The sequence below is a fragment of the Lactuca serriola genome, chromosome 7, assembly GCF_051521515.1.
Source record: "Lactuca serriola cultivar US96UC23 chromosome 7, Lser_US96UC23_V15, whole genome shotgun sequence".
NCBI lineage: Eukaryota > Viridiplantae > Streptophyta > Magnoliopsida > Asterales > Asteraceae > Lactuca > Lactuca serriola.
In genome coordinates this window covers 70,160,210-70,232,298 of record NC_136414.1, presented here as the reverse complement: position 1 = coordinate 70,232,298, position 72,089 = coordinate 70,160,210, and the positions used below count along the sequence as shown (strand labels likewise).

At 35.9% G+C, this 72,089-nt stretch overlaps 2 protein-coding genes and 1 long non-coding RNA gene across 3 annotated transcripts in view; 2 read left to right on the top strand and 1 right to left on the bottom strand.

The window, feature by feature from the left end:
- LOC145062694 (G-type lectin S-receptor-like serine/threonine-protein kinase At4g27290) overlaps window positions 1-3,742 on the top strand; it is a 6,142-nt gene extending 2,400 nt beyond the window's left edge. The window contains exons 2-7 of the mRNA XM_079010287.1: window positions 1,545-1,661; window positions 1,733-1,881; window positions 1,988-2,198; window positions 2,308-2,545; window positions 2,694-2,844; window positions 3,291-3,742. Of these exons, the coding sequence (XP_078866413.1) occupies window positions 1,545-1,661; window positions 1,733-1,881; window positions 1,988-2,198; window positions 2,308-2,545; window positions 2,694-2,844; window positions 3,291-3,578 (1,154 nt within the window). The 3' untranslated portion in view covers window positions 3,579-3,742. The remainder of the gene's footprint in view (window positions 1-1,544; window positions 1,662-1,732; window positions 1,882-1,987; window positions 2,199-2,307; window positions 2,546-2,693; window positions 2,845-3,290) is intronic.
- Window positions 3,743-31,747: 28,005 nt separating this feature from the next.
- LOC145062806 (uncharacterized) lies at window positions 31,748-46,178 on the bottom strand. Its single transcript, XR_013687728.1, has 2 exons — window positions 46,104-46,178; window positions 31,748-32,503 (listed from the first exon to the last, which is right to left on the bottom strand). It is a non-coding gene; the product is annotated as an uncharacterized LOC145062806 (long non-coding RNA).
- A 5,242-nt stretch (window positions 46,179-51,420) lies between these two features.
- On the top strand, window positions 51,421-53,420 carry LOC145064080 (uncharacterized). Its single transcript, XM_079011598.1, has 3 exons — window positions 51,421-52,224; window positions 52,301-52,550; window positions 52,627-53,420. The coding sequence occupies exons 1-3, from the start codon at window positions 51,421-51,423 to the stop codon at window positions 53,418-53,420; spliced, it is 1,848 nt and encodes a 615-aa protein (XP_078867724.1).
- Window positions 53,421-72,089: the final 18,669 nt, after the last annotated feature.

The following is a 72,089-nucleotide window of genomic DNA, read 5'->3' as shown; positions in this document are numbered from 1 at the left end:
TATATATATATATATATATATATATATATATATATATAACCTGTAGAAACCACCGTTATAAAATTAATTAAACTTTTATAATAAAAATTTATAATTATTAATCAATTATCTTAAATAAGTCATTTTAAATAAATTATTAATTACGAGATGTATCAAAATTTTAAAGTTATTATAACTTCAAATTTAACATATAATTAGAAAATATAAATTTGAATTTTGAAATGAGTTGACTGGTTTAGGTTCTATGGAAAACAAAAAACCCTAAAAATCATTAAAATGCATAAAAAAAATATTTAGAGATCACAAAACTTTTTTTTGAATTTTTTTATCAAACAATCACAACTTTTATGTCAAAATCGCTGAAAAAAAATTTATTTTTTTAGCGAAATTGTAAATGCTGCGATTTTTTGATAAAAAAATTCAAAAAAAAGTTTTGTGATGTCTTGGTATTTTCTTTTATGCATTTTTATGATTTTTAGAGTTTTTTTGTTTTCCAAATAACCTTTTATATATATATATATATATATATATATATATATATATATATATATATATATATATATATATATATAGGTTTAGGTTCTATGGAAAACAAAAAAAACCCTAAAAATCATAAAAATGCATAAAAAAAATACTTAGAGATCATAAAAAAAATTTATAAAAAATCGCAGTTTTTTGTTAAAATTCGCTGTAAAAAAAAATAAAAAATCAATTCTTTTTTTTTTTTTGTAAAAAAAAAATTTCAATTTTTTTTCACCGATTTTGTATAAAAAGCTACGATTTTTTCAAAATAATTTTCAAAAAAAAGTTTTGTGATCTTTAAGTATTTTTTTTATGTATTTTTTATAATTTTTAGGGTTTTTTTGTTTTCCAATATATATATATATATATATATATATATATATATATATATATATATATATATATATATATATATATATATAATAAATGAATAATTTTAATCTTCTTTTAATAATGGTCACTTTAATACAACTCTTTATTAATATTATGTCATGTGTCATATATATATATATATATATATATATATATATATATATATATATATTAAACCACTTCTTGGCCGATCTATTCTACAAATGTGCCCACTTTTGCTAAAACGTTAAAATGAATAAATAACACCCTATCTTACCTGTTCACACCAATCCGCCATAAAGTCAATTACATAAATGTAAAACACAAACTTCTAATATAGTGGTTGTCAATCACACTTGCCTTGCAAATGTTTTTTAAAATGCAAATTGAGTGCCAAATCATCATAATCTTTATAAGATTTATAACCATTGCAATGGAATATTCGACCCATCAATTAATATGACACATATATTCACTAGTGCCGATGGCGCTATGCACCTCTCAAAAAAATGTCATAGTGGATGCTTTTACAAGATTATTTTAAACACGGTCACATCTAAGGTATCTTTACAAAAAGTTCATAATCTATAGGTTTAATTGTTTGGTTTTGAATGCTCTAATCTTTACCTTTGGATTACTGTCATACTAATAATGGTATTGATTAACAAAAGGCAAATCCAGCTTCAAAAGGATGAAGCTAATAATCGTGGTGGTGCTGTCAGTTTCATCAGTTGCGCTACTTTTGTCTGCAGTAGCATATGCATGTAGAAATAAAAAGAAAGGACGAGGTAAATTAACCAAAAAAAGTCGTATTATTTGTATGTAATCAAAAGAAGAACATGAACTTATCATTTTGTAGGTTACTGGACAAATACCCTTAACAGGGATGATCAGGTGGAAAACCTTGATGAACTACCTTTTTTTAGCCTTCATAAAATAGTTAAGGCTACGGCTAACTTCCACATTGATAATAAGATAGGAGAAGGTGGCTTTGGTCCTGTTTACAAGGTAATTTAATTAATCCATTTTAATAAAATGCAATGCATATCAGTATGATTAAAGAAAAAGAAAGCCTAATGTAAGATGTATATAAATTGCAACCTTTGTCTTTTAGGGCGTGCTAAAAAACGGAGAACTAATAGCTGTAAAGCGACTTTCAGAAACTTCTCAACAGGGACCTGATGAATTCAAGAATGAAGTCATGTGTATTGCCAAACTTCAGCATCGAAATCTTGTGAAGCTCCTTGGATATTGCATTGATGGAAATGAAAAGATTTTGATATATGAATACATGGATAACAAAAGCTTGGACTCGTTTCTATTTGGTTCGACTCTAGATCTCTAATACCTTATTTTCAAACTTCTTGTAGGAATCCATGATCAATGTCAAATTTGTTTAAAATTTCATATAACTAGTTCGTATATATTGCGCAGATGAAACCACAAGTTCAATGCTTGACTGGGGACAAAGGTTTCATATTATCCATGGTATCGCTCGAGGTATTCTTTATCTACATCAAGATTCCCGCCTCCAAATTATCCATAGAGATCTCAAGGCAGCTAATATCTTGTTGGACAGCGAAATGAACCCAAAAATATCTGACTTTGGTCTTGCTCGAAAGTTTGTTGGACTGGATGCCATGGCTAAGACAAGGAACGTTGTGGGAACATAGTAAGAATAATCTACAAAACATAGATTAGTAGCTTAGTTTTGTTTTATTACACGTATTTTCCAAAAAATTTGGTGGAAAATTACACTAACAAACGAGAAACTTTGTTTATAATATGTTTTTATTAATTGAACTTGGTGTTGTCGATAGTGGATACATTTCTCCCGAGTATGCTGTACATGGGCATATCTCAGTGAAGTCAGATGTATTTAGCTTTGGTGTTATTGTGCTGGAGATTGTGAGTGGGAGGAAAAACAGAGGATTCTCTCAAGAAGGTCATAGCGACAACCTTCTTGGACATGTAAGATTATATATTTGGTAGACTAATTGTATTATTTTTCCCGTTATGATTAAAGTGTCCAAATGGATAGTAATGCAAGTTTGGATAAAGTGTTAAAGTATGTTTCTTTCTTTTTAAACAAATCAAATGGGACTATATGACAATTTTACTACCGAATTTTTTTACAACAATTACCATTTCACATAAATGGTAAGTAAATTTGGCCGAATTGATTCAAAAATAAATAGCATGTATATTTGTCCACAATAAGGTTTAACCCATTAAGTTCATCAAATAAAAAAAAACAACCTCCTAAGGTTTTTTTTTTTTTTTTTTTTTTTTTTTTTTTTTTTCGTTTAATGGGTTAAACATTAAATCCCTACTAATTTAACAAAAAAATTAATTGGTGTTTTCTTTAACATTTTGCTTTTGGCATATATAATCATATGAAGTTTGATTTCATTCAGGCATGGAGACTTTACAAAGAAGACAAGTCGATTGAACTTATAAATGCATCTTTACTCAGCTCATGTGTGGTCTCCCAAGTGCTACGATCAATACATGTTGGATTATTGTGTGTGCAACAACATGCAGAAGATAGGCCAACTATGTCATCAGTGGTTTCAATGCTTGTTAGTGAAGTTATGTTGCCTCCACCTAAACAACCAGCTTTTTTCACGGAAGAAAGTTGTCGTGAATTAGAATTTGGTTCATCATCCAATGAATACATGATAACACTATTGTATGCTAGATAGAAAAGGATTGTGTCCATGACATATGTACAGATACATGTTGTGGACAATTCTATTTATAAAGTTTTGTGCTTTCTAGATCTTTACCATGGATCAATTCAGCTCTATAGCTTTATGTTATCACTTAAATTAAAACTGTGAACAAATGTTTGGATTTCATTGTTATTTAGAGCAAATAATATATTTTAGAGACTACACAAGGCATTTCCTTTAACATATGGATTGATAAAAGAATGACATTGACACGTCTTGGTAGCAAGATTATATTTGATGTTTAAGAGTCTCATGAGATTGGTATAATAAATGGCGAGTTATGCAAAACAACCACAACTGCACCAACCCAAATAGATCGAAAGAACATTATTTTGCCAGCGAAACCAGGTCAAAAAACATCATTGTTGATGTTAAATAAAATAGTGAATCATAAAATTTAGAACAGTTGGAATTTGGAACTTTTATATGTTTTATGAGTGTTTGGCAAAATAATTGAAAGCTTTTGAAATTGATAAAATTACATAAAACTAGTGAAGTATCCCCGCTTTGCGGGCTTGGATTTGCATTCCACTGTTTCCGAAAAAAGAAAAATACAATGCTATAACATATACTCCAAGGTAATTTATTGGTTGTACATCATTGAAGGAGATAGATAATCTAAATTGTACATCATCAAAGGATTGTAACATAAATAACCCGGAGTGCATGTATTTCAAACAGTTATGGTGACAGTTGCTTCTGGTAAGGATGCAGGAATTTCAAACAGTTATGGTGACAGTTGCTTCTGGTAAGAATGCAGGAAGTCGGATCACATTTCTACACTTAAGGAGTGGGATTAAGCAAATATGTACACAACAAATTTAATAAATAAAATAAGAAATGGAAAAAACATTCGTTGTTTCATGTATTCGGCACTATAATTAAAGACAAACATTAGCTTTGGAATAAAGACTAACAGTGAATCCATAGATGCCAAATCTAATAGTTAAGTTGATAAAAAAATTCAAATATGACTAATTGCCCTTGAGCCAAATCATTAGACATGTAACCTACAAGGAGGCATTTCTTGATCATCCAACCAATTAACTTCATCTTCAATACCTACCAAAAGTCAAAAATTTATTAACATCTAAAAACCATATTTAAAATATTAAAAGCATGAAATCAATTGAATTCATTTGGTCCCAACAATGTGAACAAACTATATAACTGTAGCTTGAAGTTTCACAGTTCAATCATATTTGACAGCAATCCATGTCAACCTGAGACAATAAATATTTTTATCTCAGAAATAAGTAAGAAACCTACAACTCATATATACAATAAATTCTGGAAATAATCTTCCAATGAAAGTATGTTGCTAAATATTTCCGTTAATCCAACAAAAATAAAAATAAAAATAAAAATGTCAACATTAATCAATATGAAGATTTCCCATAAAAAAACACTCTCAAGTTGTTAACTTCTTTGTGTTGCCCACTTTAAGGAAAACTCGAAAGCAGGGGAATTGCCAAATATATCCGAAAACACCATGCTCTCTTACATCAAGGGCATGCATAACTTGACCAACATTAAGGGCGAATCTGTCAAAACATTAATAGTTAAAAATGAAAACTAAAAAGGTTGTTGATGTCGATAGTCCTTATTCATTACTCATTTGATAATCTATATATTTGATTTGAGATTCAAAAATTTTAAATTATAGATTGTAAAATAGTATGATACCATTGTTGGATTTTGCTGTTGATAAGTAACTTAAATCATAAAAAAAATACTAAATTGTATTTCTTTTGCTGAAAGCATCTAATATTGTAAGATTGAAAAAAAAATATCTAAATTACCCTCGTGAGACTCGTTCTCATTCTCATTGTTATAATCGACGTTCTGATCTTCTGAGGAACTTTCATCTTGTACCTCAACCTCATTGCTATCATGCCCTAACAACGGCTTGTTTGATTGATTTGTAGTGGATTCTGTTATGGGATGTGGATTAACAGGTTGTGGTTGTTCAATACAGGGCCATTCATTATCAGGATTCATATTTTATAAGCATCAAAACTTAACTTCTTTATAGAAATCAACATTTTTTTTCCACATTATGGCATTTCATTTGTATACCAGAAGACCTAAAATGGTTTGAGCCACCATATCTGTATGTACCACTTCTACCCCCATGGTTAGAGGTCCCACCACCACCACAAGTTCTTGATTCTGATGAATCTTTGAACTCTTTTTTCTTTTCTCGTTTTCTCTTCACCTCATGAAAAGGATCTACACAATCAAGAAACTTTAGAATACAACTCGTTTTAAGTTTTTAACATTGCTAGAATCATAAACTGTGGTTCAATTATAAGAAAAAGTCTTCGAAGATGAGGCAATTGACGCCTTAAAAGTTTGCAGCCATGAGCTCCTTGAAGGCGACCTTAATATCACCATCTTCAATGTTTGGTAAATGTGTCAACCCACCATCCGTCAAGAATCGGGTGCTTCCAATTCCCATTGCAAAAGGAGAAAGACTTCTATACATAGAAAATACCAGAATCAACTTTCCTTTTCAATGTTAGAAAACACGATTGAAGAACAAAATCAGTGAAAATCTGATGTGAAATATGAAAAATTAGCATAGTGTGAATCGCTTTTCTTTCTTCATGTAACGAATCATGCTTCATACGTGATTGTTTCTAAATGAAACTAAGGATGCTTCAAGGAAATAGTATTTTTAAAGATCCTGAATTCCTGATAGGCATTATTAGCCCTAAAATTGTATGATGTCGTGATGAGATAGGAAATTAACAAATTCAGATTATTCTTATCGAGGTAGAACAATAGATAGAAAGAAACAAATAAAAAGAAAGAAAATAACGTTACTGTGAAGCAGTGAATATGAAGGGTGCTCAAAGGTAGCGGATTCCATGGCGGAGCCATTGGTTGTTGCTGTTGACGGAGGTGGGGGCGACTAAACTTACAGATCTCCGTGTGATCGAACGGTTGAGAAATCTCATCATCACCAATTTCTCCATTGCTGTGTTGATGTTTTTACATGGAGAAATTCAAGTCCCACTAATGCATGACAAATGGATTAATCTTTCACCTTGACCACCATGTGGGAGATCATCTTCATTAGGAAAGCTTATTCCAAAAGATTTGGGTCGACCATAGTTGTCAAAACTAGACATCTATAGGGATAAATTCAAGTTTAGTTGATTTAAGTCCTTAATATAACATCCAAAATGAAATATTATGGCTAGGATCCAGCACAATATTCTACAATTTGGAAGAGGGATGCCGTAATCCAATTGTAAAATATTTGAAGGTGGGTAAATGACGGTTTACCAATTTCGACCATGAAAAACAAAAATGAACAATAGGCTTTAAATGGATTGAAATTCCTAGATTCTTTGAGATTCATTGAACTTTTTAATGACATGTTTAAATCTCAATTATGCCCTTCAAGTTTGTGACTGTGATGCCGATGATCACAAACAAGGTGTGAATAACCATGCAAATTAGCTTGGTACACCCAATGTTACAACCACCTAATCAATGTGTCGGTTAACCACACACGCTCCATCGATCTATGATTAACATCAAGCTACCCTTTGTCACGCACTGTCAGTCCCAGATTAGTGTGTCAGTTAGCCACACACACTCTACTAACGAATTAACAATGTGCAAAGTGCAATTTCATGGGATAGCACCATATTCACATTTTTCCTAAAGTAACTAAGATTGAGAATTTTAATAAAGTTTAGTTGCTTTATAATTATCATTATACTTATAATGAGAGTTAATGTCCTATCCTACCCGTTCGAAAAATGACCCTCCACCAGTCAAGGAAGCGGTGGGTGAGAGTGGACACTCATTAAACTGTCATTTTATAGGCAGTAACATTATACTCCATTATAGACTGACTTCGTGAATGATGTCTACTAAAGGTAAGATTGACTTTGTTCTTATACATATACATATATATATATATATATATATATATATATATATATATTAAACCTATAATATTATAATAGTATAAGGGTTGAATTTTAAACTTTTAAAATTCGAGGGTTTGGAATTAAATGTTTCAAAGTTAGACTTTACATTTACAAATTCCAAAACTTGAGGGCATGTTTTGAAACTTTTCAAAACTCTTGGTTTCCATAACTTATGAGTTTAATATTGGCTTTATGAAAAGACCCTTGTTTTTCCATAACTTGAGGACAGGTTATGGAGTTCATAAAAACATTGCTGAAAAACTTTTCATGTTCCATAACTTGAGAACAAGTTATAGAAGACTTTAAAAACATTTAAAAGTTGGACTTTTCATTTTCCATAACTTGAGGACAAGTTATGGAGTTCATAAAATGCATTTTGATAATATTCTTTAACTAATGAAAACTATCAAATAGTTTTTTTATGATCTAGTTAAACTCATAAGTCAAGATAATTCATATCAACCATTTGCAAGAAATTAGCCTATCATATAAATTGATACAAATCTTGAAATTATGACAATTATCTTTTATTTAGATGAGGATAATCATTACCATAGCAACAAAATCAAATTTTATGAACAAAAACATTTTGTGGTAATGATCCTAATATGAAACAAGCCAAAAAACTCGAAAATTTGTTGTTTGGACATGCAACTTGCCGAGCCCCATATTGGACTCGTCGAGTCCATGACTAAAATCATCATACTCGTCGAGTTCAAGCATGGACTCGTCGAGTAGGGCTGCCAGACATCTTTTCAGTTTTACAAAAATAACACATTTGCATCAAATATAATAGAAAATGACCAATAGCTCTGATACCACTATTGGGTTTTGGTATACTACAACATCCTATGGTGCACATACAACCCTAAAATCTTTGGATCTATGTTTTTTTCTAATTATACATGCAATATTGTTTCCAAAGCATTAAGCCTACAACTAACATACAATTGATATAAACAACATATAATAGAGTTATAAAGTTACATCTTTGTTGTAGCTTGTAGTTTTTGCCTTTAAGAACTTAGTGCCCCAAATGTTGCACCTCAAACAGTTCACAACATACCTAGGACAAAGGAGAACTTGAGAGAGGAAATACTAGCACCCAAAATCGGCTCTATGATCTCCAAGATCACTTGTGCAACTAGTTCAACCATTTTATGCTAAGGGGTTACATATTTATAGTGTAGGAATCCAAGAGTCATGTGTAACTCTAATTCCTACACTTGGGCTTGTAATGGATTAACACCTTATGGAACTTACATAAGCTTAGCCCATCACTAATAATCCACCATGGATTATTAGCCCAACTTATATGTATCATTGATTTACACAATCAACCCTTGTATATTTAATTAGTCTCTTTTGATCACCGAATTAATTCAAAATTAATTCTTGATCAATACTAATTAAATCATATGATTTCATATTAATATATTAGAACTTATAATATATTAATAAATCATAAATAACCTCTTACTCAAGTATCCATCCTATCAAATTGTCCTGGTGATATGCAACCCGAATGGACCATGCTACTCTCGGGTCAAGTACATACCAATTATAGTTATTGACTTAGACACCTAATCCAACACAAATATAGTTATGGGCTTAGACACCTAATCCAACAGTCTCGCTGCTCAGCTCTCATCTGATGTGTTGACCAGATGTGGGCCGTCTCTTTGCTCGGCTCAACAATCACGATGCCTGACTCCCAACAGTCATTTTAGCTAGTTCCAGGCAGTCTTGATACTCAGATCTCATCAGCTGTGCTGACCAGCTCTGTGCAGTCTCTTTGCCCAGCTCAGCAACCGCGTTGCCCGGCTCCCAACAATCATGTTGACTGGCTCCATGCAGTCTCGCTGCCCAGCTCTTAGCGACCCTGCTATTCAGTTCTCAGTAGCCTTAGCTCTCAACAAACAGCCAATATAGCGAGGCACCGATTGTCACTATAGTTATTGATGCAGCAAAGCATCAAGTGACTTTAAGTTTAGTACCAGACCGATCATCCAAGTCAGGCACATAGATCCAAGGTTGTCAATCCTAATCGTGCTAAAGGTTCAAGCGTAACCATTTCCTTGAGTCACTTGAATTCTCAACCCGACTTCATTATAGCGGCAAGCTCCGCTTGCAAGGTTCAGGACCCTTGCCTTGAGTTGTGACATCCCCAAAATCACGGCCAGAAAAGACCGTTTAATTTATGTTTTTAAAATAATTTTAGAGTAATCCTTTGATTAAAACAATTGCGGAATTTGTTCCCAAAACGAAATATGATAAAAATAAGATTTACCAAAGCATTTCTTAAAGAAATGTATTTTTCATTATATTACAATACTTGGGATGTCATGTTCCGATAAACAGACCAAAAGCATAAACATTTCAATACAGACCTTACAACGGTTATTTACAACAACATGTCTATAATCCAAAATATCCTGACAAATCATCCAACTTATGCTCTGGCGCCACTACCTGTAATACAAAGAAACTGAGTGGGTCAGGCTTGGGAGCCTGGTGAGCATATATGATTTTCAACCCACAATAAATTATTAAATTTAATTTTTACCAACCTACAATAACCCAATTACCCATTCCCGTTATTCTCACTTTACGTCCCTAAGACAACTAACACAAGGGGCCTACTCTAAAAACCTAAGACAACTAACACAAGGGGCCTACTCTAAAAATATTTCATCGGGGCGACAACACATGCATTCGGGGGTTTCCCAACAATATATGTCAAATAAGGCAACCATGAGGGGGATGGAGTACAGCGAATGGACACCCAAGTTCATTAACACCTACAGGTGGCGAGCCTGCTAGTGATCCACAGGAATGTCTAGAAAAGTCTGTGGTCGTCATCTAAACTCCGCTAGATGACTGAATAAAAAAAACAACATCGAGGCCTCTCATATGTTTATCACACATTAACTATCTACCCATGTTCTACCCAACATATTAGTAGATAAAAATATATATTTTTATACATAATTTAAAACCTGTATAACATTCTCATTCAATACATTTTCCAAACAACAGATGAGACACATACATATAACACGTATTTCATAGAGAATAAATCATATATATGAGATAGAAGAAAGTGAATATACATTCACACATATAACAACAAAATATACACATAACACATATTTCGTATAAAATACTTTATAATTATGTGTTAGAAGAAAGTAACTACACACTCACTTGATCAGAAGATGATCGGACAGCACTACGGCTTGTAGAAGTAGTATTCTTTGGCAGATCTGGAAGATCTTCACAAAAACCGGGCTCCTCAGGGGCAGAGCTTCGGCTCTGGAATTTTACTTCTCGGGATCTTCAGGGCTTCGGGACTTGCTTCAGGTCTCGGGAATGATATCGGGGCTTCGGGATAGTTCTTGCACACAAAACGAGGTAAAAACGCGAGAGAATGAGAGAAATGAGCAACTGAAACTCGGCAGCCTCGACTTCCTTTTATAGGGGGCTGAAACCCCGAATTAAGCTGGGTGTAAATTAAGTTACGCTGGGCGTAATGTGGATAAGGTCGCTAACTCCCCCCCCCCCCCCATTTTGGATAATATCGGAATTTATAATTAAATTTAATATTTTAATTATTTAATAAACTTCAAAAATTCATATCTTCCTCATACGAACTCCGTTTTCGACGTTCTTTATATCCCCGCGTAGGTGAGACTACGCTCTGCAACTTTCATTTAGACTCCGTCGGCTAATTTTGACTTTATTTTTATTATTTATTTTTAGTAGGCCGGGACAAGAAAACTCTGTTATAAATTCATAACTTCTTCATTTGACGTCCGTTTTCCCCTGTCTTTTTATCGTTTCACTACTATTAACGAGATCTTCGATTCTCGTTTAGATTGTTTTGGCTAAAAAGCGTTCGGTCTCAAATCGAGTATTCAGGCTGCATACTGTTAAGTCGAAACTTCGGAAAATCATAACTTCCTCATATGAAGTCAAATTTGGGCGTTCTTTTTATTCATGCTCTCGGTTTAACAAACTCTACGACTTTCATTTAGATCGCTAAGGCTAAATATCACTCTAACGTAAATTTCACTTTTTACGTCATTCAGCGTCGCTGGTTCTGTCGTGAAACTTCGACAGTTCATAACTTCTTCGTTATAACTCAGATTTCAGCATTCTTTATATCTTCGGAATCTTTGTTTCGACCACTACAACTTTATGTAAAGATATCGAGCTTATCTCACACTTTAATTTTGACGCTCATTTTATTCTTAATTCATTAAATTATAATAATTAAGAAAATAAACACATAATTCACATAATACTCAAATATTTCATCATTAACACTTCAAAAAGAGTTACAAGGGTCAACCTAGACTATTACATCAATGATAATGCCTAGCCTGGAAACGCAGGTGTTACAATTCTCTCCCCCTTAGGATGATTCTGTCCCCGGAATCACACATCAACAAACAAATGTGGATAGCGACTCAACATGTCACTCTCCTTTTCCCAGGTGAGGTTTGGACCATTCGTATGTTTCCAACGGACAAGCACTAATTCGAACATCTTGCGTTGAAGCTTCTTAGTCTTTCAGTCAACAATTGCCTCTGGTTCTTCAATTAACCTCTTGTTTTCATCAATTCTCAATTCAGAAATTGGAATTATATCGGGAACTTCTCCCGTGAACTTCCTCAAATAACACACATGAAAAGTGTTATGAATACCATTCAGTTCTTCTGGTAGTTCTAGCTTGTAAGCTTGGTTTCCAACCCTCTGAAGAACCTTAAACGGTCCAATAAACCTTGGACTCAACTTTCCCCTTTTACCAAATCTTATAAGTCCCTTCCACGGCGAGACTTTAAGCAAAACCGAATCTCCAACTTCAAAAGTCATCGGCCTTCGCTTCTTGTCAGCATAGCTCTTTTGACGATCCTGAGCTGCTAACATCTTTCTCTAATTATTTTCAACTTTTCAGTGGTTTGATGGACCATCTTGGGCCCCATAAACTGCTTTTCCCCAGCCTCAAGCCAACAAGACGGTGTACGAAACTTATGTCCGTACAAAGCTTGATAAGGTGTCATCTTTATGCTCGATTGGAAACTATTATTGTAGGAAAATTCTACCAAAGGTAAATGCTCATCCCAGTTACCTAGGAATTCCAAGGTACATGCTCTTAGCATATCTTCAAGTGTTTGTATCGTTTTTTCACTCTGACCATCAGTCTGTGGATGGTAAGCTGTACTTAAACACAACTTGGTACCCATTTCCTCTTGTAGACTTTTCCAAAACGTTGAGGTGAAACGGTTGTCACGATCCGACACAATTGTTAATAGAACACCGTGAAGCTTCATAATTTCCTTCATGTAATAATTCTCAAGCTTATCCATAGACCATTTCTCATTGGCTACTATGAAGTGTGCTCTCTTAGTGAAGCGATCAACGACCACACAAATCATGTCGTGACCTTTCTTTGTTCTGGGCAGTTTAGTGACAAAATCCATTGCGATGTCTTCCCATTTACCCATGGGTACAGGTAAAGGTTCTAAACTCCCATATGGTTTCTGATGTTGTGCCTTAACCCTCGCACAAGTCACATACTCGGCCACATATTTTGCAACATCAAGCTTCATCGTTAGCCACTAGTAGTAGGGTTTCAGGTCCCTATACATTTTAGTGTTGCCAGGATGAATCGAGTACATGGTTTTGTGAGCTTCTTCCATCAGAAGATCTCTAATTCCTCCAGACTTAGGTACCCAAATCCAATCTTGGAACACCTTTAGTCTGTGACTGTTTATACCGAACACTAACGTTTTACCCAAACGTTCTTCCTTTCGGTCATTCTTTTCTGAAGCTTCTTCTTGATCTTTCTTTATACTTCCCATAATTGTCGACACAACTTCAATTCTCAACTCTCTTGGCCTTTGTCTCTCAACATTGACTTTCCGAATGAGAGCATCAGCGACAACATTAGCTTTACCGGGGTGGTAAAGTATCTCGCAGTCGTAGTCCTTAAATAATTCTAGCAAACGTCGTTGCCTCATATTCAATTCTTTCTGATTAAAGAGATATTGGAGACTCTTATGATCAGTGAAAATTTTGCACTTCGTGCCATAGAGGTAATGTCTCCATATTTTCAGTGCAAATACTACCGCGGCCAGCTCCAAATCATGAGTGGGGTAGTTCTTTTCAAGCACTTTCAGTTGTCGAGATCCATATGCAATAACCTTTTCTCTTTGGGTTAGAACACAACCCAACCCAACCCAACCCAGACGTATCGTTATAGACAGCGAAGTCTTCAACTCCATCGGGTAGAGAAAGTATCGGTGCCTCGCATAGCTTCTTCTTTAGCTTCTCGAATGCTTCCTTATGCTTATCACTCCAAGCATAAGTAGCTCCTTTGTGGGTCAAAGATGTTAATGGAGTAGCAATCGAAGAAAAGCCTTGGATAAACCTTCGGTAATATCCGGCTAATCCTAAAAAGCTTCAGATCTCTATGGGACTTTTCGGTTGTTCCCGCTTCTCGCAAGTGTCTGCCATGCTCCTCTTGGCTTTTTGAGTAAACCAGAATATCATCTATGAACACTACCACAGGTTTATCAAGGAATGGATTGCAAACCCTGTTCATTAAATCAATGAATGTTGCTGGAGCATTAGTTAGTCCAAACGACATAACCAAGAACTCGTAGTGTCCATATCGTGTCGATCTTTGAAAAATAACTCGAGTCTTGCAGCTGATCGAACAGGTCATCAATTTTTGGCAATGGATATCTATTCTTTATCGTTGCCTTATTCAGCTCTCTATAATCAATGCACATTCTCATGCTCCCATCTTTCTTCTTTATGAATAACATCGGAGCTCCCCAGGGTGATGAACTAGGTCTAATGAAACCTTTGTCCAATAACTCCTGAAGTTGCATCATTAGCTCCTTCATCTCCGTTGGTGCTAATCGGTACGGTGCTTTTGCTATTGGTGTGGTTCCTGGTAACAAGTCTATTCTGAACTCCACTTGTCTATCAGGTGGTACTCCAAGAAGATCTTCGGGAAATACTTCTAGATAATCACACACCACTGGAATACTCTGCATCACCTTCTTTTCCTTCTTAGCATCAATCACGAATGCTAAATATGATGTACATCCCTTGGTCAAACACTTTATGTCTTTCATTAGGGAAATGATTCCAGAATTTACTCGGCGTTTTTCCCCGTACACCATAAATGAATCTTGCCCTGGCGGGTTTACTTTTACTATCTTCTTTCTGCGCAATATTTCGGCATCATTGGCGTTAAGCCAATCCATTCCCAGAACGATGTCGAAACCATTTAGTTCTATAGGCAATAATTCCTCATGGAACTTATTCCCATTCAATTCAATGAAGATATTTTTCATGCGATGGCTAACTTGTAACATCCCAAAAATACAGGCCAAAAATCTCATTTTTAAATACGTCATTATAAACCAACAGTGTAATAAAACATCCGTAATATCATGTCATGTCAAAACCAAAGTAGATATAATCAAATGTGTTATCATAAAATAATATCAGAGTGTAATCCCAAAGATCTCATGTGCGGAAAACCATAGTGGGATGCACTGTGATCAAACCGGCTCCTTTCCTTTAAACACGAAGTACCTGAAACCAAAACTGAAAACCGTAAGCACAAAGCTTAGTGAGTTCCCCCATCATACCACATACCACACAATCATATAACATACATATACTGTCAGGCATATCTGGGTGCCCGACCTACCCCTTCGGTCCTCTCAATCGGATACTGTCTAGCATATATGGGTGCTAGCCTCCCCTTCGGTCCTCTCGACCGGATACTGCCTAGCATACCTGGGTGTTGGGCTCCCCTTCGGTCCTCTCGACCGGATACTGCCTAGCATATCTGGGTGCTGGCCTCCCCTTCGGTATCTTTCAACCGGTAACCGGGGACTATTTCATCCCCTAACACTACAACATAAAATCATAACATAAACACATAAGTCATATACTGCCTAGCATATCTGGGTGCTGGCCTACCCCTTTGGTCCTGTCGACCGATAAGTGGGGACTATTTCACCCCTACTACTACCACATAATATCATATCACATATATCATAATCTGTCTAGCATAGTTGGGTACTAATCTACCCCTTCGGCCCTATCGACCGGTAACCGGGGACTATTTCACCCCTACTACCACTATCACATAACATCATATCATGCTAGCACATAAACATAACATGTAGTAGCAAACATAGACAATTATCACAAAGACAATCATCTAACAACAACTCCTACTGGTGGGCCGGCATTGTGGCCGTAGACCCACCGCTACTGGAAGGTAACTCACCTCACACTGCTGAAGTCCCGAAGACACAATCCCACACTTGCCGAAGTCCCGCAGACTCGACCCCAGCTGTTGGCTGACAGATTCCCGAACTGTCAACACCAAGATAACACCCAATTAATAATTGGGTCCCAAAACATAACCATACATACATTATTTGGGTAATTACTACATTACCCCTCGCTTTGCTTATTCAAGCCCAAGGCCCAATCCGTAGGCCCAAAGTCAATTAGGAATCAAAGCCAAACACATGGCCCAATTTTCCAAATTGGGCCTAGGCCTATACATGGTCTCATTTTGAGGCCCAACATCATATACTCATTAAGGCCCAAACTATGGCCCATCTATGGCCCAATTTTCTAAATTGGGCCCAAGCCCTAGGCCCATTAAATTGCTCTAGACCATTTGCTTGATCTTGGATAGCCCATTTGATATCCCAATCATTAAGGCCCAACAGAAAGGCCCAACCATAAACCCAAATGAAATTAGGGTTTCACATAAAATGATGATTAGGTTTAAGTTTCCTACTTAACCCATTAATCACTTAATCCATTAAGGACTTAATCCATTAAGTCCCATATTGCTTAGATTAGTCTTTGTCAATGATTATTATTTAATATCTCCAGTTATTAAATAATTCCCGTGTGTCCCGATTAATTCCCCCTAATTAGGGTTTCCAACCCAATACTAGTCCATTAATTAATTTGTTGGGCTTTTAAATCAATTAGGGCTTTATTGGGCCTATTAAGCCCACTAGAATATCATTAAGCCCATTAGGGTTTTATTAGGGTCCATTAAGGTTTTATTAAGCCCATTAAGTCTTATTGGGTCCAATAGAGTCCATTAAGCTTCATTGGGCCCATAAGGGTTTTAGTCCTTTGTCCAATCATCCAAACAAGTCCAAACACCATCAAAGCACACCGCCACTCGACACGGCGGCCGGTGGCGGCAGGAGGCGACAGCCAGCACCTCACAGTGGTGGTTTCGAATTCCTTTCTCATTATTCATTTTCCAATTACATGATACAATGCTAAAACTCGAAATAAACACAAACACTAAACAACATAAAGACACACACACAACCATCCTATAGTGGTCGGTGGTGGTAGAAGATGGCAGCGGCTTTTCCGGCCGATCTAGACTATACACACAAACATACCAAAGAAAACAGAAACACACCCACCCAAACTTCTGTTTGCAAACATCCAGCCACCCTGCTGGTGGCGGCAAAGGCTGCTTCACGATGGAAGCCACCACCTCGCGGTGGTGGCGGTGGTCCCTTTTGGTTTCCAGTCGATCAACACGCACATCAAGCCCTTGTTCGAGATTCAGAACACCACCATACACAACAAACACTTCCTTTGGCTTGGACTAATAAACCCAACACCCTCCTGAGGCGGGTGGTGGCGGCAGCAACACGAGATGGCGGCGGGTTGCGGTGGTCGCAGCATCGACGGAGTGGCGGCTACTCGCGGTTCATCGCCTGCGACAGAAACAGCGGTGCTCAACGGTCATGCGAACCATAGAATCGGCGTCACGAGCGGCCAAGAGCACTGTGATGGCGAAACAGCGGCGTTAGGGGTGGCGATAAGTCTCGACAGGGCGGCGGGAGGCTCTAACATAGCGGATGGAATAAGAGAAGGAGAAGAAGGCGGTCGATCGGCGGCTCCAATCTCCACGGTGGTGAAGGTGCGATACCGAAAGTGAAGAAGCAGGTGGCGGCAGTTGGAGGTCGTGAGGGATGAGGGTGGGAGGATAGCAGCTGCACTTCTTTAGGGTTACGGTTAAGGGACCGGTGGGTTATGGCTTTATACCCGGTTCCTTCAAGACATTCTCCCATAATAACAACTATGGTCCCTCCATTCTAAAATCATTTCCAATAGAGTCCAAAATGTACCTTTTCAACCCTCAGTCTTAAAATTCCTTACAAAGTAAGTATAATATTTACCAAACAGCCCTCCGTTCTTGAATTTCTTTGTGAAGCCGGTCCAGAAGTTACCCTTTAAACCCCCAATATCTCAAGTATGACATATTCAACCCTTCCACCTCTCTTCCTTTCAAATTAAATTCAAATAATTACCACAGAGCCCCTGTCTTCATAAATATTTTCATAATAAATCCCAATAATGTAACAAGCAGTCCCTGCCTTCTCAATTACTTACAAAATAAATTCGAAACTTACATTTTAACCCCCAAATCTCTAAAATTATAACGATTAGCTCCTTGAGATCAACACCTTGCTATATAATTATCGATTTTAGGGCTATTATTCGCTCATTATTTTATTTATTACTTTAATAAATAAACGGGGCTTTACATAACAGGTACAAACTTGCCACTAGCAACTTCGACTAATAAAGCATTATCAAGTCTATCAATAGGCAAAGCTAGTTTTCTACCAAACTCATGCGAAATAAAGGAGTAGTTGGCTCCAGAATCAAACAAAATTTGAGCAGGTAATTTGTTTACGAGAAAGGTACCTGAAGCAACATCAGCTTCATCCTTCGCAGCCTCAAGTGTCATCTGAAAGGCTCTCTCCTTCGGCTTTGGTGGAATGTTAGGCTTAGCTCCCCCCCTTCTTCTTCGGACAGTCTTTCAAAATGTGCCCTTCCTTGTTACAACCAAAGCACATCCTTTTGTTGGACGGACACTCGTTGGCATAATGCCCCGTTTTTCCACACTTATAGCAAGTCACCTCCTCACTACATTTCCCAAAGTGCTTTTTCTTGCACTTCTCGCACCATTTCGCTTCGCCTCCTTTTCCTCCAAACTTCTTTGAAGTAGACTTCGAAAATTTACTTTTCTTATTGGAACCTGAAGTTCCTTCAAATTTTCTCTTTTCTCCAACTTCAACCTTGTCGGCGGTTCTTCCCTTGATCATGTCCTCAACAGACTTGGCAACCCAAATAGCTGCCTCTAGAGTAGGTGCCTGACGCACTGGCACCGCGTACTCCCATGGGAGTCCTTTTCCATCTTGTCTGTGAAAGCGTTAGTGTAATCGTCGACCGGCATGCTGCCCTTTGTCAATGTCAGAAACTTGTTCTCCAACTCCAACAGTTTTTGGGCCGAACAGAACTTGCGCTTGAACTGCACCGAGAACTCTGCCCATGTCAGTTGCAGTGGCTCATTAGGACTTAAAGTCTTCCCTAGAGTGTTCCACCAACGAATGGCTCCACCTCGGAACTGACGCACTGCAAAGGTAGTCTGCAACTTGCCTCTGCAGCCACAAGTCATGAAGGCTAACTCCACTTTGGAGATCCAATCCATCACTCCGATTGGGTCCTCCTTTCCAGTGAAGGTCGATGGTTTGCAAGTTAAAAAGTTCTTGTACTTGCATCCCAGTCCATTATGTCCTCCACCTTGGTTGTTTTGTCGAACTATCGGTGGGTTGTCTTGACCAATTATCCCACTAAAGTTCTCTCCTTCAGACTGCTCTCCATTAACTCCGGGCTCTTCCACATGAATTGACAGTTCTTCACGATTCCGTCGAAGCATACGCCTCGTTTCTTCCATTTGGCGATCCAACATAGTTTGAATCATCATTTGCAAACCAACCATAGTCATTGGCTCAGGTGCTGCTGCTGCAACAACTACTTGTTCTATCACAGGTATTTGATTCCTGTTTTCATCAACATTTCCAACTCCACTCCTTGTTCTCACCATTTTTTTATCTATACACCGAATAAGGTGAAATTAGATCCTCATTCACGATAGATATCCAAATCATCCTTATTACTCCAAACGATTACTAAAATAAAATGAATGATATTTGTCATAATAAACTAAATATCTTAACATTTCGTTAGTATTTAAGAAATTTTTATTAAGCATGAAATGAACATTGTCAAATAGTATTGTAAAAAATAATTATCATTCTTAAACCCTATTACTTGAATTTTAATTGTCAAATAGTATTGTAAAAAATTATTATTATTTTTAAACCCTATTACTTGCATTTTAATAAGATAACATATGTTTTAAACATATATAAATAAAATAAATTTTATGTGCATGATATTTGTGGCAATTAATTTAATATCTTAATAAATAAAATAGCAATTTGTAAAAATTATTTAGTTAAAACCTATTGAATTATCCAGTATTCACAATTTATATTATTAGTATTTAAGTACTTACTAATTATAAGATATAAGTTTAAAAACAATATTATTTTATTTATTTTGTAAAGTTTTTGCATAATGTCGAACACTTTCATATAAATAAAACATTTTAGTATAATATTTACAAATAAAAATAAAAATATATAATTAAGTTACAAATGAATGGAAGTCTCATAACTTACATGAAAACTAACAAATGTTTAACCTAACCGTGTTCATGGAAATCAATAATAGAGTGAATAGTGCATACATATAAATATTTAAATCTTGTTGGATCCAATAGAACTCTCGAAATATTGTGCGGTTTTCTTTTTTCTTATCTTGGTTATTTTCTTCATTCGTGTAACATGTAACAAACCATTATTTCAAACCTATGTAATAGTGTAGGTCAGTTTGTACTTCTTTTTAAATTAATAAAGAGAAATTTTGGCATACTGTGTATATTTACATAATTGACCCTCAAAAATAAATTATTAATTAATCTCAATTGGGATGAACCAAGTGACAGAGTTTGTAACAAGGTTTCCAAAAATATAAAGAACACAAAAATTCGAGTTATAACGAAGAAGTTATGACCAATCGAAAATTCGCGACAAAACCGGCAAAACACTGTTCAGTGTAAAAACTAAATTTTTAATAAAAGGCTTTTTAGCCTTAACAATCTAAATGAAAGTTGTAGTTTATGTTAAACCAAGAACTTTCATAAAAAGAACGCCAAAATCTGACTTCGTATGAGAAGTTATGATTTTTCTAAGTTTCAGTATAACAATATACAGCTAAAAACTCGAAATAAAAATCGAGTGGTTTTTAGACTACACAACCTAAACGAGAATTGAAGGTCTCGTCATTAGTAGTACATTGGTAAAAAGAAAGACAAAAACGGACGTCGGATGAAGAAGTTATGAATTTTTAACGGATTTTCCTGTCCTGGTCTGTTAAAAATAATAATATTAAAAATAAACTCAAAATTAGCCGACGAAGTCTAAACGAAAGTCGTAGAGTATAATTTTACCTACGCGTGCATATAAAGAACGTCAAAAATAGAGTTCGTATGCAAAAGTTATGAATTTTACAAGTTTTTGGCACAAAAATAAAGAAAAATAAGAAAAACCAGGAAATTTCGCATGAACAATAACTGCCACGTCACCCTCACATGCGAGCCTCCACGTGGCGTCTTCTGATTGGACCGCAACCTCGTGTGTCACCTCCTGATTCGACCAACTCCACAGACCAATCCCACTCGGACAACCTCGCATGAGACACACCGGACCTCACCCTCGCACGCCCCTCGGATGCCTCCTTTACACGTGTCTTCTTCCTATTGGACCGAGGTCTGGTCCAATCCGAGCCTACCACCTCCGAACCGAAGCTGCCTCCCTTCGCAAGCTGTCAGCCTCGCATAGCCTCGCATAAGCCTCGGATCCGAGGCTTCGGCCTATATAAGGCATGCGAGGGTTCCAGATTTTTTTACACTTTTCACCCTAAATTTCACCCTCTTTCATAATTTCCACTTCCATAAGCTCATATACAACCCCTAAAGCCTCGGTATCAAGACTCGAGCCCGAAGTAAGCCCCGAAGCCCTGAGATTCCCGAGAAGTAACCTCTCTTCTGTCAAAACTCTGCCCGATTTGAGCCGGTTTCTCGCAAATAAACTCCTTTTCGTGAAACGAAACTCTGTCCGATTCACCATCTATCAAGTGAGTTCATACCTCCGTATTTTCATAATTTCTCCTGTTTTAAGGGGGGGGGGGGGGGGGGGGGGAATACAAGTATAACACAAGAACTTTGTGTTATAAATAAATGATTTCAAATCACGATAAAACTATCTTAAAGCATCAAAAATACTCAAAATATTGAACTCTTTTATAAACTTATATTTTTCCCAAATATTCATATATTTATATATATTTATATATATATATATATATATATATATATATATATATATATATATATATATATTAATATAAATAAGATTTAAAAGGCTTAGGACTAATAACTCATTCTAGGTCATTTTCCTTGTTTGGATGTGGACTTATAGTACCGATTATTTGTCCGAAGGTCGTTTAAATTTTACTTATATATAAAATTATATATGTATATAAATATAAAAGTTATTTCATCAGTTTAATTACCCTTTGTAACATTTTGAGCAAATGATTACATGCAAAAATAGTTATTTACCAATTCATAAATTACATATAAATTATAATAGGTATAACTTATGATACATAGAACAATTATTCATGATTCAAGTATACTAGAATACACTGTTTTACATAAAACAAGGGTTTTGATTCAAAACAAAACAAGGGTTTACACTTGTCAAATACATGTTCGGAATACTAATTCAAGAACATATTGTCAATCATTTATTTCGGAATGATTGGGTTTTCATATGTAATATACATGTAACGTTTATATGCTTTTTATGAGACATTCAATTCAGGTTGTTTAATTCATTTTAGACAACCAAGGTAAAGTCTTGACATTATAACCAGAATCTCCATCCCGGGGATCGAAACAAGTTGTGTGTAGATCTATAGATTGACAACCCCGCACTCAGGCTGCTAGCTACAGTCAGGCATACACGCCAATGAGTGGCAATTGTTATCAACAGTTTAAACGCTCACAAGGCGTTTGTTTCAGGCGTTCATGTCTTATTATGGTTATAATAACTCATTAAAAAGATATTAACAACACGTTAGTGTATAAACAACTACACGTAAGTACATCTTCAAAGTACCTGTTTACAAAATACAAAGTACAATGGTATACTACAATTTTCAATAACAGCTGGTGAAGCCAGACACACTCTCAGTTACAAGTTTTACAAATACAGAACATTGGTTTACAAAATAGAACGGTTTTATGGGAATAAAACTACTTTTCATATACAACAGAAAATATGGGATTTTCTGGAACAATTTTCATAATCAAGATACAAAGACACCCTTTCAAACATAATGATTTATGCACTCACTCAACTTATTGTTGATACTCTCTTTTCAAATTACTTGTATTCTCAGGGAAATAATAACAGGTACTCCCCAAGCTTTTTGAGAAGATGGAGCCATTATGAGTCATATCTTCTTCTTTTGTATAACTATTTTGGTTTCAATATACAATGATTGAACACATGTAAATACTTAGACTTTTAAATACAATGGTTGTTTGTACTTTGATTACTATGATGCATGTGTTGTGATAATACAAATGAAGTCCTCCACCCCCCGGACGTTTCCGCCGTCTGGTTTGGGGGTGTGACAGATTGGTATCAGAGCATTGTTTATAGTGAACTCAGTATATCAAACTGTAAAAGATATACAAACTATAAATACATTTGGACTAAGAGCTCTGACTACAAGTATCCTTTTTAAGAATTCTAAGTATTTTTACAAGAAGTATACTAACCCTCATACCTATAAGTACATAGTCATAACAACTTAAAATTATTTGGATATTGAACATTATAGTCAAACCCGGGCAGTAATGTAATCATATCTAGAATTAATAAAGCCTGATCAACTATATTGATTTCAAATATGACCAACATGTGTTTGGGAGTGATAGTAGTGTTGCGACATGTCTAAAACTTATCAACTACGGAAGAAACTCTAGAACGGAACATAAAATACTATAAGAATATTTTAAACATCGATATGCTTTAGTTTTTCAGGCATTTCTCATAACCTTATTCTCATACAGACATAATGGCAGGACATCATCTACCAGGGGACCCTTATTTTCCAAATCATGGCAATGAAGGATGGGTAGCGGAGGATCCGGAGGAGGATCCAGAAGAAGACTCAGACGAAGAACCCTTTGAGGACAGCGAGTCAAGTGGTACGGATACAGAGCCACAAGTCTGCAACCCGGGGTTACGTCCCCCGAGGCAAGAGGAAGCAGTCCCCATACCCGAGTGGGGCCAATACATAAACTATTGGAGTCGACAAGACGGCCAAGGCCCTCCCTATGGAATGGCACGGGGTTTCTTTAACGTCTCAGAAGGAGGAACAGCCGACAGAGCTCTTCCAGTTATAGTGAACCGAATAGCCCGACAATTCGATCAATAAAGGATGTCAATCAATCGAATCCTAGAAGTGAATACGGCTACGCAGGCTAACACTGCAGATATCCTTCGTCTTGACGAAATGCAAGATGATACCCAACACCATACTGAAGCCCTTCAAAGGCAACTTAATGTTGTTGAATCAGAGATCAGAGAACTGAGGGAGCATCAAGCTGCCTAAGAAAGGAGATGGAAATCGCAAGACAAAGCGGAACCCAGTAACCATCGTAGCAACCGCCACAAGTAGTGCTTACACTACTTTCTAGTTTAATATACTAAATGTATAGACTACTTTCAAGATATGTACAAAATCAAGTATCAATAAAATAATAAGCGCTTTACTTCAACAAGAATTATTACAATTTTCACAAACATTCCATTCCAAAGTTTTGGGATTATGGATATGTTTCAGTGTTATTTTTCATACTTTTCAATACGACCGCGAAATTTTTTATTTTTGGTAGGTCGGTTTGATGTCAATATTGTGGTATATTATAGACCTGCTTTAAGGTCAAATATACAGATTACATAGATACCAACACAATCGACATGTATTTTCATACTCTTTGAAAAATAACCACTCCATTTTATATTATCCTGTTGCAAGTTGTACTTGTAGTGGACATCTATTTCCAATTCTTTACAAGCTTCTTGTGAATTAAGTGTTTAAGTTCAGAGATATCAAATTCATATTCATTCTTGATATCTCACTATATTTTTATTGACTTTTATAGAAAAAGATGCCTCCTCGTAGAAATCCAAGACGTAACAATGAAACTGAAGCACCGACACCACCTCCACCACCACCTCCTCAATTCGATGTTGCTATGTTCCAAGTGGCAGTCACGGCTGCTGTAGCTGCTGCCTTATCTCATATCAATGCTCCTGGTGCTAGTGGGTCGGGAGCTGGTGCACATCCTTCTAACCATATCGAGGGTCATGAGCACTCGAGAGAGTGCACTTATAAAGACTTCTCGAATGCCAAACCCAGGACCTTTAATGGAACTGGAGGAGTGATGGTTTTAAGGCAGTGGATTGAGAAGACAAAAGAAATCTTTGAAATTTGCTCCTGTTCAGAGGGTAGCAAAGTTAAATTTGCTGCCTGTACTTTCTCAGATAGAGCCCTAACATGGTGGAATGGCCAGGTTAAGTCACTGACTTTGATAGTGGCTAATGCTATAAGCTGGGAGAACCTAAAAACCATGTTGATGCGGGAATACTGTCCGCGACGGGAAATTCAGAAACTAGAGCAAGAACTCTAGGGTCTTACTATGGCCGGTGCCGACATAACAACTTACATGAATCGATTATGTGACTTGGTGATTCTGTGTTCGGAGATGGTTGCTCCAGAGATCAAAAAGATTGAAAGGTATATTTGGGGACTGTCGCCCCAGATACAAGCAAGTGTCATTGCATCTAGACCTATCAACTTTTACAGTGCCAAGGAACTGGCACGGTCACTTATTGACCACGGAAACCGTCAAAACTCTATGGTTACTGCCCCAGAACAACCTAGGGAGAACAACAACAACAACAACAAGAAGGGTTGGAACAAAAGGAAGGGAAAATCTCCTCTGGAACCTTCAAAGAAGCAACAAATAGTGGCAGTCCATGCTACTACTGTACCTGCTACCATACCTACTACTATGCCTGCTATTTCCCCTAACAACCCAGCACCAACTAAACCCTATGCTGGTAGCCTCCCTAAATGCAACAAGTGCAATTTTTACCACACCGAAAATTCCCCTGAAATGCAGTGCCGTAACTGCAACAGGAAAGGGCATACTGCCTGATTCTGTAGAACACCACCTCAACCCCTTAACCGAGTACCTGCCACTGGAGTAGGTCGAGCATGATAGCAATGCGGTGATGTGGGGCATTTCAAGAGAGATTTTCCAAAAGCTGGAAATGTCGGTGGGGTTGGGAGAATTCTAGCACTGGGTCACGAAGAAGCGGTGGCAGACCCTGCAGTGGTCACGGGTACGTTCCTTCTCAACAATACTTATGCATGCATTCTTTTTTTATTGTGGTGCTGAGAGGAGCTTCATGAGCCATAAATTTAAACATCTACTAAATCAAAACTCTCAACCACTAAATGAAACTTTCACAGTAGAAATGGCTAATGGGAAATCCGAATCCACCAATGATATATACATAGGATGTACCCTTACCTTAAATGACTTGTCTTTCCCAATAGACCGTATGCCGATTTCTATCAAAAGTTTTGACATCATAATAGGTATGGATTGGTTGTGCCCCAACCATGCCGACATCCTATGTTATGAAAGAGCTATTCGTTTGAACTTGCCAACTAACGAAACTCTTATTATCTATGGCGACAAACCCGGAACGAACCTTCAGATCATTTATTGCATCAACGCACATAAATACCTTCGCAAGGAGTACTGTGCATTCTTAGCTCACGTGGTAGACAAAAAGCAAGAAGTGAAAGACATCGCGAGCATTCCTTAGGTCTACAACTTTCCCGATGATCTTCCAGGGGTGCCTCCCGGACGACAAGTCGAATTCTGAATCGACTTTATCCCTGGAGCTACCACCGTAGCCAAATCCCCCTATCGTCTTGCACCTTCTGAAATGCAGGAATTATGCAGCCAGCTTAACGAACTCCTAAACAAAGGTTTCATAAGACCAAGCTTCTCACCTTGGGGAGCACCGGTTTTGTTCGTAAAGAAGAAGGAAGGATCATTCTGCATGTGTATAGACTACCGCGAGCTGAATAAACTTACCATCAAGAATCGATACCCTCTGCCTCGCATTGACGATCTGTTCGACCAACTTCAAGGGGCGAACTACTTCTCGAAGATAGACTTAAGATCTGGGTATCACCAGTTATGAATTTTGGAGGAAGACGTTCCCAAAACCGCGTTTAGAACTCGTTATGGTCATTACGAGTTTATAGTGATGCCATTCGGATTAAAAAATGCACCTGTAGTGTTCATGAACCTAATGAACAGAGCGTGTCGTCCATTCTTGGACAAATTCGTTATAGTCTTCATTGACGATATCCTTATCTACTCAAAAAGCAAAGAGGAACATGGCCAACATCTTCGTCAAATATTACAAACTCTTAGATCGGAGAAGCTCTATGCGAAGTTTTCAAAGTGTGAATTTTGGATCAGGAAGGTAGATTTCCTAGGTCACGTGGTCAGTTCAAAAGGAATACACGTCGACCCTTCCAAAATAAAGGCAATTGAAAACTGGTCAGCACCCAAAACACCTACAGAAATCTGTCAATTCTTAGGTCTTGCTGGCTATTATCGCAAATTCATTCAAAATTTCTCTCGAATAGCTAAGCCTCTTACTACTCTGACCCAAAAGGGTGTAACCTTTAGCTGGGGAGAAAAGCAAGAAACAACGTTCCAAACGCTGAAGCGAGCCTTGTGTAGTGCACCGATCCTGTCTCTCCCTGAAGGGACAGAGGATTTCGTAGTGTACTGTGAGGCTTCTAATCAATGGCTTGGATGTGTCATTATGCAAAGAGGAAAGGTTATATCCTATGCCTCAAGACAGCTAAAGACACATGAAGTCAACTATACAACACATGACGAACTAGGAATAGTGGTGTTTGCTCTGAAGATTTGGAGACATTACTAATATGGCACGAAATGCACAATATTCACGGACCATAAAGTCTCCAACACATCTTCGATTAAAAAGAGTTGAATATGAGACAACGACGATGGGTGGAGCTACTGAACGATTACGAGTGTGAAATTCTTTATCACCCTGGTAAAGAAAACGTAGTAGCTGATGCCCTTAGTAGAAAAGAATACTCGGGACGCCGAGTAAAGTCGTTGACCATGACAATCCATTCGCATCTGTCCACGCAGATCAAGGAAGCTAAACTTGAAGCCTTGAAATCGGAAAACGTGGCAGGTGAAACCCTGAGAGGAATGGATAAGAACTTCGAAGTCAGGGATGATGGAGTCCATTATTTCATGAACTGAATCTGGACACCAAAGTTCGGTGGTTACAGAGATGTGGTTATGAATGAAGCACACAAAACCCGATACTCCATCCACCCAGGTTCAGACAAGATGTATTTGGACCTTAAGAAACTATATTGGTGGCCTAACATGAAGGCCGAAATCGCTATCGTTGTGGGCAAGTGCCTTACTTGTGCCAAAGTTAAGGTAAAGTACCAGAAACCTTCAGGTTTATTACAACAACCTGAAATCCCTGAATGGAAGTGGGAGCGGATTACAATGGACTTCATAACCAAGTTACTCAAGACATCAAGTGGTTATGATACTTTTTGGGTAATCGTTGATAGATTAACCAAATCCGCACACTTCTTACCAATCAAGGAGACTGACAAGATGGAGAAGCTAACAAGAACATACCTCAAGGAGATTGTTAGACTGCATGGTGTGCCAATATCTATTATTTCGGACCGAGATAGTAGATTCACCTCTCGTTTTTGGCAGTCTTTACAAAACTCTCTGGGAACTACGCTAGACTTGAGTAGAGCCTACCATCCGCAAACCGATGGAGAAAGTGAGAGGACGATTCAAACGTTAGAAGATATGTTACGAGCTTACGTGATAGACTTTGGAAAGACATGGGATATTCATTTACCCCTTGTTAAGATCTCTTATAACAACAGTTATCATACTAGCATAAAATCTGATCCATTCGAAGCCCTCTATGGCCGCAAGTACAGATCCCCTCTGTGCTGGGCTGAAGTGGGTGACACGCAGCTAGCTAGTGGTCAAACTCCTGACAACACTCTCACTGGTCCAGAAATTATTCGAGAAACTACTGAAAGGATTGTACAAATTCGGGAGCGACTAAAAGCTTCCAGAGATAGACAGAAAAGCTACACAGACAAAAGGAGAAAACCCTTGGAATTCCAGGTTGGTGACCGCATTTTGTTAAAGGTCTCACCCTGGAAGGGCATGATACGCTTTGGAAAGCATGACAAACTAAATCCAAGGTACATAGGACCAGTCGAGATTCTTTCCCGAATCGGCCTTATAGCTTACAAACTTCGATTACCCCAAGAACTAAGTAACATCCATCCTACCTTCCACGTTTCGAACTTGAAAAAGTGTCTATCCGACGAGACTCTTGTGATACCACTTGAGGAAATCGAGTTAAACGAGCGCCTCAATTTTGTGGAAGAACCCATAGAGATACTAGACAGGGAAGTTAAGAAAACCAAACAAAGCCGCATCCCGATAGTGAAGGTTCGTTGGAATGCAAGGCGGGGACCTGAATTCACTTGGGAGCGGGAGAATCAAATGCAACAGAAATACCCACATCTTTTTCCCTAGTCTATATGTAATGTAAATTTCGGGACAAAATTCTCTCTAACAGGGGGATAATGTAACAAACCGTTATTTCAAACCTATGTAATAGTGTAGGTCAGTTTGTACTTCTTTTTAAATTAATAAAGAGAAATTTTGGCATACTGTGTATATTTACATAATTGACCCTCAAAAATAAATTATTAATTAATCTCAATTGGGATGAACCAAGTGATAGAGTTTGTAACAAGGTTTCCAAAAATATAAAGAACACAAAAATTCGAGTTATAACGATGAAGTTATGACCAATCGAAAATTCGCGACAAAACCGGCAAAACATTGTTCAGTGTAAAAACTAAATTTTTATTAATAGGATTTTTAGCGTTAACAACCTAAATGAAAGTTGTAGTTTATTTTAAACCGATAACTTTCATAAAAAGAACGTCAAAATCTGACTTCGTATGAGGAAGTTATGATTTTTCTAAGTTTCAGTATAGCAATGTACAGCTAAAAACTCGAAATAAAGATCGAGTGGTTTTTAGACTACACAACCTAAACGAGAATTGAAGGCCTCGTCATTAGTAGTACATTGGTAAAAAGACAGACAAAAATGGACGTCGGATGAAGAAGTTATGAATTTTTAACGGATTTTCCTGTCCCGGTCTGTTAAAAATAATAATATTAAAAATAAAGTCAAAATTAGCCGATGAAGTCTAAACGAAATTCGTAGAGTATAATTTTACCTACGCGTGTATATAAAGAACGTCAAAAACGGAGTTCGTATGCAAAAGTTATGAATTTTACAAGTTTTTGGCACAAAAATAAGAAAAACCGGGAAATTTCGCATGAACGGTAACTGCCACGTCACCCTCGCATGCGAGCCTCCACATGGCGTCTTCTGATTGGACCGCAGCCTCATGTGTCACCTACTGATTCGACCAACTCCGCGGACGAATCCCACTCGGACAGCCTCGCATGAGACACATCGGACCTCACCCTCGCACGCCCCTCGGATGCCCCCTTCACACGTGTCTTCTTCCCATTGGACCGAGGTCTGGTCCAATCCGAGCCTACCACCTCCGAACCGAAGCTGCCTCCTTCGCAAGCTGTCAGCCTCGCATAACCTCACATAAGCCTCGGATCCAAGGCTTCGGCCTATATAAGGCATGCGAGGGTTCCAGATTTTTTTACACTTTCCACCCTAAATTTCACCCTCTTTCATATTTTCCACTTCCATAAGCTCATATACAACCCCTAAAGCCTCGGTATCAAGACTTGATCCCGAAGTAAGCCACGAAGCCCCGAGATTCCCGAGAAGTAACCTCTCTCCTGTCAAAACTTTGCCCAATTTGAGCCGGTTTCTCGACAAATAAACTCCTTTTCGTGAAACGAAACTCTGTCCGATTCACCATCTATCAAGTGAGTTCATACCCCCGTATTTTCATAATTTCTACTGTTTTAAGGGGAAAATACAAGTATAACACAGGAACTTTGTGTTATAAATAAATGATTTCAAATCACGATAAAACTATTTTAAAGCATCAGAAATACTCCAAATATTGAACTCTTTTATAAACTTATATTTTTCCCAAATATTCATATTTGTATATATATATATATATATATATATATATATATATATATATATATATATATATGTTAATATAAATAAGATTTAAAAGGCTTAGGACTAATAACTCATTCTAGGTCCTTTTCCTTGTTTGGATGTGGACTTATAGTACCGGTTATTTGTCCGAATGTCGTTTAAATTTTACTTATATATAAAATTGTATATGTATATAAATATAAAAGTTATTTTATCAGTTTAATTACCCTTTGTAACATGTTGAGCAAAGGATTACATTCAAAAATAGTTATTTACCAATTCATAAATTACATACAAATTATAATAGGTATAACTTATGATACATATAACAATTATTCATGATTCAAGTTACTAGAATACACTGTTTTACATAAAACAAGGGTTTTGATTCAAAACAAAACAAGGGTTTACACTTGTCAAATACATGTTCGGAATACTTATTCAAGAACATACTGTCAATCATTTATTTCAGAATGATTGGGTTTTCATATGTAATATACATGTAACGTTTATATGCTTTTTATGAGACATTCAATTCAAGTTGTTTAATTCATTTTAGACAACCAAGGTAAAGTCCTGACATTATAACCAGAATCTCCATCCCGGGGATCGAAACAAGTTGTGTGTATATCTATAGATTGACAACCCCGCACTCAGGCTGCTAGCTACAGTCAGGCATACACGCCAATGAGTGGCAATTGTTATCAACAGTTTAAACGCTCACAAGGCGTTTGTTTCAGGCGTTCATCTCTTATTATGGTTATAATAACTCATTAAAAAGATATTAACAACACGTTAGTGTATAAACAACTACACGTAAGTACATCTTCAAAGTACCTGTTTACAAAATACAAAGTACAATGGTATACTACAATTTTCAATAACAGCTGGTGAAGCCAGACACACTCTCAGTTACAAGTTTTACAAATACAGAACATTGGTTTACAAAATAGAACGGTTTTATGGGAATAAAACTACTTTTCATATACAACAGAAAATATGGGATTTTCTGGAACAATTTTCATAATCAAGATACAAAGACACCCTTTCAAACATAATGATTTATGCACTCACTCAACTTATTGTTGATACTCTCTTTTCAAATTACTTGTATTCTCAGGGAAATAATAACAGGTACTCCCCAAGCTTTTTGAGAAGATGGAGCCATTATGAGTCATATCTTCTTCTTTTGTATAACTATTTTGGTTTCAATATACAATGATTGAACACATGTAAATACTTAGACTTTTAAATACAATGGTTGTTTGTACTTTGATTACTATGATGCATGTGTTGTGATACTACAAATGAAGTCCTCCACCCCCGGACGTTTCCGCCGTCTGGTTTGGAGGTGTGACATAACATCCCAAAATTCATGACCAAAAATTCCAATTTTTAATATAACTAAAACACATTTGTAACTTGGTTCACACATTGAAAAACATTTCAAGTAAAACATTTATCAGAGTTCATTCCCAAAAATCACATATTGCAGAAAACATAAGTGTATGCGCTGCGATCGTTCTGAGCTCCTTTATTTGAAAATTGGAGGTACCTGAAACCAAAACTGAAAACCGTAAGCACAAAGCTTAGTGAGTTCCGCAAATACCACATATCATACATATCAACTAATCCATACATGCCATACATAACCATGAGCCATACATATATCATAGTCAATAAAGGTACTATATGTTGCACATAGTCTTGCCATTATGTCACGGGCAGCCTCGCGGTCTTTCTTGCCAAGTTGGGGGCCACCCCTAGGTCTTACAGACAAGTGCCAAGAGCCACCTCCTGGTCTTCCATGCAAGCATCACAAAGACAACTAGCATACGTACTACTCTACTTAGCCAATTAGCATATAGTGTTATACTTATAACAATGATTTGGAATTGTGAAATGAGCATCATTGGAAATGATATGTTTCACAAAGAAAGGACCATAGATAAGAATAACATGCATGCTTGGATCATGGCGTTGTTGGATTAGTGTCTAAGTCCATACTATATTTGGTATGTACTTGACCTAGTTGTAGCATGGTCCTTTTGGGTTGCCTTCACCAAAGCAACTTGACTGGATGAATAATAAAGAAAGAGGTTATTATGGTTTATTAATATATTATATGAATAATATATTAAAGGATAAATCATATTTGTTTAATTAATATTGGTCAATAATTAATTAAGAATTAATTTTGTGAACAAAAGAGAGTAATTAAACTAAGGGGACTGGAATTGCAATTATAAGATAATTACATTGAGGGCTAAGGAAACCCTAAAGATAGGGAGTTGACGAAATCCTTATGGATAGCCCATAAGATTTAGTCCAAGGAGGATTTCTGAAAGATTCTCATGGGTTGCTTAGAGCCTAAGCAAGTGGATGAGATCTTGGACTAAAACCCTACTTCCTCACCTATAAAAGGAACCCTTAGGCATGCAATTTTCGGCTACCGCAACCCTAAGAAGAGTCCAAGAGCCAAAAATTAACTCTCCACTCTCTCTCTTGCCTTCTCCAATTTTTTTGGTGTTTGTGATCTATTAGAGGCACAACATTTGAGGTGCTAAGGTTCTCAAAGGCTCAAGATCTTCAAGCAACAATCAAAGGTAATGTTCTAACTAGTTTATTAGACATGATTTCGATTTTGTGATATGCTAGATTAGGGTTTTGCAAGTCTTGGACAATTTTCCATGTACAACTAGAAAAACTAGATCCAATCATTAGGATTTGCATAAACACCATAGGAATGTTGTTTTGCTTAAAACCCATCAGTGGTATCAAAGCCTAGGATGTTTATTCTAATGTATTTGATGCAAAGTTTATTGTTCAAAGCCGTAAAATTCGTTTTTCTGTTTTTGATGAGACTCACGACGTGACCAGAGAAGGTCACGACGTGAGCACAACTGTGTTGGATTCCGAATTTTCTGCCTTGATTTGCTTTGGATAATTACCATAATTTTTTTTCAAATTAAAATCAGATTTTTTTGTTATGGTAATTGATATCCAAGTCAAATTAATGCATAATTGTCAATTTAAGATAATTACTTGTTTTATAAGATAAATATTGATTATTTGTAAATTGATTTGAATTATCTTGTATGGAAAAGATTAGGTCAAATTATGTGATAAATATTAATAATATGATTATTTAATAATTTTCAAATTTGATCTAAAAGATGTTTTGAGAAGTTTCAAAACTTGCCCACAAGTTTTGAGATTTAAATTTTTAATTAAAAGTTTTAATTTGAAATATTTAAATTCCAAACCCTAGAATTTTACATGTTTAAAATTTAACCCTTATACTATTATAATATTGTAACAACCCGGAATTCCAGGTATTTTTATATTTATGATTTTGGGTGTTTTAAGAGGGGACTCGGCGAGTTGGAGCTTAGACTCGCCGAGCAGGATCGCGGATCTGGTCGCGGGTTCGCGACTGGACTCGACGAGTCCGGATATAGACTCGGCGAGTCTGCGCTGTTTAGCGAAAACCCTAACCGTTCAGGTTTGGGACGTATATGAGGGACCTTATGGCCGTCATTGTTCACCCTAGTCCTCTGAGAGAAACCCTAATTCGATTGTGAGTATCTGGAGCAAGGTAGAAGACCATTGTTGATTTTGGAAGTGTTGTTTTGCAAGGAAGAGGAGGCTTGGTTAAGGGAACAACAAGAGAAGCCACGTTCTGAGGATTGGGGACACAGAGAGCACGTTATTCAGGTAATATTTCGAGTTGCATTCTTCTATGTTGATGTGTATATGGATTTAGGGTTTATTGAACCCTTTTGTGGCTAGATTGAGTGTTACCTTAGTCCCCCAAGCGATTGGAACCCTGTATTGGGACCTTTGGAAGTCCAGAATGTCCCATGCCTGAGCATTTCGGGAATCAATGGAGGTTTTGGATTGGAATCCTTATGCCTTAGGTCAAAATGTAAATTATGAGTCATGGGGTGTATTATGAGCACCGAAATGAGGACCTTACGTGATGAATCAGTCTAGGAAGGCCAGACCTATGAATGGTCGGAGCAGATCTGACCTTAGAAAGCAGTTTGAGCGGTTGCATGGCATGGACTCGCCGAGTCCGATGAACAGACTCGGCGAGTAGCTTGAAGATTTACTGGGACTCGCCGAGCTGTTCTTCAGACTCGTCGAGTTGAGTCGGGGTGGCCCCGCGATTCTTCCAGGAGGAGCTCGTCGAGTCAAGGGGGATACTCGACGTGTAGAAAGGGAATCTTAGAGAATTGGTGAGGACGTCTAGACTCGCCGAGTCGCCCTAGCACTCGCCAAGTCCGGTCAAGTTGACCGTTGACCGTTGACCGTTGACCGTTGACCAGAGTTGACCTATGTCTGACTTCTTAGGGATAGTCAAACTTAGAAGATAAAAGTGTTAATAAGAGATATATGATGTTATAGGGAGATTGTAGCTCGGCGGATCGAGCACGAGTGATTTCGGGATTTGCTAGCTTTCGATATCCACGAGGTGAGTCTTCTCACTATACTGTACCCGGAAGGGTTTGACTGTGTGATCGGAAGGTCGGATATGATATGAGATATATGTGCTATATGTGATAAGTTAATTGTTATACGTACTATGTATGTTATGTGGGCCGGAAGGCGATTATGTTATGGGCCGGAAGGCGATTATGTTATGGGCCGGAAGGCGTTGTGTTGTGTAATCTGGACCGTAAGGTTGGCGTAGGTAGGACCGGAAGGTTTACCCAGTAGGGACAGAAGTCCCCTGAGACACATGGACCGGAAGGTCAGGGCCTGGAAAGGCGTATGTGCGTAAGTTGTATTTTGGGGAAACTCACTAAGCATTTATGCTTACAGTTGTTATGTATGTGTTTCAGGTAATAGTGAGGACCGTGGGAAGGCGCCGGCGTGATCTGTACACACTGATAGATGTTTTGTGATCTTGGGATTCAGATGATTTGTATTTTGACATGACACTTGAAATGTTTATGCCTTGTTTTGAATGAAAATAATTTATTTTGAAATGAAAAAAAAATTTGTTTGAAAATTTACGTTGTTACAAATTGGTATCAGAGCCTTGGTTTGAGGGATTCGGGTGCACCTTCGGGCGTAACTGAACTCAAACCGAGGATTTGAGGAAAACTTTTTAAATAAAGGCATAAACTTTTGTAAATGATTTTGTGGTAAACAAGAAAGAAGCAGTGTGCACGATCAGTCAGCGCCCGAACGGTAAAGATCCCCAAAATACCTTACAATATTATGTTAAGAGATAAGATATGATATGAATTGTTGTGCATGCTAGAAGACTAGGTATTCATGATAGGACTAGAGTGGCCTGATTTGTGATGCCTTAGTCTAGGGAGGTTTGCCGATATAAGATGCTTTGATAGCGTGCAGATAAATAGTGCATATCAGAAGTAGAGTACTCACTATCCGGGGTTTGGGGAGGAAGATTTGGGATGAATGCTGATGCGGTGTGGTCGGTAGTATTGGGCCCGTACTACCGAAGACACCGGGTCAGTGGGAGACCCAAGTAAGAATCCCTGGATATCGGAGACTGAGCAGGGTTGCGTTATCGAGTGCAATTATACTCGATGGAGTCTCTGATAGTTTCATGTTGTATTTCAGAGACATCATGGTTAGACCACGCCACGGAGCGAGTACGAGCGGTGTGAGTGACGAGGAGATTCGTCAGATGATTCATGAGGAGGTGGCTGCAGCGATCCGGGCTGAGATTCCGGAGATGTTTGGGTCTATTAAGACCACCTTGATGGAGACTTTTGAGGAGCGGTACGCCGCATTGACTGAGGCTGCAGCCGCTGCAGCTACCGCAGCTGTGGCCGCTGCCAAGCCACAGGGGGGTGACTCGTTGCTGTTTCGGGAGTTCAGCAACACGAAGCCACCTGAGTTTGATGGGACGCAGGATCCGATTGCTGCGATGAGGTGGATCGCTGATATTGAGGGGTGCTTCTACACTTGTTCATGTCCGGAGCATCTGAGGGTACGGTTCGCTTTGAACCAGCTCCGTCTGGGAGCGAAGGATTGGTGGAAGTTCGTGACGGCGAACTTCACTTTGGCATAGATTTCAGCAGTGACATGGGAGGGGTTTACCTCTATGTTCAAAGACGAGTACGTTCCCCCGGTGGAGAAGGAACGATTGGTTCAGGAGTTCTTGACCCTCAAGCAGGGTACTGATTCGGTTGCGGTGATCACACGGAAGTTTCATGAGAGGGCGATGTTCTGCCCCGAGCTGGTGTCCACAGAGCAGGCTCGGATGAACCGGTACTTGGGTGTTTTGAGGAGGGATATCCGGGAGTTTGTGTCAAACTCCACCTATCATACCTTTGCTGAGCTTCAGGCGAATGCCAGGAAGCGCGAGATTGAGTTGGAGACCCAGGCCAGGGAGGAGGCCGAGTCTCAACGGGTGGACCGGCGGCCGGCTCAGTCTCAGCCGGCAGCCAAGCAGACTAAGTCCGCCGATTCGAGGATGGGAGGTCCGAAGGGCCGCACTTGTGGAAAGTGCGGCAAGGGTCATGATGGGGCATGTCGATCTGGTGCTTGCTACAAGTGTGGCAAGGAGGGGCACATTGCTAGGGATTGCCCCAAGGGGTTTACGGTTTGCTTTCATTGCAACCAGACAGGCCATCGGAAGGCCGAGTGCCCTCAGCTTCTTCAGGGATCTGCACCTACTGCCAGGGATACTGCGACTCGACCGGTGAAGGCCGAGGCCCCGAGGGCTCGTGGGAGAGCCTTTCAGCTGACTGCGGAGGAGGTCCGCGCTGCGCCCGATGTTGTGGCAGGTATGCTGTATTTCATGTATTTATTTTGATGTCGAGATGTTATGCTTATGTTATGATATGCGTAGGTACTTTCCTTGTGAACTATGTGCCTGCTTTAGTGTTATTTGACTCGGGTGTGAGTAGGTCCTTTGTATCTTTAGCTTTTAGTCAGCATATCAGCGTTAGTCGTGAGTCGTTGAGTCGGCCTCTGAGAGTTTCTATAGCTGACGAGAGAGTGATTTGTGCCACGGAGGTTCTCCGGGGATGTGTGTTAGAGATTTTCGGGGTTGAGTTTCCGATTGACCTGATTCCTATTGCGATGGGTGATGTATGTGTCATTGTGGGCATGGACTGGTTGAGCCGATTCGGCGCCGTCATCGACTGTGAGCGTCAATTGGTGACTATACGAGACCCTAGTGGGGGAGTTCTTTCGGTGTACGGCGAGGGTACTCGTTCGGGATCAGCTTTTTGTTCGGCCGCTAGGGCGAGGCAGTGTCTACAGCAGGGCTGTAAGGGTTTTGTGGCGTATGTGATGGATACGCGGGAGGTTTCTGAGAGACCGAGATCAGTTGAGGAGGTCCCAGTGGTGCGTGAGTTTCCAGATGTTTTCCCCGAGGAGCTGCCGGGAGTACCTCCTGTGAGGCAAGTAGAGTTTGGTATCGATCTGGTTTCGGGGGCCGCGCCTATTGCTAAGGTGCCTTATCGTCTTGCACCTCCAGAGATGCAAGAGTTGTCCTCGCAGCTTCAGGAGTTGCTGGGGAAGGGATTCATTCGGCCGAGCAGCTCGCCGTGGGGAGCGCCTATTATGTTCGTCAAGAAGAAGGATGGTTCACACCGGATGTGCATTGATTACCGGGAGTTAAACAAGTTGACGGTCAAGAACCGTTACCCGTTACCGAGGATCGATGATCTATTCGATCAGTTGCAGGGAGCATCTTGGTTTTCCAAGATCGATCTGAGGTCAGGGTACCATCAGGTGAGAGTGCGGGATGAGGACGTCCAGAAGACAGCGTTTAGGACGCGATATGGGCATTATGAGTTTGTGGTGATCCCCTTCGGGCTCACCAATGCCCCGGCTGTGTTCATGGATCTCATGAACAGGGTATGCAGGCCGATGTTGGATCGGTCAGTGATTGTATTTATCGACGATATTCTAGTGTATTCGAGATCTAGAGAGCAGCATGAGGAGCATTTGAGGGAGGTCCTTGAGGTATTGAGATCGGAGAAGCTTTATGCAAAGTTCTCCAAATGTGACTTCTGGTTGCGGGAGGTCCAATTCCTAGGACATGTTGTTAATCAGGAAGGGATATTGGTCGATCCGGCCAAGGTTGAGGCGGTGATGAGTTGGGAGGTGCCGAAGTCACCCTCTGAGATCAGGAGCTTCCTTGGGTTGGCAGGGTATTATCGGAGATTTATTAAGGATTTCTCCAAGATCGCAGTGCCGCTCACCAGATTAACCCGGAAGGGTTTTGCATTCTCATGGGGACCCGAGCAGCAGACCTCCTTTGAGACACTTCGCCAAAGGTTGTGCGAAGCCCCGGTATTAGCTCTCCCGGAAGGGATGGAGGATTTTGTAGTATATTGCGATGCATCGATTTCGGGGCTGGGTGCAGTGTTGATGCAGAGGGGTCATGTGATAGCTTATGCGTCGAGGCAGCTGAAGCCTCATGAGGCGAGATATCCCACGCATGATTTAGAGTTGGGGGCAGTAGTGTTCGCTCTCAAGATTTGGCGTCACTACTTGTATGGGGTTCGATGTACGATATACACGGACCATAAGAGCTTGAAGTATTTGATGGATCAGCCCAACCTAAATATGCGTCAGAGGAGGTGGTTGGATGTGGTCAAGGATTATGATTGTGAGATCCTGTACCACCCAGGCAAGGCTAATGTGGTAGCCGATGCATTGAGCCGCAGGGCGGAAAGCACTCCACTGCGAGATGTATGTTTGAGATTGACTGTGATAGCTCCAGTATTAGATGCTATTCGTGGGGCACAGGCCGAGGCTGTGCGACCAGAGATGTAGAAGAGAGAGCGGGTCGTTGGTTTGGTTTCAGAGTTCGTTACAGATGGACGAGGGCTTATGACGTTTCAGGGTCGGATTTGGGTATCGTTCGTGGGTGGTACGCGTATTACTTTGATGGAAGAGGCTCATCGATCGAAATTCTCGATCCATCCCGGGGCTACGAAGATGTATTTGGATTTGAGGAAAGAGTATTGGTGGCCCTGTATGAAGAGGGACGTCGCATGGTTCGTTGAGAGGTGCTTGACCTGCCGTAGGGTTAAGGCCGAGCACCAGAGACCGCATGGCAAGTTGCAGCCATTGGAGGTTCCCGAATGGAAGTGGGAACAGATCACTATGGATTTCATCACCAAATTGCCGAGGACTGCCAGAGGAGTCGATGCAATTTGGGTGATTGTGGATAGGTTGATGAAGAGTGCACACTTCCTTGCCATTAGTTAGAGTTCTTCAGCGGAGAAGTTGGCGGAGATATATGTGAGAGAAGTGGTATCTCGGCATGGGGTGCCGATCTCGATTGTTTCAGACCGTGACGTGCGCTTCACTTCCAAATTCTGGAAGAAATTCCATGAGGAGCTGGGTACTAAATTGCATTTTAGTACCGCATACCATCCCCAGACAGACGGTCAGAGCGAGCGAACGATTCAGACGTTGGAGGACATGCTTCGAGCGTGTGTGTTAGATTTCGGGGGTAGCTGGGATGCGTATTTACCCTTGGCAGAGTTTTCCTACAACAACAGCCATCATTCGAGCATTGGTATGCCACCCTTTGAGCTGTTGTATGGTAGGAGGTGTCGGACCCCCATTTGCTGGGGAGAGGTGGGACAGAGAGTGATGGACAATACAGAGATCGTGCTTCGGACGACAGAGCAGATTCAGCAGGTTAGACAGAGGTTATTGACCGCCCAGAGCCGATAGAAGAGTTATGCAGACAGACGCCGATCCGAACTTGAGTTTCAAGTCGGCGACTTCGTTCTCCTGAAGGTCTCTCCTTGGAAAGGAGTGATTCGATTCAGGAAGAGGGGCAAGTTGGGACCCCGGTATATTGGGCCATTTCGTGTGATTGCAAGGATAGGCCGGGTAGCCTATCGTTTGGAGTTGCCAGCAGAGTTGGGGCAGATCCACGACACTTTTCATGTGTTGCAATTGAGGAAGTGTATAGCCGATGAGTCGGCAGTGGTTCCATTAGAGGATATTCAGGTGGATGTGAGCCTGAATTATGCCGAGAGACCAGTGGCCATCAGGGATCGGAAGATCAAGGTTCTGAGGAACAAGGAGGTACCTCTGGTGTTGGTTCAGTGGCAACACCGGAAGGGATCGGAAATGACTTGGGAGCCGGAGCGTGAGATGCGGGAGCAGCATCCGGAGCTATTTTCAGAGTGAGACTTCGAGGGCGAAGTCTAGTCATAGTGGGGGAGAGTTGTAACAGCCCGGAATTCCAGGTATTGTTATATTTATGATTTTGGGTGTTTTAAGAGGGGACTCGGCGAGTTGGAGCTTAGACTCGCCGAGTAGGATCGCGGATCTGGTCGCGGGTTCGCGACTGGACTCGACGAGTCCAGATATGGACTCGGCGAGTCTGCGCTATTTAGCGAAAACCCTAACCGTTCAGGTTTGGGACGTATATGAGGGACCTTATGGCCGTCATTGTTCACCCTAGTCCTCTGAGAGAAACCCTAATTCGATTGTGAGTATCTGGAGCAAGGTAGAAGACCATTGTTGATTTTGGAAGTGTTGTTTTGCAAGGAAGAGGAGGCTTGGTTAAGGGAACAACAAGAGAAGCCACGTTCTGAGGATTGGGGACACAGAGAGCACATTATTCAGGTAATATTTCGAGTTGCATTCTTCTATGTTGATGTGTATATGGATTTAGGGTTTATTGAACCCTTTTGTGGCTAGATTGAGTGTTACCTTAGTCCCCCAAGCGATTGGAACCCTGTATTGGGACCTTTGGAAGTCCAGAATGTCCCATGCCTGAGCATTTCGGGAATCAATGGAGGTTTTGGATTGGAATCCTTATGCCTTAGGTCAAAATGTAAATTATGAGTCATGGGGTGTATTATGAGCACCGAAATGAGGACCTTACGTGATGAATCAGTCTAGGAAGGCCAGACCTATTAATGGTCGGAGCAGATCTGACCTTAGAAAGCAGTTTGAGCGGTTGCATGGCATGGACTCGCCGAGTCCGATGAACAGACTCGGCGAGTAGCTTGAAGATTTACTGGGACTCGCCGAGCTGTTCTTCAGACTCGTCGAGTTGAGTCGGGGTGGCCCCGCGATTCTTCCAGGAGGAGCTCGTCGAGTCAAGGGGGATACTCGACGTGTAGAAAGGGAATCTTAGAGAATTGGTGAGGACGTCTAGACTCGCCGAGTCGCCCTAGCACTCGCCAAGTCCGGTCAAGTTGACCGTTGACCGTTGACCGTTGACCATTGACCGTTGACCGTTGACCAGAGTTGACCTATGTCTGACTTCTTAGGGATAGTCAAACTTAGAAGATAAAAGTGTTAATAAGAGATATATGATGTTATAGGGAGATTGTAGCTCGTCGGATCGAGCACGAGTGATTTCGGGATTTGCTAGCTTTCGATATCCACGAGGTGAGTCTTCTCACTATACTGTACCCGGAAGGGTTTGACTGTGTGACCGGAAGGTCGGATATGATATGAGATATATGTGCTATATGTGATAAGTTAATTGTTATACGTGCTATGTATGTTATGTGGGCCGGAAGGCGATTATGTTATGGGCCGGCCGGAAGGCGATTATGTTATGGGCCGGAAGGCATTGTGTTGTGTAATCTGGACCGTAAGGTTGGCGTGGGTAGGACCGGAAGGTTTACCCAGTAGGGACGGAAGTCCCCTGAGACACATGGACCGGAAGGTCAGGGCCTGGAAAGGCGTATGTGCGTAAGTTGTATTTTGGGGAAACTCACTAAGCATTTATGCTTATAGTTGTTATGTATGTGTTTCAGGTACTAGCGAGGACCGTGGGAAGGCGCCGGCGTGATCTGTACACACTGATAGATGTTTTGTGATCTTGGGATTCAGATGATTTGTATTTTGACATGACACTTGAAATGTTTATGCCTTGTTTTGAATGAAAATAATTTATTTTGAAATGAAAAAAAAATTTGTTTGAAAATTTACGTTGTTACAAATATTATAAGATTAATAATTATATATATAAGATAAAGCTAGTCTTACCGTTAGTATGCCTCATTCCCGAAGCCGATCTATAAAGGGGGTATAAGGTTGCTGCCTATAAAATGACAGTTTAATGGGTGTCCACTCTCACCCACCGCTTCCTTGATTAGTGGAGGGTCGTTAGCCGAACGGGTAGGATAGGGCAACTAATTCCTCATTAAAAGTATAATGGTTAATAAAGTAACTAAATGTTTTTATAAAATTCTCAATCTTAGTTACTTTAGGAAGAATGTAAAGATGATGCTATTCCATAAAATTACACTTTGTAACCTTGCCAAGACGTTAGTGGACCATGTGTGGTTAACCAGCACACTAATTTGGGTCTAGCAAAGGTGGAAAAGGGTGACTCAATGTTTGTCATAGATCAATGGAGCGTGTGTGGCTAACCGACACATTGATTAGGTGACTGTAACATTAAGGGAACCAAGTACATTTGTATGGTTATTCACACCTTGTTTGTGAGCCTCGGTATCCCCGTCACAAACTTGAAGGACATATCAAGATTTAAACATGCCATTGAAAAGTTCAATGAATATCAAAAGATCTAGGAGTTTTCAATACATTTAAAACTTAATTTTTTTTCATAGTGGAAATTAGTGAATCCTCATTCACCTACCTTCAAATTATTTGTTGTTTAGATTACGACATCCCTCTTCTAAATTGTAAATAATGTTGTTGGATCCTAGCCTTAATTTCTCTTTTGGTGTTTAAGTAAGGATTCTTCTCTAATCAAACTTTATCTCTTTTCTTTTTTAGATGTCTACCTCGAACAACAACACTTCCGAGTCGAACTCTTCCGGCTCATTGTCACTCATGAATTTGTGTGGGAGGGTGATTTTCGATGGGACCAATTTTAATGATTGGATCTGCAACATTCGAATGGTTACCCGCTACAAGGACAAGGAGTATGTCCTCGACAAGGAGCTGAAAGAAGTGGATGTCAACACTGCTACTCCCGAGGAGATCGTTGCCTTTGAGGCACATGAGCGCGATGCTACGAAAGTGCATTGCATCATGCTCGTGACCATGACTACAGAAATCCAAAAGTCCTACAGGACTTCTATCCCTATAAGATGCATCAAGATTTACTAGACAAGTACCACCAAAGTGCCAGGTAGGAGAGGTACGAGATCATCACTTCGATGATCACTACCAAGATGAGGGACGGAGAGTTTGCCACGACTCACCTGCAGAAGATGCAGAGATATGTCGATCGGCTGCTGGAGTTAAATATTAACTTCGATAAGGAGTTGGCGATTGATATCATTCTTCATTCCTTACCTCCTTGTTACAACCAGTTCCGCATGACCTACCACATGAACAAGGAGGAGGTCACTTTGAGCAAGCTTCAAGGCTTGTTGAGGACTGCTGAGAGCAACCTGAAGGACAAATCTGTTGCATCAACTCCCGTTGTTGCCGCCTCGTCTTGGCTATTGGGCAAGGGAAGGGTAAGAAGAGGAAGTCATGGTATTCATATTGAAGTTCGCCATGGATGTATAGACAAATTCAGAGAAAAGCTTGAGAAATTTGAAGATAACAATATGAATCAACCAAAAAATGAATAACACACACTTGATTAAACAATCGAAATGCAGAATCAAATCAAAACTGAAGTTCTACAGAGATTTTAATCAAAAGTGTGGAAACTTTTGAATCTAGAACGAGATTCAAAAAACTTTTGAAATAGATGAAAATCAAATTAAAACAGTATGATTCATGCTCTGATACCAACTGTAGTGATGATTGAATCGAGTATTGAAACGTAATCAGAGTAAGAATAGATTTAGACATAATATCTAAATAAAATTTGGTTGGCTCATTGTATTGCTTATCAGTAAATACAAGAGGATCAGAGAAATGAGTACAAATGTGAATGATAAGTCTTCTCCTTTAAATGTGTCCATCCCATATATATATATATATATATATATATATATATATATATATATATATATATATATATATATATATATACTAAAAGCACAAAAAATACAACGGACTAAATACATTAAGCTTCGAAACATAAAATGTTCTTGAAATAACATTACAAACTGACTTCGATATTACAGTCAACTAAGAAATATTCGACACCTCACAATAACATTCGAAACTCTACATTAACAATGGTTTGGAGCTCGCTTAATAAGATTGTTATATTTGAAAGTGAAATAAAAGTTCAATTTTGTATATCTTTTTTTATTATATGATCGTAATTTTCCAAATTTACGATTGAAACAGAGCATCTAATTAGTTTTCAAATTCAAATTACTTTTGAATCAAATATGATAAGATAATAATTAGTTTTTTAAGGTTTCTTTTGTTTTGTGTAAATAATAGAAACGTAAGCTACAATAAACAAAATATTAAGCTTTAATTTCCAAATAAAGGAATCATCGAGAATACTAAATATATACATTGTTTTCAACAAAATTTTAAAAACTAGAAATCTAACTTATATATAAAAATAAAGTAAATAACTAAATATCAGTAAAAGGAGGTGAAGTTTTTTTTTACTTGTAAACATATGTATCAAATACTGTTTAGTTTATTGTAATTAATGATAATAATTTCAAGCTCCGTGATCCAACACAGTTTCATATCTACATATGATCAGAACACAATTTTATATCTACATATAGTGATGTAAGTAAATATGAACTATGTACATAGGTTTCAACTTAGGGGAAATATGGTCTTTCCGGAGTAAATAAAGTGGAGAAGGGTAAAACGTTCGTTTTAAAACTTGTACAACAATTGTGAAGTATAAGCACATACAGTTATATAACATACATATATAGCATTGAAAGTACAATACTATAATGAGAATAAAAACTAAAAATCCAAACTTTCATTTCTTCATGAAAGTATAATGCTATTTTACAAAAGGATCTATTTGATAATAATAATTAAAAAAAAACTAACATAACTTGTCCATGTGGCATAAAAAAACACATAATAGTAAAATACAAAGCTGTAAAGCATACTTTTATGCTAACATAAAAAACAAATGTGAATTGATCTTGCATATTTGAATATATATTCGTACAAAGCCTATTCAAACAAATGTCAATTCAATTTTGTTAATTGTTTTTTCAAATGATGCAAATGTACAATAGGTATAGTAATGAGATGGAAGAAAGACAAAGAACATAAGTTCAAAAAGAAAAAACAAAATAACATACCTGATGTGCTTTCGCAGATATGTGAACCAAAAAGCGTATTCCCAACAATTGATCGAAGAGGCGCAGAAAGATAAGTGAAAGGACAAAAAAGTATGATATATATATATATATATATATATATATATATATATATATATATATATATATATATATATATATATATATATATATATATATATATATATGTGTGTGTGTGTGTGTGTGTATGTGTTTGTGCAATCGTATCATGTCTATCCATAATTGTTGGTATTTATTTAAATAGTCAAAATCGAAGTTAAAAAAGAGTATGATTTGAATTAGAATGCATAATTTTTTATGGAATATATGGAAATTTTTATTTAATATATGGAAGGTATATCTTGATTTCAAATTGAATGGAGTATTTATTCTTTAAAATATGCAATCTTATCTTTGTGTTTTAAATATGAAATCCCTGATTTTTTGGTTTTCAAATACAAATAAAACAGGTGAAGGCGTTTTCAGAAATTGAGTTTAAATTGGAAAGCAACTCAAGTTGCTGATTTGCTAAGTTGGGAGTTTATTGTAGCAAATGGGCATTTTCAGAAATTCACATAGACATTTGATCGGGAAAATTCGATTTGGGGAGGCTGAATGACCGCCATGTGATGTTTTGATACTGTTTTATTATAATAAGAGATTTGTATTCACACTTGAAATTTTAAAATTTTAAAGTGATTAATGGGCTTCCAAAGAAAGATCACGAACCCTCTAAGCTTTTTTCTTAGTGATGATGACACTGCCCTTATTAACATCTTGAATCATATATTTTGTAAAGCTTCTTCCGGATATGGGTAAAAATAAGAAATCGAGAAGAATTTGCTTTTCATTTTTTTAATCGATTCTTTAATTATTTTCTATCTAACCATGCCTTTTTTTGACCGTTTCTTTAGTTTGGGGTCACTCTAGACTTGGGCTGTAAATGAAAAAGAACGGGGTTTGTTCATGTTCGTTCGTTTAAGTTGGTCAAACAAATAAACGAGCACAAACGGATAAACGAATGAGTTTTCTTGTTGATGTTCATTCGTTTAACAAATTACATTGTTCATGTTCGTGAACGTGCTAAACGAACATAAATGAACAAAGATAAAAAAAACATAACTAAACATATATGAATATATAATATAGTAACGTAATCAAACACAATTAAACATATATAAACATAAAAGGAACTTATATAATCGAACATGAACAAACGTAAACGAATGACATAAACGAACGTTAACGAACATAATTGAATGAATGAGACCATTGTTCATTTTCGTTCGTTTAACTAAACGAACCAGAATTTGTGTTCATGTTCGTTCATTTATTAAATAAACGAACATAAACGAACTTCCCACCGAACAGTTCGTTGAACGTTCAGTTCGTTTACAAACCTTTCTAGACAATCCAAGATGATTTTAGCACCTAATCATGCTAACTCTTTGTTATGTCACCTATAGAGATAAATAATAAAAGCATTTATAGTTTATGACATATAATATAAATCAACATAATATTTTCCATGCCAAGCTGAATACTACTAAAATTTATATTTCCAACAATTTACCATTCTAAAAATACCCTCACTTTAATTATGATGAGAATAGATATTTGGTGCCACTACAATAATGGAACAATTATATGCCATCATACCCCAAAAAATCAATCGCAACTGGATCTAAATCTATTCCTAAAAACAAACTCCATTTTATACTTTTTTGTTAAAAGATTAAAATACCCGTGTGATAAAAACAATAAAGTATGTTGCTATTCTTCCTAAGAATATATAAATATATATATTTTTCATGATTCATCGATCATCGAGTCCATTAGTAAATTCCTTACTACAACATCAGCTCATGGAGCTTTGTACTATAATTTGAATGTTGCCCTTTTAAGAATCGATAAAAATGGTCCATTAGGATTCACTAAATTACTATTATTAGTTACTAAAAATTTAGGTTGAGGTAAAGAAGAACATTATGTGTTTCTATTGCTTGAAGTTGCAAAAGTTATTTTTGATGGTGTAGATTGTTGGTCAAATTTTCTATACTTAAGAAAGTAATAGATAAAATGATGTAATATAAGGTAAATTTACTCAAAGCTTTTACTGGTTTAACCATTTTGAATTAATGTGTGAGACTACAATTTTTTTTTGTCTTCATGTCGTTGATGTTTTGGATAATTAGATTTATTTAGGCTAATCTTGGAAGTGACCTGATATATATCAAAATGTATGGTAATGAAGGACTTACAAGAGGTCAACTAGTTATCAACATTGGAATCAAAGTGTTAATGTGGATAGGGATGCAAATGCCTTACTTTGAAATGAAGTATTTATTTATTTGTAAATAACCTCATTTTAATTAGTTGAATGTGGATGGTGATGTATAAATAAATTGAATGTCGATGTTAACGTTCGTGGCTTTGAGACATGTTTAATAGTTGGACTTTGACAAATATTTTGGAATAAAAGTGTTGATAATATTATTAAAGTTCAATTGACTTAAGGTAACGAGTTTGTTCTGTTTTAAACTTGAAAACTAAATTTAATTAATATTATCTTTAGATTTTGATTTTTGGTTCACAATGTTTGTGCTAACGTGTTGTAGAATAAAACTTACACAATAACATTTTGATTAATTTTATAATTAGATATAAAATTTAATTAAAAAGTGCAATCGTGGTTCGGTAAAAGGGGTTGGTACCATAATGAGTTCTTAAAACTAAAACCCTAAATAATCTTTTTATATTTAATTAATTAGCCATTTATGACTAAGGAAAAAGGATGGTTTTGATTTTGTTTTTTTGTTTGATTAATGGATAATTTTTTTTATGGTACTTGTTTTGATAGAGAAAGACTTTCCAACAGGTTTGTATATGTCAGGGGTTGGGGGTGGTGGTTTAAAGTGGGCAGCCGCATAGGGTCTAATTTTTTTATTATATATTTTTATTTAAAAATATAAAATTATAATAAAGATAAGAGTTTTTTTTTTCTTATTCGTCTTGGGCCTTTAAAAATATTTTATTTTCCAGGACCGGCCCTGATATATGTAGTCTTTTAAAAAAAATTAAAAGTAGAGAACATTAAAACTATTATTCTTAGGTAACAATAGTAGACTTATTGTTAATAGAATATCGAATGTAATATACAAAAATATTTATAAATTTATGATTCATAATTATATTTTTGTTACTTTCTATTTTATTTTAAATTTTCAATTGTGTAACATATGAATTTTAACGTAACATCTTATATATAACATTTAGTTAGTTTTAATATTAACGTGAACAAATTATAAATTCTTCCATCACATTTTAACTATTTTACTAGTAATACCTAATAAGTTATAAATAGACTTTGAAAATGTAATAGCATAAGCCAAATTTATGACAAAAATGCAAAAATGGTCCCTGTGGTTTGTCATTTTTTGTGGATATGGTCCAAACCTTTTAAAAATTGGATTTCTGGTCCTTATTGAGAGGTTTGTTTGTGGAACAAGCCCTTGGGGTTAACAGCCGTTTGTTTGTGGCTGTTAAACCCCTCACGTGCATTGCACACGAGGGCATAAATGTCATTTTACTTGCGGGACCATTTTTACAATTCCAGAAATAAACCCGCTTGTTACCGTCTTAGCGCCATATTACACACAAAATCACAAAATATTTAGTTATCTCTTCCACTTCCATCTAATTCGTCATTCGTTTTTAACGCAAAAACCCTAATCAAGATTTGGTCCAAGGTGTTTACTTGTTTTTGCTTTTCAACTGTAAATGGTGTTCGTAATGTGGGCGATTAGGCCAAAAGGCGAGACGTATGACATCACAAATGAATATGGTTAGTTTCAGTTATCCTCTGTTTACGAAATTTTGTTAGGTTTCTTGATGATCTGAAGAATAGAGCCAAAAATGCAAACATCTGATAATTTGTTACTTAATGTTTTTTGTATCTTGTAGAGCGTGTACCAACAATGTTCAGCATAAAGCTACACCATGGTGGAAATTTTACGAAGCTTCCAAACACGAAATATGTTAAAGGTGAAGTGAGATATATTGATTTAGTAGACATTGATGAGTTCTCAGTTCATGAACTAGACGCAATGATGGTTGAGCTAGGTTACTCTGTACCCCCAGTAATATATTACCATTCTAGGATTCCTCATGAAGACTTGGATTTTGGCCTTAGAGCTTTAGGGAATGATGATGATGTCTTGAATTTGGCTCAGTATATTGGAGATAACAAGGTCATTGAAGTGTATACAGAACATGGACAAACTAATTTGCTGACCTATTTTATGTCTCCAAAAGGAAAGCAAAAAGTTATTATTAAGGAGCTCTGTGATGGTGATCTTCCAAAAGAAGCAAATGTACCTCAAATACCAGCAAAGGATAAAACCCCAATGATAGATGAAGCTGATGATCAAACACAGTTGGCAGGGTATATGTCCTTGATACTCTTTGACAAAGTCCCTACAGAAGTTTCACCACAGTATAGAAGAAATGGAAGGGTGAACTCAATAGTTGGTCAAAGTTCTTGTGCCAAAAAACTTTGTTTAGTTGAATTGGATGATGTAGTAGAAGATCAAGGTGGTGATCATGCTAAATTGGATGATGTTGTACAAGATCAAGGTAGTGAGAATCCTAAATTAGATGATATGGTACAAGATCAAGCTAGTGAGCATGCTAACATGGATGATGTGGTTCAAGATCAAGAGGTTGAGCATGCTAACATGGATGATGTGGTACAAGATCAAGGTGGTGACCATGATAACTTTGATTATGATGACTTTCATTATGAGAACTTTTCTCATGATCACTTTGATCCTTTTGATGGAGAACATTATCAACCACCAGAAGATGAGAATGTTGAAGACCATCAGTCTGAACATGAAAAGTCTGCTGACAGTGATGATCTTGGGCAACAATCAGAAGAACAATATGATGAACTTGTTGATGATGAAAACAATGTATCAGAAGTGGAGATGGATATGACTGACTTTAACCTCAATATTGATAAGGATTATGGTTGTGTTCAAATGGATGGGTTTCGTAACGGGGGTTGGGACAAATGATGAACATGAGGACATAGAAGTCATTGACAATGATAGATGGGATTCTTTAGATGAAGGGTCGGAAGATGAAAGGAAAAGAAGATGTGTTCTTAAAAATCTGGCTAAGGAGAAAAGATGCAGTCTTGGCAATATCCATAAGGCCAGTTTTTATGTTGGGCAAAAGTTTAAATCAAAGAAAGAATTGAAAGAAAAAATTGACATGCACGCACTAGAAACTAGGAGGAATTTATATTATAAAAAGAATGACAAGCTTAGACTTCGGGCATTGTGCATTGTGTAGAGGTGTAGTCCCTGTCATCAATGCAAGTGGGGTGGTGGGCCTTAATACCAAAAATAAAAGCAAGGGCAAAGAGGTAAATTCAGAAAAAGTAAACTGTAGTTGGTTCCTTCATGCTTCTAGGTCAAACACAGAATCTCCCTGGTTTGTAAGGACATTAAATGACAACCATACTTGCCTTCAAAGTAGGAAGATTAGAGCTTGCACTGCTACTTTTATATCCAAGCGAATCATGGACCAAATTGACACGAATCCAGGGATTCCTCTTCGAGCTTTGCAGGAACAACTTCAAAAGGACTTCGAGGTTGGTGTTTCTATTGACAAAGTATTCAGGGCCAAGGCTATTGCAACTAAGATCGTGGAGGGTGACTATACGAAACAATATGAGATCTTGAGGGACTATGTCCTTGAATTGCAAGCAACCAATCTTGACACAACTGTCAAGATTGATGTTTACAGTGAACAAAACCCATCAAACCCAACGAGGAGGTTTAAAAGAATCTACATTTGCTTAGGTCCCCTGAAAAAAGGTTTTAAGGCTGACCTCAGGGATCTTTTGGGTTTCGATGGTGCGCATATGAAAGGACCATTTCCTGGGCAGGTTCTAACAGCAGTTGGGTTGGACTCTAACAATGGTATTTACCCCCTTGCTTATGCCATTGTTGAGACAAAGAACAAAAGTAGTTGGGTATGGTTCTTGCAGTGTTTAGGAGAAGACTTGGATCTTGGTTCAAACTCTAACTTTACTTTTATCACAGATCGACAAAAGGTATCTCTTTCTAACTTGTATTATTAATTACTTATTATTATATAAACTAAATACTTAATTATTGTTATTGTTCTAGGGTTTAATACCAGCAATAGCCCAACTATTCTCATGTGCTGAGCACAGGTATTGTCTCAGGCACATACATCAGAACATGAGAGTGAAATGGAAATTGAAAGAGTACAAGGATCATTTATGGAGATGTGCAACTGCAACCACTGTACCTGAATTTGAACATTGCATGAAAGAATTTAGCAACTATGACAAGGAGGCATGTGAATGGCTTAGAAAGATTCCTCCAAAACACTGGGCAAGAAGCCATTTTACAGGTACATGAATTACCATAAATTACTATATGTTAAATGTGTACTTGTACTTAAAACAATATGTTAATTTTTTTAACAGGCAGAGCAATCTCTGATATACTGTTAAACAACCTTTGTGAGGTATTTAACAGCAAGATAATAGAGGGAAGAGATAAGCCTATCATAGGTTGTTTGGAGTATATTAGACAATACCTGATGAAGAGAATATGTAATGTTATGAAGGTGATGGACAAGGCAAAAGGGCCTTTAACACCCACTGCAACAACCATATTGGATGTAAACAAGTCTCATGCATCACATTACATTGCTAGGTGGAATGGGGGTGAGAAATACCAAGTCACTGGGGCATGGCAAGACCAACATGTTGTAGATGTTAGGAACAACACATGTACTTGCAGAAAGTGGGAGCTAATAGGCATCCCATGTAAACATGCCATTGCAACCCTTTATGAAATGACCAAGAACTCAGAGGATGTTGGTGACATTTACAGGTGGGTCAATAAGGTATACTGGTTGGATACATGGAAGAATGCATATTCCTATAAGGTAGAGCCCATAAAAGGAAGAATAATGTGGCCTAAAAGTTTGTGTCCCACCACACTTATCCCTCCAATACATCACAAGCAACCAGGTAGGCCTACAAAGAAGAGGAAGAAAAGTGAGGATGAAAAATTGAGTCAGAGTCAAAGAGGGAGTCAAAGTCAGACTGGTACTCATGGTGTAAGTCAGGAAGAAGGCTGTAAAGTGGGTCCTGATGGAGTTCAAAAAATTAACAAGGAAATATGTCAGTGTAACATGTGCAAAATGCAAAAACAAAGGTCACAACTCAAGGACATGCAAAGGTCAAGGAGGTGGAAGTTAGGTGGAAGTTAGGTGGAAGTTGAAGATCAAGGTTGTGTTTGTTTTGGCAGATGTTATTTGCTACTTTTGGAAGTGTTTTGATGTTAAACAACTTATGACTTATGGTTATTTTGGTTTTCATTAGTATGATAAGTATTAGAACATATATATATGGTTGCATATTTTGGGATAATGTAATTGCACTATATGCTTGTAGTCTATTATGTAATTGCAGCCTTGGTTATTGTGGTTTTTTGTTATTGTTGTTTATTATAACCATTATAGTCAATTATTCACATTAACCTTTCTTTCACCTTACAAAAACTACAAAGAACCTTACAAACAACATAAGCAATTCCATAAAATTCATATTTATATCAGGAAGTCATTTACTACATACACAACTTACTTTGACCTTACAAACAACTACAAAGAACCTAGGTCATTGTCAATGACTTCTATATCCTCATGTTCATCATTTGTCCCAACCCCATTATGAAACCCATCCATTTGAACACAACCATAATCCTTATCAAGATTGAGGTTAAAGTCAATCATATCCACCTCCACTTCTGATACATTGTTTTCATCATCAACAAGTTCATCATATTGTTCTTCTGATTGTTGCCCAAAAACTACAAAGAACCTTACAAACAACATAAGCAATTCCATAAAATTCATATTTATATCAGGAAGTCATTTACTACATACACAACTTACTTTGACCTTACAAACAACTACAAAGAACCTAGGTCAAAGTACCAAAAACCATTAATTCACCAAAAAACCACACTTTTATCGATCTTCAACAAATAAAAACCCACCCCATTGACCTATTACCTAAACCTAAACAGACCTTATGAACAAAATCACAAAAAACACCCAACTAGCCAGCAACATGATCTTCAGAGCTGTGCACCAAGCTTGCATTCGGTTAATATTTCTCAATAGTCCAGGAATAATGACTTTAGACCTTTCACACATGGGGGGATCAACCCATCCGATGAAGCGACAAGCAGAATCCTTCAAAAAGGGGAAAATAACAAATGTTATTTGATTACAAATCAAAATGGGTGCAAACAAATTTCTTTACCTTTTGAGGGCAAGCATAGAAACGTCTGCCTGGGTTCTTTGGTGTCCATGAGCATTTAACAACAACAAACTTACCACAAAAACAGAGAACCATCGTGTGATTAACTGACACCCCGACTGTTAACAAAGAGAGATGAGAGAAGGAAGAGAGAAGGAAGAACAACTTCAAAGTTGCAGAAACAACGTTTGGGGAAGAACTTGAACGTTGGGGAAGTCTTTATATGTTATTTCTGGAATTGTAAAAATGGTCCCTCAAGTAAAATGACATTTATGCCCTCGTGTGCAATGCACGTGAGGGGTTTAACAGCCACAAACAAACGGCTGTTAACCCCAAGGGCTTGTTCCATAAACAAACCTCTCAATAAGGACCAGAAATCCAATTTTTAAAAGGTTTGGACCATATCCACAAAAAATAACAAACCACAGGGACCATTTTTGCATTTTTGTCCAAATTTATCAATACACTAGTTATAAATTATTTTTTGCCACTAACAAAGATTATATTTATACATTTTTATCATTATTCAATTTGGGCCATGTATGTTCGGCCCATACTAGTGAAAAACCCCATCAAATCGGGTTGACCTCGGGGAAACAAGCAACAAAAACAGGTAAAAGGGAAACTTCGGGGTTTCAAAACTCAAAAAGGGGATGATTGCTCGGAGAAAATGGAGGCTCCGGCGAGATAGACGGGAGGTTTCAAAAGGGTGGTTGCCCCTCTCTTGCCACTGCATGATCCTGAATCGGATCGTGTTGAGCCGATGATTACATCCCCCATTATTATCAACAATCAACAGCCCTTGAAGTTGAAGAACAGATAGAATATCAGTCGAAACTGGAGACCTGAATCTGTGATCTTTCTTTCTCTTTTTCGTTCTACAACTACTTGTTTCAATATTTATTTCTTTAGAGTAAATTACATGATTGGTCCTTGTGGTATGCTTGATCTTTTGCTACTCATTTCCATTGATATGCATGTCGAGGCTATGACGATATTGTTCTGCATCTGACTTCTCCGAGCATCGGTTTCCGGCGATGGGTGAAACTCGGCCCGTAACTTGGCGGGGCAGCACAAATGGTGTTGCAGCCATGGCGGTGTTTGATCCCCATTCTCCGATTCCAAACTTGCAGATCTGAGCCTTTTATCCAAATTTAAACTTTTTTTTCGAGATAATATCTTAATTTTGTAATGTAAACGACTCCACTCAGAAAAGATGAGGCAATTTCAGAAGATGGTTTCTAAGGTGGTTGCCCTCTGTTGCAATCGAAGTTCAATTTTGACTATTTTAGTCGAACATTGTTCATCGAAGCCGATGATTCTTGATTGAAATCAACTGCCCTTCAGTGAATCTCGAATAGCAACCTTTTTCCATTTTCCTTTTCATTTATGCTCTTTGTTTTGAAAACCGGTTTATGCACCTCTGAACTGTAGTTTTTTGGTGGGTATGATCTATGAAGAGGCTGTGATGATGAATTTGTATGAGTCTGAGTGGATTTGAGCAAAAGTTAGAGATAATCTGCATCTTGGCGTGGCAACTCCGGTGAGTTTGCAGCCATGGCGGATTTATCCGCTTTGCTCGATTGTTTACAGATCTGAGCCTCATAATATTATATCCTTATTTGATTGTTTTGTTTTTTAATCAAATCATCATATTGCACAATGATTTTTTTGTAGTATGAGCCTACTTTTAAACAACTTTAGTAAGAACAACTAACTAGCTGCGAGTCCCGTATATTATACGATTAAATAAGAAGTTTATTTGAATTTGAAATTTGAAATAAATAAAAATTATGAGAAAAAAAACATGTAAAAAATAAATAAATTAAAATTATTATTTAGTTATCAGACATGTATACTAAACATGTTAATTATAACAAAATGTTAAACACTAAGGTTTAAACTGTAAATTTATTTGAAATTGAAATTGAAATTTAAAATTTAAAATTTAAAATTTATATTATTATGGTAGGATTAATTTATAGAAACTAATTAATAATATATTAGAAATGGAAAATGAAATAAATGACAAGTGGAAAATAAATATATCTTTAAATTATGATAAAATGATATGAACTAAATTGAATGAGAGAATGACATGTGGTAAAATTATTCTTATTTATTATGGTAGATTGTTTTGAAATCGACTTTTTTATGTTGCACTTTTGTGATATAGACACGTTATGAGTTAGTTACTAAACACTTTTGTGATGTATAAAGTTTGTTAAATTGACTTTTGTGATATATAAATTATAAAATGTGTTAAATTTATGTAATATTCTAACTTTTCAATGCACAACATGAAAGACTGGTACTTTTTTTTGAAACGAAAAGACTGGTACTTGTATTTCGTAAAACCATAAGAGTTAGAAAAGTATAACAACAAATGTTGATAACCTTGGTAAACTACAAAAACAAAATCAAAATGAGATTTTCAAAGTTTATAAAGATAAGGCATACGGTTTGACGTATTCAAGAGTTAAGGAGGTACTTTAATGAGCCGGAAATTGTTTTTACTACCGGTTTGACATACTTAGGTGATGTAAACATAATGTTATTTGTATCTTGTATGGTCAAATGTAAATTATTTTAATTTTCGACTTTTTAAAGATTTTGTTTACGTTTATTAGTTTTTTAAAATTTTGTTAGATATTTTAGCAAATACAACTTTATAGCGTGACATATGAGTTGATGTTTAGCATGGAGGTTTGTGTGCTAAACCTACCTAACGGTTGTTTAATAGACCCACATAGAACAAACTTGTGATTGGTGCAAACGAGCCAAGCTATTTCGGATCAACTTGTTAAAAGTTCGGCTCGAAATCGACATCGATTTTAAACTAGTCTGAGCTTAATATTCAACTCATTTAGTAAAGGAGCTCAGACTCGAGCCTATGTAACTAAACTCAATTAGGCTCGCGAGTCTAACGAGTATATATATATATATATATATATATATATATATATATATATATATATATATATATATATATATATATAAAGGCATTTAAGGATTAGTAAACGAATTTCAACCGAGGTTAAGCTTATTTAGACATGTTAGACAAAAAATAGCCGAACTTGCATAATTTTTTACATGTATGAGCCGACCCTTCTTGTGAAACTCCATGGTTAAAAGCTTTGCTTTGCATTTTGCTCTAGAGATTTGGTGGGAAATTCAAAGAAGTCAATTGTTAACCATTTGGGTTGTGGTGATTTGTTAAAACACGTGGAAGATATGGTGGATAGCCTATTGATCAATTTTCAAATATTGGCATAACTCGGCCCTTGTGGCTATGGAGGTTCGTCTGCAGTGATTTCAAGGCATGAGGCAGAGCTTCATTTTTGCAGCAGAGGATTAGTTGGTGTGTGAAAACTGGTTCGAAAACCCTCGTTAGGGAGGTTTCCTTTCCAAAAAAAATATTAAGTTATCTATTTATTGTTTATATATATATATAGGTTGAAGAGGCATTAATGAAAAAAATTGCTACAAAGATTTAGATGGTCCATTTTTTTTGAATGCTTTTACATTAGTTTTTAACAATTAGGCACTCAAAAATGGTTAATGTTTTTAATGTTTTTGTATTGGTACCAGGCATTTTTGAATCTGGTTATATTAAGAATCTATTTATATTTATTTGGATTGTTTTTATTCTATTGGACCATTTGGCTAGCTGGGCTAAGTTATATTTAGTCATCCAAATTAAAGACTAAATTAAGAGTGAGCATTTATATTCAATCCATTCTTAGACATGGGTCCGGTTTGACAAAAAATTGGTAGGCCTTGGATCGAAATGTTGAAGTTTATAGGGTTTATGTCCGGGTTTTCAGTTTTTGTATTTGTTGGAATAGTACAACTTTAGGTGCATATGATATAATTTGTTAAATTATTCATCTTATTCTCAACCTCTCTGACCATTTGACGTGCTTTTATGTCTATGAGCGTGGTGGTTAATGATGATTCCATGTACCTGATCATTTTTTTAAATGTAAACAAAAAATTGATTTGGTGGTCCGATAAAGTAAAACCGTAGAGTACATAAAATCGTTCATCTTGATGCAGTTGAAACAATCTTTGTTTTTGTCTTGAATTTTTCTAAGAAAGTCATTATATCCCTTATCATTTCGAAATCCGAATTTTCTGGTATTCTAACAAGATCCCTTTCATATGAGTTCTCTGTTAAAAGTACATAAAATCACAATGCTAGCCTAAAAATGTAGTTAAAAAGTTTCAGCTTTGATATCCCACGTCAGGGGATTGTAAATCATTGTATATAAAATCAAAATCGAAAAAATTATAGTCTAAAATTTTGTATAGATTTTAAACTACACGTTAGAAAAAACTTAATGCCAATATGACTTCAAATGAATAAGATATGTATGTTTTAAATTTTTCATAAAATATAAAAGTCTAATAAAAAATTCTAGTTTTGATATCCTAAATTTGGAGGACTCTAAGTCACTGAATATAAAACCAAATATATATATATATATATATATATATATATATATATATATATATATATATATATATATATATATATATATAGTCTAAAATTATGTAAAACTCTAAACTATACACTGAAGAAAACTGAATGTTAATCCGACTTCAAACGAATGAGAAATGTATGTTTTAAAATTCTTACATAATACAAAAGTCTAAAAAATAGTTGAACAACAGAAAAATTTCAGTTTTGATAACCTAATTTTGGGGGTCTACAAGTCAGTGAATATAAAACCAAAACTTCAATATTATAGTCAATCTAATTTTAAACTATGTGTTGGAAAAATTCTAAACTACGTGTTGGAAAAAATCAAATGTCAATCTAATTTTAAACTAATAAGATATGCATTTTTGAAAATTTCCACAGAAAAGACTTCTAAAGATTATTTGTTGTTTTTTAAATCCGGTCCAAACCGGTTTTGTACCTGGAATTGGTCGGACCGAACCAATTTTAGACCCAAACCGATTTTGCTCGATTCATAGAACCGAGAACCGATGTTGGATCTGATTAGGGCGACAATCGTCATTTTCACTGATTAGTTAGAAATTAGTTGCATTGATATCCCATTTTGTAAAATTCATAGTAAATTGTAGAAACATCGTTTAGACCTATACATTGAAAATCTAAAAGGCTTTACTATTGAAATATGGAAAAATATTGTAACTTTGGCCGACTTTGGTGGTGTTAAAGTGACCTTGAACAGGTTGTTGTTTCGGATTGAAATCTGAAAATTTTAGTCTAGCAGTTTGTGTATTTTTTTAGGGAAAAGAATAGCCATTTTTTATCTTGATTAATCTTATAAGCATGTTGCAAGGTGACTTGGTGTGATTGGGTTTCTGGGCTACACTTAGATGTTTACTTTGCTATTTGAGATGAGTTTTTCACTTCACTGTGTGACGTGCATCGTTTACTTTAGTTCGTGTGTGTTTATATGATGTATATGTAAGTAACACTGGGCTATGTTAATGTCTAGTGAGTATATGATATTTGCTTAAAATATCGAGGAATACGTATAAGAGGGCTCGACGCACTGAGCAAGGGGTATTGGGCGTAGCCGATGTCTCCTAATGGGGTTAGGTTCGGGCTCAGCCGATGTGTCCTAATGGGTTAATGCTTGTTTATGATTTGTTATTTGACTTGAATGCGTGGTTATGTGGATTATGTTATTGATGCTTGTGTGTTAGGGTTAGAACTTGTATGATATTATAGTATGTATGTGTGAAATTCATTAAACTTTGCGTTTACCTTTTTTCACTTAAAAATTATTGTTTATTTCAGGATCAAATCCTCGGGATGGCCGGATATGACAATACACTTGTATTTCTTTTTGAAGATAACAATTCCAAATTTAAGCAAAAATTATAGAATGAAAATTGTTATCTACAAACTTTATTATAATGACAAAATGATAATGGCAAAAACAAAAATGAACACCTTTACAAAATTAGGTCTACAGATCTAATTAGCAACCCACGTGACCAGCAATATTTTTGGATGGAATGCATTTAAGACAATAGCGTGTTTTTATCTGAACAAGAGGTTAAATCGACACTTGTCTAGATTATTTGTCTGATTTTGAAAAAACAAATATGATTTTTTTTTGTTTAAAGAGTTATTTTTAAAGTCAATGTTTAAGGTTTATTATCAAGTTTTAAATGGTGTGAGATATGATATTGTAGTAAGGTTGAACCATAAACTTTGTGAGTCATGGTGAGATCATTACGTCTTTTAGGAATTGCTTTAAAGTGCCCATTTTACATATAATTTATAATCCTATATTTACATATGCATGTTTTATAATATTACTAAATTATATTTCACAATTTAAATACACATAAAAAGAAAAAATGAAATAATTACAGATTTTTTTAAATAACTAAATTTTATTAGCTAGCAAGATGCATGAACAAAAAATAACTACAAAAGAATAATAGCCAGAAATGATTTTATAACTAGAGAAATCCAATTGAATCTTAGTTAGAGTTTTAATTCATAAACCAAAAAATAATGATTGGAAACTATTGTATCAAACACAGTATCTTTCATTCGTTTTTTGCGACCCAAAGACCAAAGACTATATTTATGCTCCACAATATTCGTAAATTTGTTAAAACAACAGCCTCAAACACCGATCTCTACATATTGTACATATTTACCATTTTCACCCAAGATAGCCACTTTATGACATGCACATTACAAGAATATGACAAGAATATGAAGCAGCCTTCACCTACAAATCATAGACCAAATATCCAAACGCCGCCTCACACTGAATCACCACATGATTTTGACAAATTGGACACATAAAAAATGTCCAATTTCACATGAAACCATGATTACATCCGATTATTGTTTGAAAAAACCCAAAGTTTGAGTAGATTATAAACATGTAATTTATGTTATTGGACATTAATTTTAAATATATTTTTCTAAAACATAAATCGATTTAAAATGTCCTTTTTTTATATGCAATTCACTTAAAAATTATATTTTTTGGGCTTTTATTAATTTATTTAAAATAAAGATGATCAATTTGTTTAAGCAATCTCTATTTTCAGTTAGTAGGTATAATATTTGATGAGTCACAAAGTCAAAGATCCATATCGTACCAAGCTAAATTGATCGAGTTTAATAAAGTTAAACCTTGAAATCAAGAAAAGGTCATCTTTGTCCCTTACACAAAAGGTAACCCCCTAATACCAACTCAAGGATCCACATCAGACTGATATAGATGAATTTGACACCCTAACATATAGATATAGATGAATTTGACACCCTAACATATATGAATGGATATAATTCTAACTCATAAGGTATTCTTTTATTTCCGTTATTAGTTGTAAGACCATGTATTATATGAGTTAATAAAAAAAAATATATATAAAGATTAAAATATTTGAGAATTTTGAATTTATAAGAAAATAAGAAAAATAATGAATTATTATAATGAAAATGTTTTTTATCTTTTAAATTTAAACAAATAATTTAAATAAAGAAAAAAAAATTAATAAACTTTAATTTTAGGAATTTTGAAATTAAAAGCTAACTTTATTAATGAAATTGATATTCATTTATTAATACATTTATTGCAATTATTACATTAACATATATTAGGAAATTTAATAAAATAGAAAAACTTATAAAATGACATGCGGAAAAAAAATAAGTTTAAAATAACCAAAAAATAACATTTAGCAAATTGAATGAGAGTGTGACAAATAACAAAAAAAACATTTATTTATTAGAGATAATTTTTAAAACGCAACCTGAAAATATATATCAAATATACATCATTCTCTAGAAAATATAATATGAGGTTTTCTATAAGTATCCCCTCATTTTTCAATCTCACCCCTTCATTTAATTTTTTGTCTTTTATTGTTTTTTTTTCCTATTTTGTTTTTTTGTTGTTTTTAATTCTTTTTTTAATTATTATTATTATTATTATTATTATTATTATTATAAATTTCACGCAAAAATTTAACATTCGGACGACATTATAAATTCGAACAGCTATATAAAATCCGTTTTATATATTTTTTATTTTAATATTAATATTATTATTGTTATTATTATTATAAATTTCGAACTACATTTTATAAATCGGACATTATAAATTCGAACGACTATATAAAATCGGAACAAAAGCAATGTTTGTCCCTATTAATTACAGATATTAATTGGTACGGTATTACAATTGTGTGGTGCGTTATGCGGATTGAAAACATTTAGTCGAGCACTATACAATGTTTTCTATACAACCGAATGTTTTGATTCGTAATTAATAGGAACAAACTTAGCTTTTATTCCGATTTTATATAACCATTCGAATTTATAATGTCCGATTTATAAAATGTTATTCGAAATTTATAATAATAATAATAATAATAATAATATTAAAATATAAAAAATATTTAAAAACCGATTTTATATAGCAGTTCGAATTTATAAAGTCGCCCGAATGTTAAAACTTTGTGTGAAATTTATAATAATAATAATAATAATAATAATAATAATAATAATAATAATAATGTGTGTTAAAAAAGAAAATAAAATGACGTCTATGGATAAAGTGGTACTTATAACACAACCCATATAATATACCCAAAATGTTATGTGTACAGTCTATGCTATCAATAGTGCGCTATAGCTTTTTGTGGTGTTACTGAACTGCTATTTTGGAATAACGTTATGAATAGCGGTGACGCTATTAGCGGCGCTATCGACCGTTATTTACCGCGAACCTCATCAGCGCTATAGCGACGTTACACCCGCTTTTACAATTTCGTACTACCGGACTACTTTGACAAAGAAAATAACGATTGTGTGTTATTTCAATTGTAAATCTTTATTTTTTTTAATTAGTCCGTTACATTTTTTTTGTCTTAATAAATCCAAATAATAAATATAATTAATTACATTCTCGTCTGTTTCAGTACTTAGAAACCACGAATGACTTGAGATGCGATGACAATTTTGACATTTTTTAGTTTCCATATTACTATATTAGAATATTATATATAGATTATGTTTTGTTTTTATATGATTTTTTATGATATTAATTCTATGTAGTATTAATAATCTAATATGTAAATTTTGTATAAATATATAATATAAATTATACATAATATTAAAAAAACGTTATATCACTGTTATACCACCACGATAACTGCGATTTCAAATAGCAGCATGTGACCGTTATTGAAATTTTGACCGCGATAACTACTTAGCGTAGAGTTGACATGACAATAGATCATATAGTATGGGTGTTGCTAAAATATAGAATAAAGTTTCGTAGCCAAAAAAGACACGTAATGCCATTGGAAAATTTCCAAGTCTAATTTAAGATGCTTCTGAAAGTCAAGCTGACTTTCTTATAATAAATTAAAAGATTTTGTTTTGAAACTCAACAATGGAATATTTGAATTTTCAAAATCTAGTAATAAAATGTTTTATTTGAGAGTTTCCCTCACGTTTCGACAAAATTATTATAGATTATATTATATTTTCAAGTAAAATTAAATCATTATCCTATCATAAAAATACTACATACACAACCTGTTGTTTTGTTTTACTCTTATCTTATATGTAAATATTCACATATTACAATGTGACATATATACTCAGTATATATGCACATTTTTCTGCCACATTATGAATTTATTATCTAAACTCAACTCACAAAGTACAGCAATCGTTGAAAAAAAAAAGTAAGGAACGTTTCTCCGACGATAATTTCGGTCAAACGTAATGAGCCTACACAATTTTTAAAACCAGTATCCAGATGGTAATTGCATATTTGCATCCAAAATACTTTTATAAAATTTACTTTTTAAATTTATCACATAATATTTAAATTTATTTATATTTAAACATTGTTTGACCGACATTGTATACTTTGAATTTTGAAAGTCAACATATAGATTGAGAACTTATTAGAAACTGTATATCAACAATGCATGATGGCATTGACAATAAATCCAACCTTACAAAGTTGTAATCCTATTGATAAACCTTAGAAATGTCAACTTTAATATTTGTATAATCTTGACACTTTTAATACTCAAATGTTTTTGGATACTAGATGCTAGTTAAAATATCCAACTTTTTATTAAATTAACTAGTTATGAAATCTGTAATATATAAGTTTGTTTAAAAAAAATAAATATAAAGGTCTAAAAACTTAGAACATTTGAATTTATAATGAAAATTAATATATATATATATATATATATATATATATATATATATATATATATATATATATATATATATATATTGAAATTGAAATGTATATTTTTCTATTAAATTTAAACAAATAAATAATAGTTAATAACTAAAAAACCACTATATTTTATGATTATTTCTAGTTTAACCATCTATTTTTCAATAGTGTTATACAAAGTATCCAATTTTTTATAAAAATTCTATTGCGAATATTGTAACTTTATTTGTGTTAGAAAACACTCATTTTAATGTTGTGCTAAAAACCACCCATAAATTGATGGTTAAACTGAATTTTTGAAAAAATATATTGCTTTTTCGTAATAAAAATCGGTTTTAATAGGTAATAGTGGTCTGACAAAAATGTTTTACTAAAAGTTGGTGGTTTTTGCAAAACTTAATAGAAATTGATGGTTAAACCTAACGTTTGAAAACTATAGTGTATTTATTTTTCATAATTAGTCCAATAAACAAAGAAAATAATTTGCTTCAATTTAGAAATTTTGAAAGTAGAAAGAAAGTTTAATTCATGAAATTGGTATCAATTTAATATTATATTTATTACAATTATTATATTTAAATACTATGTAAAATTTAATAAAATAGAAAAAAAACCATAAAATGACTTTCGAAAAAAAATATAATAACCATAAAATGACATGTATCAAAATAAATGAGAGTTTGACATGTAGAAAAAAAATTATTTATTAAAGTAGATCATTTAGAAAAATAAGTGTTCAATTAATGAAATAATAGCTACCATTTATATCAAGATATATAACAAGTCATATTTTTTTAACAATAAAGAACATAATTTAAATAAAAATTTAAATAAAAATCGCTTCATGCACTGTAGGGTTATTAATATTCAAACGATTCTCAGTCAAATAATTAACAACCGGGTGTTTAAACATAACGATTAATTTAATTTTATTCTATAATTAAATTAAAATTACTAGAAATACGTTGCTATTAATAACCTAATTAAGCTAAAGTTGTAATGACCAACATTACGTCACTAGTAAAATTAAGCATTTTGAAACCATATTAACAAGAAAATAAAAAAAAGACAATAAGCACTTTACAAACAATAGCATCTAAATACAAAAACTATAACTTATCAATTAAGAACTTTATCACTTCATCTTATATACACCAAACTATTAAACCTAAATATCACATAATCATATATATATACAATAGATTCAATTCCAATTTTTATTTCATTTTAGACATACAATACAACTTTCATATTCCAATTTCATACAATTAAACAATACATCCAATTTCATACAATACATCCAATTCAAATTCCAATTTCAAACAATTAAGCAATATATCCAATTTCATATAATCCTACCATTTTAGACATCCAATTCCAATTTCATAGAAAAATATACACCTAAATACAAAATCACACAAACCATGTCTAACTCCATTTTCATGCCAATACACCACAATGAGCATAAACACAAATCAATTATACAATAGTATGCATAAAATATGATAAAACATACATAATCACTAAAAAAATCATCAATTTACAGCAAAACAAGAGGCTTGATCGACACTTAAAATCACTAACCAAAAAAAATCTTAAAAAACATAGAAATCAATGATACAATCAGGTTTGAATGATAAAACTAACATCAAAACACAAGAAGAATAGAAATTAAGGAAATAAATTTGACCTTAGATAGCTCAATTTCACAGAAATGCTGTTGTGGTCGGAATTGCCCTCAATTAACTCGATGGCTGCCGGTAATGAGGGTGGGTCGCTGGTAAACAAGGCCCGTCGTCAGAAGGGTTTTAGCGGTGACAATGGGTATTAGCGGCGACAGAGGGGTTTTAGCGGTGATAATGGGTATTAGCGGCAACAATCTGGAGGGAAAAGTCAGCGCATTTTTTTTTGGAATTTACGACCGTCGGATTGAATACAGATTGAACGGACAAGGATTGTTTCACGCGGATCACCACTGTGTTAGCAATAGCGACGACATGTAACGCGTCAATTACATGTTGCCGCTATTGCTTGGCGGCGCCGCTAAAGGCGTCGCCGCTATTACCAACATTTCTTGTAGTGTAAAGAGCCTATAATCCTTCTAGTTTCTTTCTTATAGAAGGATAAACATTTACATCACTACCAAATCCATCGAGCTTCGTCATATAGATCACATCCGTTATAAACATTTGTATTTGCTTTAAACATTGTGATGATGGTCTTTTTTTCTCGCATCTATGATAAGAGCATTAAGGCTATATAAAATGCTACATTTCTAAGCATCATAAGACCTATCTACTTGGAATACACTTTTAACCAAGAATTTGCATCTCTTTCCATTTAGTGATTACTTGCCTCTTAGTTCAGCTTTCCAGTTTTCTTTATTGCATCTTGAAATGATGATTTAATGCTAGACTTTGTTGTTGCCTGAACTAGGTTTCCATAAGAGACACTAGCTACTAATGTTTTTTCGTGAAATTAGTGTATATGTGCCTTGCATATTTCCTATCCTTGGAATTAAGCAATCGCCCCACTCACATCTTCCACTAGTTTCATTTGCTAGGGGGTCACCAGTGGCACCGGAAATCCTTAAATTTTCCGGCCGTAGTGGAAAATCTTTGGAAAATTTTTAAAATTTTTATTTTTTCTATTATCGTTCAACCCCTAACTTTCTAGTGCAACCCCTACTGTGAAATCTTTCGTCCCCTGTTAATTAGATAATGGAAGAACTTAGTGAAATGGATATGGTTGATGAATAAAAAGTTAGTGAATGAATATAGTTAGTAAATTTTAAGTTAGTGAATGAATATAGTTAGTAAATTTTAGGTTACCTTCCATTTCGTCATCTCTTTCGGTCTTTCTAACTCTATATACACCTACTTTGGATACTTAATCATCACCATAAACGAAGCCACTAAACCCAACTCTCATCACTCCATCAAATTGCATCCATCTTTAAGCCCAGCACCATTGATACCCTCCATCTTCAACCCATCATCAAAATGGTTAAATTTCCTAATCTTTATGTGCTTGGATTAGTTCCTAAGTGAGGTCTGGTTCTTGATTGATTTTAGTTACTTATTTATTACAGATTTATCTGATTCATTTTGATCTCATATATATATTGTTTCATATGAATCTTATATTTGTAGATTTATTTTTAAATTAATTTAATATCATCCGGTTTAGTTCTTGATTGATTTTGGTTATGGGTTTCAACAACTTGCATTTGGTTTTGGTTTGGTTCGGGAGCAAATCTATTTTTGTTTAGGAGTAATTAATTTGATTTCTATCCATATTTCATTTGTTCACCACAGGTGGAGAAGTGTAGGTCACCAGAGCTTTGAACAAAGGAGAAAGAGAACGGATAAAGCGGTAGGGTTAGAGTTTGATTTGATTTCGACTCAGATTTGATTATGTTTTTTTTGGATATTGATGTGGATGTAGGATTACATGTTGCAGGTTCGTCATTTAACATTAGGAAAATGGATTGGCGAAGATTTCACCATAATTTGATGAAGAACAAGGGTGGGTATGTTTCAGGAGATGGCAACGATAAGAGGGGTTGTGATCAACATGGGCATGACTGGTGGGGTGGAGGTGGGGGTTGGACACATATTTATAAATAATATGAATAATCAAAATAAAACAAATAAATTATAAAAATCAATCATGTAACGTCCGCGGATTCGGACTGGTCAATTAAGAGACAATAAACATTAAAAAATGACTTTTTGATAAAAGATTATCTAGCAATCTTAATCAAAGTATAATTACATTATAAGGATTATGTACATATAAAGAGCGCTGAAATCGGACATATAACGAAAAAGTTATGACCCATCAGAGTTTTGCGACAAAATCGACACATCGTCGCGTATCGTAAAAAGTGAATTTTTGATAAATTACTTTTTAACCTTAGCGATCTAAACAAAAGACGTAGTAGATGTTAAACCGAAATTGTGCATATAGAGAACGTCCAAATCTAACTTCGTATGAGGAAGTTATGATTTTTATAAGATTTTGCATAGTAGTACATAGCCTGGAAATCGAATTTTAGATCAATCGATTATTAGCCGACACAACCTAAATGAGAATGAAAAATCCTGTTAATAGGAGCTCAACGGTATGAAGACAGACGAAAACAGATGTTGGATGAAAAAGTTATGAATTTCGTCGAAGCAAAAGAAAATTAATAGAAGCGAAGCGCTGCGCGGATTTCGAATCGTCATTTTAACAAGTGAGTGCATAATCTCTTTCATGAATATGATTTTAATACAAGTATTAATTAAAGTATTAAATATGGTCATGTATGAAATATTTGATATTGTCTAAAATATATGTTAGGTGCATATCTGACAATATATGATGATTTAGGATACAAAGTAAATCTAAATTAATGAAGATGAATTTTGGGTAATATCTTCATATGAGTATGAGTAAGATATACACAGAGGGTAGAACTTTAAAATTTATCATAGATCCGAAAACATGTATTAGACATAGTCATTCGTCCTTAGTCCTAGATCATGGAGAGGGCATAGTCATTTGTCATTAATCTGAGAGCATTGATTAGACAGTCATTCTGAGAGTATGTAATGGGCATAGTCATTTATCATTGATCTGAGAGCATGGATTAGACATACCTTATCCGGGAGTATGGATTAGGTAAAATTGTTAATTTTAGAACCGACAGTATGGATCAAGTCATTATGAGGATCGACGGGGTGGGGTAAAATTGCTTATATGATATGAAATTGTATATACTGTGAGTTCTAATATATATATATATATATATATATATATATATATATATATATATATATATATATATATATATATATATATATATATCATTATGGGATTGAAATCTTTATGTACTCACCAAGTTTCCCAACTGACCCACTTTGTTTATTTGTATCACAGGTGTCGATGTGAAGATCCATTACACTGAGAGATTAAAGGATATATAAATCATTATTGTAAATGAATGTAAGGTCTGTTTATTCTTATGTTTCTGCATTGACGATGACATCCTAATGTTTTAATATAAACAAAAATATGTTTTGTGACATCCCCAAATTTGCGATCATTTTAAAAAAATTATTTATGCTTATTTGAAAATCAAGGTATTCATTTTAAAGAATAATGTTGCGGAATTTGTTCCCAAAAAAACATGATAATAATATTATCAAAGCATTTCTGAAGAAATGTATTTTGTTTATATAAAAACTTTGGGATGTCATCATCAATACAGAAACAGAAGCAGAAACAGACCTCACATTCATTTACATTAGTGATATACATCTATTTTAATCTCTCAGTGTAATGTAGCTTCTTATCGACACCTATGATACAAATAAACTGAGTGGGTTAGATTGGGAAACATGGTGAGTACATAGGGTTTTCAACCCACAATAATAAAGTTATCGTCAAACAATTAACCTAATTACCCATCCCCATTATCTTCTTTATTTCATAAGTGTCTACCCTAAGAATCATCTATCATTCACTCATTCATTCCTAAGGATTGTCCTAAGGAATAGGTGCGAAGTCCATCGCTGCCAATGGCACAACTGCCAATGTTATCTATTAGGCACGTCTGCCCATATTATCATTTAGGTGCAACTGACAGGTTTATGATGTTCTCTATTAGGCACAACTACCGATATTATTATTTAGGTGCAACTGCCAGGATTATGATGTTCCCTATTAGGCGCAGCTGCCGATATTATCATTTAGGTGCAGCTGCCAGGATTATGATGTTCTCTATTAGGCGTAGCTGCCGATATCATCCTTTAGGCGCAACTGCTAGGATGTTTAGAGTACATCGTAGTTTAAAAACATCTACAGGTTGTGGCATAGTCGCCAATATTCATCTATATCATCTTTCATCCCTCATTATTCATCTACCCATGTTCTACCCAACATATTCGTAGATATAAAATACATATACAATTTAAATCATTTAAAACATGTATAAATCGTTCATCCAGCATAGATATTAGGAACCCAAAAAATATGCACACATAACATGTAATTTATATTAAATACTTCATATCTATGTGTAAGATGAAAGTAACCATACACTCACTTGTAGAAGAGATGATTCCAAACTCGGGCAGCGCTTCGCTTCTAACAATTCTATTTTCCTTTGACGAAATCTAGTATCATTACTACTAGATTTTAGTCTAATATTGATTGTGACTATTTACGAACGATGTTGTTTTATAAGTGTTAAACAATACTTTTCAGCCACTATGTACAGACAGGTGTCAGACATGAAACACCGGAGGGCAAGACCATTTTAGCATTTAAGCCGTCCTGAAATCCAACAACACTATGTGGCCCTTCAAACCAGATTCACTATACCGCGAGTAGTTAAAATATATTATAATAACACTTTTTATATTATATTTTATAATATATATTGTTTATAAGTTCATAATAACTATGTTGAACTTAAACATAAGCGATACTTAAAGTTGGGTAAGCATATATGACTTACCGGGTGGTTTGGCTAGGAACCGAGCTCTATGGGGGCATAACTTCCAAGCCGAAAAGCTCTTTTTCTCGAAGCATTCGGGCACTTCCGGGCTTTCCTCTAGCAATTAGAAGCTACTAGGGCTTTGGGAGGGCTTACAGAGAAGTTAAGGAGAGAGAGAAAAAAAAGGCTTAAGGTATGAGAAAAATAGGGTGCTCCCGCATCCTATTTATAGGCTGGAAAATGGCCTAACTCGTCGAGTTGAGTGCCAAGTGTCACCATTTGGTGGCAAGGCTTGGGGAGGAAGCAATGGTCCAGATTAAGCCACGTCAGCCCCTTCGAAGCAGAACCCTTCCGTCTTCTAAATTCTATAACTTTCGCATACGAGCTTCATTTTTGATGTTTTTTATTTCCACGCGTAAGTGATGACACACTCTACAACTTTCCTTTTGACTTCATCGACTAATTCTCGACCAATTTTAAATTTAACAGTATGAGAAGATTACACTGTTAACGACCACGTAGAATTCATAACTTCTACATACGGACTCCGTTTTCGACTGTCTTTTTATCGTTGAACTCCTATTAATGAGATCTTCAATTCTCATTTATGTTGTGTCAGCTAAACATTGATCGTTCTAAAATTTGAATTTTGGGATGTGCACTGCTATGCTAAATCTTAGAAAAATAATAACTTCCCCATACGAAGTTAGATTTGGACGTTCTTTTTATGCATGTTCTCGGTTTAATGTATAATATGACTTTTGTTTAGATCACTAAGGCTAAAAATCAATTTATCAAAAATTCACTTTTTACATTATGCGGTGTCGTACCGGTTTAGCCGTAAAACTTCTACGAGCCATAACTTCTTCGTTATAACTCGGATTTTAGCATTCTTTATA

Bases quoted from the DNA above. Each gene is read 5' to 3' on its own strand.
- LOC145064080 (XM_079011598.1), top strand. From the start codon at position 51,421: ATGACAAGCTTAGACTTCGGGCATTGTGCATTGTGTAGAGGTGTAGTC. The intron at 52,225-52,300 runs GTATCTCTTTCT...TTATTGTTCTAG, and splicing joins TTATCACAGATCGACAAAAG to GGTTTAATACCAGCAATAGC. The intron at 52,551-52,626 runs GTACATGAATTA...TTTTTTTAACAG, and splicing joins GGCAAGAAGCCATTTTACAG to GCAGAGCAATCTCTGATATA.